Here is a 71,390-nt window from a genome sequence, read left to right as displayed (position 1 = left end):
GTGTGTCTAGGTGCAAATCACTGACAGCACTTGCCCCTACAGCCTGTTCAGAGGCTACACGGGGGAGCTTTGTCTTTGTAGGTGCAAGTCACTGACAGCACTTGCCCCGGCGGTGTGTTAGAGGCTACCTGGGGTGTCTTTGTCTGTGTAGGTGCAAGTCACTGACAGCACTTGCCCCGGCGGTGTGTTAGAGGCTACCTGGGGTGTCTTTGTCTCTGCTAGAAGGCGCACAAGGGGCGGCTGGTGATTGGTGAGCACGGCAGCCACACAGCCTGCCGCTCCGGTGAGCAGACTGCCAAACTGTCCACTCATTCACTCATTCATTCACCCATTCATTCACTCACTCACTCACTCATTCACTCACTCACTCATTCACTCATTCACTCACTCATTCACCCATTCATTCACCCATTCATTCACTCATTCACTCACTCATTCACCCATTCATTCACTCACTCATTCACTCACTCACTCATTCACTCACTCACTCATTCACTCACTCATTCACCCATTCATTCACTCAGTCATTCACTCACTCATTTACTCATTCACTCACTCATTCACTCACTCATTCACTCACTCACTCATTCACTCACTCATTCATTCACTCATTCACCCATTCATTCACTCATTCATTCACTAATTCATTCACTCACTCACTCATTCACTCACTCATTCACCCATTCATTCACTCACTCATTCACTCACTCACTCATTCACTCACTCACTCATTCACTCACTCATTCACTCACTCATTCATTCACTCACTCATTCACTAATTCATTCACTCACTCACTCATTCACTCACTCATTCACCCATTCATTCACTCACTCATTCACTCACTCACTCATTCACTCACTCACTCATTCACTCACTCATTCACCCATTCATTCACTCATTCATTCACTCACTCATTCACTCATTAATTCACTCACTCATTCACTAATTCATTCACTCATTCACTCACTCATTCACTCACTCATTTACTCATTCATTCACTCATTCATTCACTCATTAATTCACTCACTCATTCACTCACTAATTCATTCACTCACTCATTCACTCACTCATTCATTCATTCACTCATTCACTCACTCATTCACTCACTCATTCACTCATTCACTCATTCACTCACTCATTTACTCATTCACTCACTCATTCACCCATTCATTCACTCACTCATTAACTCACTCACTCACTCATTCACTCACTCATTCACCCATTCATTCACTCAGTCATTCACTCACTCATTTACTCATTCACTCACTCATTCACTCACTCATTCATTCACTCACTCATTCACTCATTAATTCACTCACTCATTCACTAATTCATTCACTCATTCACTCACTCATTCACTCACTCATTCACTCACTAATTCATTCACTCATTAATTCACTCACTCATTCACTCACTCATTCATTCATTCACTCATTCACTCACTCATTCACTCACTCATTCACCCACTCACTCATTCACTCATTCACCCACTCACTCATTCACTCATTAATTCATTCACCCACTCATTCATTCATTCACCCACTCACTCATTCACCCACTCATCCACTCACTCATTCACTCACTCATTCATTCACCCACTCACTTACTCACTCATTCACCCACTCACTCATTCACCCACTCACTCATTCACCCACTCACTCATTCACCCACTCACTCATTCACCCACTCACTCATTCACCCACTCACTCATTCACCCACTCACTCGTTCACCCACTCACTCATTCACCCACTCACTCGTTCCCAAGCCCACCCACTCATTCACCCACTCACTCATTCACTCACTCATTCGCCCACCCACTCATTCGCCTACTCACTCATTCACTCACTCATTCACCCACTCACTCATTCACCCACTCACTCATTCACCCACTCATTCACCCACCCATTTCATTCACGCACTCATCCACTCACCCACTCTTTCACCCACCCACTCATTCACCCACTTACCCACTCATTTGCCCACTCATTCATTCACGCACTCATTCACCCGCTCATTCGCCCACCCATTCATTTACCCACCAATTTCATTCACACACTCATTCGCCCACCCACTCATTTACCCACCCACTCATTCACCTACCCACTAATTCACCTACCCACTCATTCACCTACCCACTCATTTGCCCACCCATTCATTCACCCACTCACTCATTCACTCACTCATTCGCCCACTCACTCATTCGCCTACTCACTCATTCAACCTACCCACTCATTCACGCACTCATTCACCCACTTACTCATTCACCTACCCACTCATTCACCTACCCACTCATTCACCTACCCACTTATTCACTCACTCATTCACCTACCCACTCATTCGCCCACCCATTCATTCACCCACTCACTCATTCACTCACTCATTCGCCCACCCACTCATTCGCCTACTCACTCATTTACTAAATCATTCACTAAATCATTCATCCACTCTGTGTGTGTGTCTATAGGTCTCTATAGGGTTTATATATGTCTATGGGGTCTCTATAGGGTTTCTGTGTGTCTATAGGGTTTATGTATGTCTATGGGGTCTCTATAGGGTATGTGTGGGTCTATAGGGTTTATGTATGTCTATGGGGTCTCTATAGGATCTGTGTGTCTATAGGGTCTCTATAGGGTCTCTATAGGGTCTGTGTGTGTCTATAGGGTTTATGTATGTCTATGGGGTCTCTATAGGGTCTGTGTGTGTATCTATAGGGTTTATGTATGTCTATGGGGTCTCTATAGGGTCTGTGTGTGTGTGTCTATAGGGCTTATGTGTGTCTGTAGGGTCTGTATAGGGTCTGTGTGTGTGTAGGGTCTCTATGGGGTCTCTATAGGGTCTGTGTGTGTCTATAGGGTGTATGTATGTCTATGGGGTTTCTATAGGGTCTGTGTGTGTGTCTATAGGGTTTATGTGTGTCTGTAGGGTCTGTATAGGGTCTGGGTGTGTGTAGGGTCTCTATGGGGTCTCTATAGGGTCTGTGTGTCTATAGGGGAGGAGGAGGGCAATATGATCGCAGCGTGGGAGACATACACTCTGTGTGTGTGTGTCTGTAGGGTGTCTATAGGGTCTGTGTGTGTGTGTCTATAGGGTGTCTATGGGGTCTGTGTGTGTCTGTAGGATCTCTATAGGGTCTGTGTGTGTGTCTATAGGGTCTCTATAGGGTCTGTGCGTGTGTCTATAGGGGAGGAGGAGGGCAGAATGAGGGAGGCGCTGGAGAGGCAATATGATCGCAGCGTGGGAGACATACACTCTGTGTGTGTGTGTCTGTAGGGTCTCTATAGGGTCTCTATAGGGTCTGTGTGTCTATAGGGTCTCTATAGGGTCTGTGTGTCTATAGGGGAGGAGGAGGGCAGAATAAGGGAGGCGCTGGAGAGGCAATATGATCGCAGCGTGGGAGACATACACTCTGTGTGTGTGTGTCTGTAGGGTCTCTATAGGGTCTCTATAGGGTCTGTGTGTCTATAGGGTCTCTATAGGGTCTGTGTGTCTATAGGGGAGGAGGAGGGCAGAATGAGGGAGGCGCTGGAGAGGCAATATGATCGCAGCGTGGGAGACATACACTCTGTGTGTGTGTGTCTGTAGGGTCTCTATAGGGTCTCTATAGGGTCTGTGTGTCTATAGGGTCTCTATAGGGTCTGTGTGTCTATAGGGGAGGAGGAGGGCAGAATAAGGGAGGCGCTGGAGAGGCAATATGATCGCAGCGTGGGAGACATACACTCTGTGTGTGTGTGTCTGTAGGGTCTCTATAGGGTCTGTGTGTCTATAGGGTCTCTATAGGGTCTGTGTGTCTATAGGGGAGGAGGAGGGCAGAATGAGGGAGGCGCTGGAGAGGCAATATGATCGCAGCGTGGGAGACATACACTCTGTGTGTGTGTGTCTGTAGGGTCTCTATAGGGTCTCTATAGGGTCTGTGTGTCTATAGGGTCTCTATAGGGTCTGTGTGTCTATAGGGGAGGAGGAGGGCAGAATGAGGGAGGCGCTGGAGAGGCAATATGATCGCAGCGTGGGAGACATACACTCTGTGTGTGTGTGTCTGTAGGGGTCTCTATAGGGTCTCTATAGGGTCTGTGTGTCTATAGGGTCTCTATAGGGTCTGTGTGTCTATAGGGGAGGAGGAGGGCAGAATGAGGGAGGCGCTGGAGAGGCAATATGATCGCAGCGTGGGAGACATACACTCTGTGTGTGTGTGTCTGTAGGGTCTCTATAGGGTCTCTATAGGGTCTGTGTGTCTATAGGGTCTCTATAGGGTCTGTGTGTCTATAGGGGAGGAGGAGGGCAGAATAAGGGAGGCGCTGGAGAGGCAATATGATCGCAGCGTGGGAGACATACACTCTGTGTGTGTGTGTCTGTAGGGTCTCTATAGGGTTTGTGTGTCTATAGGGTCTCTATAGGGTCTGTGTGTCTATAGGGGAGGAGGAGGGCAGAATGAGGGAGGCGGTGGAGAGGCAATATGATCGCAGCGTGGGAGACATACACTCTGTGTGTGTGTGTCTGTAGGGTCTCTATAGGGTCTCTATAGGGTCTGTGTGTCTATAGGGTCTCTATAGGGTCTGTGTGTCTATAGGGGAGGAGGAGGGCAGAATGAGGGAGGCGCTGGAGAGGCAATATGATCGCAGCGTGGGAGACATACACTCTGTGTGTGTGTGTCTGTAGGGTCTCTATAGGGTCTCTATAGGGTCTGTGTGTCTATAGGGTCTCTATAGGGTCTGTGTGTCTATAGGGGAGGAGGAGGGCAGAATAAGGGAGGCGCTGGAGAGGCAATATGATCGCAGCGTGGGAGACATACACTCTGTGTGTGTGTGTTTGTAGGGTCTCTATAGGGTCTCTATAGGGTCTGTGTGTCTATAGGGTCTCTATAGGGTCTGTGTGTCTATAGGGGAGGAGGAGGGCAGAATGAGGGAGGCGCTGGAGAGGCAATATGATCGCAGCGTGGGAGACATACACTCTGTGTGTGTGTGTCTGTAGGGTCTCTATAGGGTCTCTATAGGGTCTGTGTGTCTATAGGGTCTCTATAGGGTCTGTGTGTCTATAGGGGAGGAGGAGGGCAGAATAAGGGAGGCGCTGGAGAGGCAATATGATCGCAGCGTGGGAGACATACACTCTGTGTGTGTGTGTCTGTAGGGTCTCTATAGGGTCTCTATAGGGTCTGTGTGTCTATAGGGTCTCTATAGGGTCTGTGTGTCTATAGGGGAGGAGGAGGGCAGAATGAGGGAGGCGCTGGAGAGGCAATATGATCGCAGCGTGGGAGACATACACTCTGTGTGTGTGTGTCTGTAGGGTCTCTATAGGGTCTCTATAGGGTCTGTGTGTCTATAGGGTCTCTATAGGGTCTGTGTGTCTATAGGGGAGGAGGAGGGCAGAATGAGGGAGGCGCTGGAGAGGCAATATGATCGCAGCGTGGGAGACATACACTCTGTGTGTGTGTGTCTGTAGGGTCTCTATAGGGTCTCTATAGGGTCTGTGTGTCTATAGGGTCTCTATAGGGTCTGTGTGTCTATAGGGGAGGAGGAGGGCAGAATGAGGGAGGCGCTGGAGAGGCAATATGATCGCAGCGTGGGAGACAAGATCTCTGGCAGACATCGACGGCACTGCGGTCTGGGATACGCTGACGTGAGCACGCATCGACAACAACATCATCAACATCAACATCATCGTCAACAACATCATCAACAACATCGTCAACAACATCATCAACATCGTCAACATCGTCAACATCATTGTCATCACATCGCCAACATCATCAACATCATCAACATCGTCAACATCATCAACGTCAACATCATCAACATCATCACATCGTCATCATCGTCGTCATCATCATCATTACAGCGTCGTCATCATCATCGTCGTCATCATCGTCATCATCATCATCATTACAGCGTCGTCATCATCATCATCGTCATCATCGTCATCATCGTCATCATCGTCATCATCATCGTCATCATCGTCATCATCGTCATCATCATCATCGTCGTCATCATCGTCATCATCGTCATCATCGTCGTCATCATCGTCATCGTCATCATCATCGTCACAGTATCATCATCATCAGAGCGTCATCTGATGACGATGAAACTAGGGTTCAATAAAGTTACCCCTCCCCCCCTGTCACCCCTCCACTCCACTCCCCCTATCCCCATCCCCCTACCACCCCTCCCTCTACCCCCCATCCCCCCAACCCCCCCTCCCCCCATCCCCCTCCCCCCATCCCCCTACCACTCCTCCCTCTACCCCCCATCCCCCCAACCCCCCCCTCCCCCCATCCCCCTCCCCCCATCCCCCTCCCCCCATCCCCCTACCACCCCTCCCTCTACCCCCCATCCCCCCAACCCCCCCTCCCCCCATCCCCCTCCCCCCATCCCCCTCCCCCCATCCCCCTACCACCCCTCCCTCTACCCCCCCTCCCCCAACCCCCCCTCCCCCCAACCCCCCATCCCCCTCCCCCCATCCCCCTACCACCCCTCCCTCTACCCCCCCTCCCCCTACCCCCATCCCCCCCCTCCCCCCATCCCCCAACCCCCCCCTCCCCCCCTCCCCCAACCCCTCCTCCCCCCCTCCCCCCACTCCCCCCTCCCCCCATCCCCCCTCCCCCTCCCCCCATCCCCCCACTCCCCCATCCCCCCTCCCCCTACCCCCACTCCCCCTACCCCCCTACCACCCCTCCCCCCACTCCCTCTACCCCCCTACCCCAACTCACCCCCCCCACTCCCCCTCCCCTAGGCCGACGTCGCCCCCCTGAACGCCCCGGCGCCCGAGGTCACGACCCCGAGCCCCGTGCCCTCCAGCCCCCCGCGACCCCGTGACCCGGCCCCGCCCCCCCCGGCCGACCTTTCGGGGTCACCGCAGCCGCAGGTCAAAGTCGGTGACCCCGACGGGAAGAACGGGGGCGGCGTGCGGACCATCTACAAGATGGCCTTCGTGAAACCATCATCGTCGTCATCATCATCATCAACCTCCACCTTCTCCACCTCTTCAGTTTAACACCACGGGGGGGGGCGGGGGGGGGCAGGGGGTGGGGGGTGTCGGGGGGGGGGGGCTCCTCGCAAGTTCAAACGTCGGTTCCGAACGCGTTGTACGGCGTGGACGCTAAACACAAGATGTATCATCTCCTGGAGATGTAGATGCCGCTGGTTCTTCATCTCCTGGAGATGGTGATGCCGCTGGTTCTTCATCTCCTGGAGATGTAGATGCCGCTGGTTCTTTACGTTCTTGAGATGTAGATGCCGCTGGTTCTTCATCTCCTGGAGATGTAGATGCCGCTGGTTCTTCACGTTCTGCAGATGTAGATGCCGCTGGTTATTAATCTTCTGTAGATGTAGATGCCACTGGTTCTTCACGTTCTGCAGATGCAGATGTAGATGCCACTGGTTCATCACATTCTGCAGATGCCACTGGTTCTTCACGTTCTGTAGATGCAGATGTAGATGCCACTGGTTCTTCACGTTCTGCAGATGTAGATGCCACTGGTTCTTCACGTTCTGCAGATGTAGATGACACTGGTTCTTCACGTTCTGTAGATGCAGATGTAGATGCCACTGGTTCTTCACCTTCTGCAGATTTCGATGCCACTGGTTCTTGACGTTCTGTAGATGCAGATGTAGATGCCACTGGTTATTCACGTTCTGCAGATGTAGATGCCACTGGTTATTCACGTTCTGTAGATGCAGATGTAGATGCCACTGGTTATTCACGTTCTGCAGATGTAGATGCCACTGGTTCTTCACGTTCTGCAGATGTAGATGACACTGGTTCTTCACGTTCTGTAGATGTAGATGCCACTGGTTCTTCACGTTCTGTAGATGTAGATGCCACCGGTTCTTCACCTTCTACAGATGTAGATGCCACTGGTTTTTCACATTCTGCAGATGTAGATGCCACTGGTTCTTCACGTTCTGCAGATGTAGATGCCACTGGTTCTTCACGTTCTGCAGATGTAGATGCCACTGGTTCTTCATGTTCTGCAGATGTAGATGCCACTGGTTCTTCACGCTCTGTAGATGTAGATGCCACTGGTTCTTCACGTTCTGCAGATGTAGATGCCACTGGTTCTTCACGTTCTGCTGATGTAGATGCCACTGGTTCTTCACGTTCTGCAGATGTAGATGCCACTGGTTCTTCACCTTCTACAGATGTAGATGCCACCACCGCCATCTCTCGCGCGGCGGTTGAACTTACCACAGGCAACTGGACGCACCGGACCGGGGTTTTATTCGTGTCTCTGAAAGTTCGCACGTCGAATTTTTCGTAAGTAGCGGAGTCCCCGCAGCCGGGGGTGGGTTTTTTATTTTTTATTTTCGCCACCAAATGTCATCCACAATAGCGGGATGGAGTTTTCTTTTGCTGGGTCGGCTCACGCGTCGTTGGAAACGCCGGCGTCCTACGACGCGGTCGCATTTGCGCGTCACGCTGAAAACAAAAACGCCGCCCGGATCAGTTCACGGGGAGGGTGCCAAACCCACCCAAACCCAGCCAAACCCACCCAAACCCAGCCAAACCCACCCAAACCCACCCAAACCCACCCAAACCCACCCAAACCCACCTAAACCCACGCAAACCCACGCAAACCTACCCAAACCCACGCAAACCCACCCAAACCCACCCTAACCCACGCAAACCCACGCAAACCCACCCAAACCCAGCCAAACCCACCCAAACCCACCCAAACCCAGCCAAACCCAGCCAAACCCACCCAAATCAACCAAAACCAACTCAAACCCACCCAAACCGCACCCAAACCCACTCAAACCCACGCAAACCCACTCAAACCCACCCAAACCCACCCAAACTCACCCAAACCCACCCAAACCCACCCAAACCCAGCCAACCCCACCTAAACCCACCCAAACCCAGCCAAACCCAGCCAAACCCACCCAAACCCACCCAAACCCACCCAAACCCACGCAAACCCACCCAAACCCACCCAAACCCAGCCAAACCCACCCAAACCCAGCCAAACCCAGCCAAACCCACCCAAACCCAGCCAAACCCACCCAAACCCAGCCAAACCCACCCAAACCCAGCCAAACCCAGCCAAACCCACCCAAACCCACCCAAACCCACCCAAACCCATCCAAACCCAGCCAAACCCAGCCAAACCCAGCCAAACCCACCCAAACCCACCCAAACGCAGCCAAACCCACCCAAACCCAGCCAAACCCACTCAAACCCACCCAAACCCGCCCAAACTCACCCAAACCCACCGAAACCCACCCAAACCAACCCAAACCCACCCAAAGCCACCCAAACCGACCCAAACCCACCCAAACCCACCCACCACCACCACCACGACGTTTCTGGCTTGGTTCGGCAAATTGCCCAGTGGGAAAAAAAAAACACCCGTACCGTGTTGACCCCACGCTGGCTCGGCTCGGATGTTGCCAGTGGAAAAAAAAACACTCGTACCGTGCTGGCCACGCGTTGGCTCAGCTGTTGCCAGTGGGGAAAAAAACACCTGTACCGTGCTGGCTCGGCTCGGATGTCGCCAGTGGAAAAGGAAGTTGTTGGAGCGGTCGCCTTGGTGGGGGCTCTGCCTTGCTGGGTCCCAGAGGGCGGGGGGGGGGGGTCGCTGTCTTGAGGTCTTCATTAAAACTCTGCGCGTGTCACCACACAGACTGGCTGCCTTGTTGTCACTCCACTGCTGGATGGGTTGACTTACCGTGCCAGGCTAGGTGCAGGAGGAGGTCACGGGACAGACTCTGCAGGTGCCGTGGGTTGACTGCTGTGCTAGGTGCAGGTGGTTACGGGACAGACCCTGCAGGTGCCATGGGTTGACTGCTGTGCCAGGCTAGGTGCAGGAGGAGGTCACGGGACAGACCCTGCAGGTGCCATGGGTTGACTGTTGTGCCAGGCTAGGTGCAGGAGGTCACGGGACAGACCCAGCAGGTGCCATGGGTTGACTGTTGTGCCAGGCTAGGTGCAGGAGGTCACGGGACAGACCCAGCAGGTGCCATGGGTTGACTGTTGTGCCAGGCTAGGTGCAGGAGGAGGTCACGGGACAGACCCTGCAGGTGCCATGGGTTGACTGTTGTGCCAGGCTAGGTGCAGGTCACGGGACAGACCCAGCAGGTGCCATGGGTTGACTACCGTGCCAGGCTAGGTGCAGGTCACGGGACAGACCCAGCAGGTGCCATGGGTTGACTGCTGTGCCAGGCTAGGTGCAGAGACCAGACACAGACACAGAATCGCTCATGCGGCTACAGTGCAGTCTAATGACTTTTAATTCGGGCAAGTTCCAAATCGCGGCTGCTACAGCTGCAGCCGCAGCATCGGCTACAGAGGCAGCAGCATCAGTAGCAGCTGTAGCTGCAGCAGCATCAACATCAACTGCAGCGGCAGCTGCATCAGCTACAGCTGCATCAGCTACAGCTGCATCAGCTACAGCTGCAACAGCTACAGAGGCAGCAGCATCAGCGACAGCATCCGTAGCTGCAGCAGATGATGTAGCTGCAGCAGCAGTATGAGCTGTAGCTGCAGTATCAGCTATAGCTGCGGCTGCATCAGCCACAGCTGCAGCAGCTGCAGCAGTATCAGCTACAGCAGATGATGTAGCTGCAGCAGCTATAGCTGCATCAGCTGTGGCTGCAGCAGCTGCAGCAGCTATAACAGCATCAGCTGTGGCTGCAGCAGCAGTATCAGCTGTAGCTGCATCAGCTGATGTAGCTGCAGCAGCAGTATCAGCTGTAGCTGCATCAGCTGTAGCTGCATCATCAGCTGTAGCTACAGCTGCAGCAGTATCAGCTGTAGCTGCAGCAGCTGTAGCTGCATCATCAGCTGTAGCTACAGCTGCAGCAGTATCAGCTGTAGCTGCAGCAGTATCAGCTACGGCTGCTGCTCGGCAGAAGCCTCACGGACAGACGCGGCATCAGTAACAGCAGCAGCAACAAACAACAACAACGCACAGCATCACAACAACCCTCACCCTCACCCCCCCCACCACCACCACCACCGATCCTGGGCCACCCCTAGGTCGACTCAGCCTCAAACGAGTACCTGGTTTTGTGTGTGTGTGGTAAACATTGCCACTATTGTTACCCACAAACTGGCCACAAAAGCCAAGTGAATAATCCACTGCACTAATAACACTGTGGAACAATTTTATTAGTTGCTTACCGAGTAGAAAGCAGAGGTCGCAACCGGGTACCCGATACCCATACCCTACCCGATACCCGGCTACCCGTACCCGGCCGGGTACGGGTACCCGTTTGCGACCCTGGTGCGGCCGGGTACGGGTAAGGAATCAAAACCCGTTTGCGATCTCTGGTTGGTGGGTAAGTGGGTGCGTGGGTGAGTGAGTTCGTGAGTGGGTGAGTGCGTGAGTGGGTGGGTGAGTGGGTGAGTGCGTGGGTGGGTGAGTGAGTTCGTGGGTGGGTGAGTGGGTGAGTGAGTAGCTGAATTGGTGGGTGGGTGAGTAGCTGAATTAGTGGGTGGGTGAGTGGGAGAGTTTGCGATCCTGGTGCGGCCGGGTACGGGTAGGCCGTGAGTCACTGGTGAGTCACCGTTTGTCGCTCATTTCCCAACGTCTTGTCTCTTCTCACAATTCAAGTTCCTAGAATCAACCCACCCGCTCCTGCAACATGGCTTCATCCCAGAGGTCGCAATCAGGTACCCGATACCTGTACCCTACCCGTATCCGGCCGGGTACGGGTAGGGTACGGGTACCCGTTTGCGACCCTGGTGCGGCCGGGTACGGGTAAGGAATCAAAACCCGTTTGCGATCTCTGGTAGAAAGTGTTTTATTCACCAACTGCTGATGCCTCAAAACTACACAAAGTGGCTATTGACTAGGACAAGTGGACATTTTTTAAATGTGCCTATTTTCAAATGAGAGTGTGCATCTGCGTCATTCCTTCACGTCAAGTTTGTGGGTGGTGATGATGACAGCCATTATCTTTACTTTTGAGGCTTAAGCAAAATTAGGAAAATAACACTTTTACTACCCGGCAACACAAAATCCTGCTACATCACCACAACCGGTAAAGGGGTTTTTTCTCCCCTACAAATCATCGCCATCGGTGCCGATGACCACCCACAGGTACTGCTACTCCGATAAACGCCACTCGCCCCAACAGCCCGTTGAGGCTGTAGGGGCTGAATCTTTGTCAGCGTGTCAACTAAACACATTTTTTAAATTTGACCGAAGTCAGCCCCTCGCCTGCCTGGGGTTCCATCGCTACGTTTCAGGAGGTCAACGTGGCCGGTGTGTCACCATCACAATCACCACCACCATCATCACCACCATCATCATCATCACCACCATCACCACCACCATCACTACCATCACCACCACCATCATCATCACCACCACCACGACGACCACCACCACCACCACGACCACCACCACCATCACGACCACCACCACCATCACGACCACCACCACCATCACCACCACCATCACCACCACCATCACCACCACCATCACCACCACCACCACCACCACCACGACCACCACCACCACCACCATCACGACCACCACGTGGAGAAATCCGGAGAAAAATCCACGCGACCACGGGGAGAAATCCACACTCCAAATATACAGAAGCGAGCGTCGTCAGGGTCGGGATCGAACCCACGGCGACCTCCTGAAACAGCAGGCGATGGCAGATAACATCTCATAGCCACGGTGACGATGATGATGATGGGAGAGAGAGAGACGCAGACTCCGTGCGTGCGTGCCTCCGGTTGCGAGCAGTTGCGTGCAACCGGTTGGCGAGAGGCGTGTCCGCGCCCCGAGCAATCGGTTGCGCGCGGAACGAAACGCCGGGAGGACCCTGACGACGCCTGCTGCTGCTGTAGATTTGGAGTCTGCGTCTGTCTCTCTCATCATCATCACGGTGGCTAGGAGATGTTGACTACCTCGCCTGGTGTGCAGGAGGTCGTGGGTTCGATCGCAACCCCTGACGACGCCTGCTGCTGTAGATTTGGAGTCTGCGTCTCTCTCATCATCATCACGGTGGCTAGGAGATGTTGACTACCTCGCCTGGTCTACAGGCGGTCGTGGGGTGGGTGGGTACTGGGTGGCTCTGGGTGGCTCTTGGTGGCTCTGGGTGGCTCTGGGTGGCTCTGGGTGGGTACTGGGTGGCTCTGGGTGGCTCCCCATCTCAAGCTACATGCAGCAGCAGCGGCAGCAGCAGATCACAGGGCAGACCCCGGATTAGCGGAAAGGCCTCTACACAGGGGCAGCAGCCGCTGGGCGGGGGCAGGGGGTCGGGGGTCACCGAGTAGGGGTCACGGTGGAGAGCGGAGGTCACCGGGGGAGGAGGGGGTCACGGGAGAGGTCACGGGTTGCAGAGCGCTCACAGGCAGGGCAGTTAGAGGTTTCTAGATGCGAAACTTTCGGCGACTGCAAGGATTCATACGCTTAGTTCTTTCGGTAAAGTGAGCACGTGGTGGGTAAAAAAATGAAATTAAAATTAATGAAAAAGTATAACCAGTAAAAACAAAGCGTTTCACTCCAAATCCTTTATATGCGTGGCGGCTAGAGTCCTCTCGTCCTCTGGCTTGAGATGGCTGCCACCTATGGGTCAGATGATTGCATTGCCACCATTAAGCAATTGGTAATTACATATAATATTTTTGTCCTAAAAAGTGTAACATTTTGGAGAAAAAAAATTTTCACGAAGATTTATTGTCACGCACAACGAGTCTGTGTGGGAAAATGTCAGCTCGATTGGATCACGGGAAGTGGGTTAAAAAACGACCGAGAGATTTGCACGGTCCTAAGCGAGCAAGCGAACTTAATATAAAGGATTTAAATAAAAAACGACCGAAAGATTTGCACGGTCCTAAGCAAGCAAGCAAGTGAACTTAATATAAAGGATTTAAAAAAGAACCTACCTGGCTTTACCGAAAGCACTAAGAGTACAGGGCAGTAGAGGTTAGGGGGGGGGCGGGGGAGGGTGAGGTGGGGTGGGAAAGTCCATCAGTGGGGGGTGGGTGGGGGGTGGGGGGAGGGGACAGTCCATCATAGTGGGGGGTGGGGGGGGGTGGGAAAGTCCATCATAGGGGTGTGTGGGGTGGGAAAGTCCATCATAGCAAGGTGGTGGGGGGGGGGGGAGTGGGGTGGGAAAGTCCATTGCGGTGGGGGGGGGGGCAGTGGGGGGGGGGGGGTTGTTGAGGAAAATTCCATCAGGGTGGGGGGCGTTGGGGGGGGCTGGGTGGGAGAGTCCATCACGGGGGGGGAGGGGGTGGGGGGGGTAGGAGTCGGGCAACTTGGCAGAATCCATCGCATCGAACGAGCGAGCAAGCAAGCGGGCAAACGATCGCTCGATCGCCCGATCAATCAGGCGATCGATCAATCAATCGATCAATCAGGCGATCAATCAATCGATCAGGCGATCAATCAATCAGGCGATCAATCAATCAATCAGGCAATCGATCGATCGGCCCACCATCAGCGCGCCCCGCCCCCCCCCCCCTCGTCGTCATCGTCTCCGCCCCCCATCATGACGATGATGGCGTTGGCGGCTGCGACCACGTTGCCCCTCTTCTCCATCAGCACGGAGCGCAGCACCTCCTCCTCCACGCGATCTATCAATCAATCGATCGATCAGGCGATCAATCAATCAATCGATCGTCGTCTCCGCCCCCCATCATGACGATGATGGCGTTGGCTGCGGCGACCACGTCGCCCCCCTTCTCCATCAGCACGGAGCGCAGCACCTCCTCCTCCACGAGGGGGAACGCCTCCGACAGGACCCCCACCCCCCGCGACTCCCACTCAGTCTCAGTCGACTCCGTGCCGGGGTGGGGGGGGGGCGCCTGCGCGCCCGGGTGGACGACGGGGTGGACGGCGGGGTGGACGGCGGGGTGGACGGCGGGGTTGTACGGGGACATCGTGGGCACGTTGCCGGAGCTCGTGACCAGCGGTACGCCTTGGGGGGGGGGAGGGGAGGGAGAGTGGGTGAGGGTGGTCGTGGTGAGGATGGTGGTGGTGGTGGTGGTGAGGATGGTGGTGGTGGTGGTGAGGATGGTGGTGGTGGTGAGGATGGTGGTGGTGGTGGTGGTGAGGATGGTGGTGGTGGTGGTGAGGATGGTGGTGGTCGTGGTGAGGAGGGTGATGGTGGTGGTGGTCACAATGAGGATGGTGGTCGTGGTGAGGATGGTGATGGTGGTGGTGATGGTGGTCACAATGAGGATGGTGGTCGTGGTGAGGATGGTGGTGGTGGTGGTCACAATGAGGATGGTGGTCATGGTGAGGATGGTGATGGTGGTGGTGGTCGTGGTGATGACGGTGGCGGTGGTGATGGTGGCGGTGGTGATGGTGGTGGTGGTCGTGGTCATGGTGAGGACGGTGATCGTAGTGGATGGGGTTCTATCACCGGTGCTGGGCACGTAGCCCAGCACCAGTGTAGTATATAGTGTAGTGTAGTATGTAGTGTACAGTGTAGTGTACAGTGTAGTGTACAGTGTAGTGTACAGTGTAGTGTGCAGTGTAGTGTGCAGTGTAGTGTGCAGTGTAGTGTGCAGTGTAGTGTGCAGTGTAGTGTACAGTGTAGTGTACAGTGTAGTGTAGTGTACAGTGTAGTGGATGAGGTTGTCTCACCGGTGCTGGGCACGTAGCCCAGGCCCTGTGTAGTGTACAGTGTAGTATATAGTGTAGTGTATAGTAGTGTATAGTGTAGTGTATAGTGTATAGTAGTGTATAGTGTAGTGTATAGTGTAGTGTATAGTGTAGTGTATAGTGTAGTGTATAGTGTAGTAGTGTAGTGTATAGTGTAGTGTGTAGTGTATAGTGTATAGTGTAGAGTGTAGTGTATAGTGTAGTGTGTAGTGTATAGTGTATAGTGTAGTGTATAGTGTAGTGTATAGTGTAGTGTATAGTGTAGTAGTGTAGTGTAGAGTGTAGTGTATAGTGTAGTGTGTAGTGTATAGTGTATAGTGTAGTGTATAGTGTAGTGTGTAGTGTATAGTGTAGTGTATAGTGTATAGTAGTGTATAGTGTAGTGTATAGTGTAGTGTGTAGTGTATAGTGTAGTGTATAGTGTATAGTAGTGTATAGTGTAGTGTATAGTTTATAGTAGTGTATAGTGTAGTGTTTAGTGTAGTGTATAGTGTAGTGTATAGTGTATAGTGTAGTGTATAGTAGTGTATAGTGTAGTATATAGTGTAGTAGTGTAGTGTATAGTGTAGTGTATAGTGTAGTGTATAGTGTAGTGTATAGTGTAGTATGTAGTATATAGTGTAGTGTATAGTGTAGTGTATAGTGTAGTGTATAGTGTAGTGTATAGTATGTAGTATATAGTGTATAGTGTAGTGTATAGTGTAGTATGTAGTATATAGTGTATAGTGTAGTGTATAGTGTAGTGTATAGTGTAGTATGTAGTGTATAGTGTAGAGTGTATAGTGTAGTGTATAGTGTAGTATACAGTGTAGTGTGTAGTGTAGCGTAGTGGATGATTGTCTCACCGGTGCTGGGCACGTAGCCCAGGCCCTGCACGTGGACGTGCGGCATGAGCAGCACTGCGTGGTGGTGGTGCACAGCGGGGACCGCCTGCACCACGCACAGACACACGCACACACATCGCACACGCAACACACACGCAAACACACGCACACACACACGCACACACTCATCGCACACGCACACACACGCACACACAACACACGCCAGCGTCAAACACACACGTTACACACGCCAGCGTCATACACACGCAACACACGCAACACACACCAGCGTCATACACACACGTTACACATCGCACACGCACACACACGCATCGCACACGCAACACACGCCAGCGTCATACACACGCACACACACACACACGCACACACACACGCATCGCACACGCAACACACGCCAGCGTCATACACGCACACACACACGCACACATCGCACACGCACGTTACACACGCACACGCAACACACGCCAGCGTCATACACACACAACACGCAACACACACACACACGTTACACACGCGCCAGCGTCATACACACACACACGCAACACACGCAACACACACCAGCGTCATACACACGCACGCACACATCGCACACACGCATCGCACACGCACGTTACACACGCACACGCAACACACGCCAGCGTCATACACACGCCACACACACACACACACGCACACACACACGCAACACGCAACACAGACACACACGTTACACACGCGCCAGTGTCATACACACACACGCAACACACGCGCACACACATCGCACACACACGCGTTACACACGCACACATGCATTACACACGTAACACACGCCAGCGTCACACACACACACACACACACACGTCACGCACACACACACACACATGCGTCACACACGCGACACACGCCAGCGTCACACACACACACACACACGTCACACACGCGTCCCACGCACACACACACGTTACACACGTGACACACGCGTTACACACGTGACACACGCACGCGTGGCGAGCTAGTGAGCGAGCAAATGGACGAGTGAGCGCGCATCAGGCGAGCAATCGGGGGAGCGGGTGAGCGAGCGGGGTGAGCGAGTGAGTGAGCAATCGGGCGAGCGAGTGAGTGAGTGTGAGTGAGTGAGTGAGCAAGCGGGCGAGCGAGTGGGCGAGCGAGCGGGTGAGAAAATGGCTGAGTGGGCGAGCGAGTGGGCGAGCGATCGACGGAGCAAATGGCTGAGTGAGCAATAAGGCAAGTGAGTGGGCGGGTGGGCGACTGATTGAACGAGCGAGCGAGCTGACGAGTGAGCGAGGGAGCAGACAAGTGAGTTAGCGAGTGAGCGGACGAGTGAGCGAGTGAGCGAGCGAGTGAGTGATCGAGAGAGCGAGCGAGTGATCGAGTGAGTGAGAGAGTGAGAGAGCGAGTGAGCGAGCGAGCGAGTGATCGAGTGAGCGAGTGAGCGGACGAGTGAGCGAGTGAGCGAGCGAGTGAGTGATCGAGTGATCGAGTGAGTGATCGAGTGAGCGAGAGAGTGAGAGAGCGAGTGAGCGAGCGAGCGAGTGATCGAGTGAGCGAGTGAGCGGACGAGTGAGCGAGCGAGTGAGCGAGCGAGCGAGTGAGCGAGTGATCAAGAGAGCGAGTGAGTGAGTGAGCGATCAAGTGAGTGAGCGACGGAGCAAATGGCTGAGTGAGCAAAAAGGTCGACGGGGTGAGTGAGTGAGCGAGCGAGCGAGCGAGCGACTCACGGCGTAGGTCATGACGAGGTTGATCATGCCCTCCTTGTCGTCCCCCTGCTTGCCGCTCAGAGGGAACCACTCATCCTGCACGAGGCCGTCACGGACGCCCGCCCCGATGGGCACGTGGGCCCACGCAATGCGGTCGTCCACCGAGAACGCCCTCTGACGCGCACACACACACACCACGTACACCATGTACACACACACCACGTACACACACATGTACACCATGTACACACACATACACACACACACACACCACGTACACCTTGTACACACACACACACACACACCACGTACACCATGTTCACACACACCACGTACACACACATGTACACCATGTACACACACACACCACGTACACACACACACACACGTACACACGCCCTCTGACACACACACACCACGTACACCTTGTATATATATACACATACACACACACCACGTACACACCACGTACACACACCACGTACACACAACAACAACAACCGCCATTCGCCACTAAGTGGCGGTGACGTCACCACGACGCTTGTGCCAGGCCATGTGCACCACGTACACACACGTACACACACACACGTACACACACCATGTACACACACACACACGTACACACACACACGTACACACACGTACACACACCATGTACACACACACACGTACACACACACACCACGTACACACACCATGTACACACACACACCACGTACACACACACACCACGTACACACACACACACGTACACACACCATGTACACACACGTACACACACACACGTACACACACCCACACACACGTACACACACGATGTACACACACCACGTACACACACACACACACCACGTACACACACCATGTACACACACACACACACCCACACACACGTACACACCACGTACACACACACACACACCATGTATACACACACATACACCTTGTACACACACACACACCACGTACACACACACACACACACCACGTATATACCACGTACACACACACACACCACGTACACACACACACACACCACGTATATACCACGTACACACACACACACCACGTACACACACGTATACACATACACACATACCATGTATACCATGTACACACACACACATACACCTTGTACACACACACACCACCTACATACACACCATGTATACACACACACACGTATATACACACACACACACACACCACGTATATACACACACACACACACACCACGTACACACACACACACACGTACACACGCCCTCTGACACACACACACACACCACGTACACACACACACGTACACACACACCCACGTACACACACACACACACACGTACACACACACACGTACACACACACACCCCGTACACCATGTACACACACACACACACGTACACACACCACTTACACACACACACATACACACACACCCCGTACATCATGTACACACACACACCACGTACACACACACACACACGTACACACACACACACGTACACACACACACCACGTACACACACACACACACACCACGTACACCCCCCCCCCCTCACCACGTACACACATACACACACGTACACACATACACACACGTACATCCCCAACACACACACACCACGTACACACACACCCACCCCCCCACCCCCCTCCACCCCCCCACCCCCCTCCACCCCCCCACCCCCCCTCCCCCCCCCTACCTCATCGAACACCTCCAGGTAGAAAGAGTCAACGCCAGGAGGCACGGCGCACTGCAGCAGCTTGTTCCAGCGCGGGTTCTTGGCCCCGTTGTAGTCGCTCTGAGTCTCGTACACGCTGTAGCCCAGACGCACGCGGCAGTACGGGTCCATGCGCGTCACCCCCGTAGTTCTTGGCGAGTTTCGCCTGTTGGTGGTCAGGGGTGGGTGGGCGGTGGGGGTGGTGGTGGGAGATGTTGACTACCTCGCCCGGTACGCAGGAGGTCGTGGGTTCGATCCCGACCCTGACAATGCCTGCTGCTGTATTATATTAGGAGTCTGTGTCTCTCTCTCATCATCATTACGGGTCCATGCGAGTCACCCCGTAGTTCTTGGCGAGTTTCGCCTGTTGGTGGCCAGGGGGGGTGGGGCGGTGGTGGCGGTGGGAGATGTTGACTACCTCGCCCGGTACGCAGGAGGTCGTGGGTTTGATCCCGACCCTGATGAGATGTTGACTACCTCGCCCGGTACGCAGGAGGTTGTGGGTTCGATCGCGACCCTGACGATGCCTACTGCTGCTGTATATTTGGAGTTTGCGTATCTCTCTCTCTCATCATCATCATGGTGGCCTAGGAGATGTTGACTACCTCGCCTGGTGTGTGGGAGGTCGTGTGTTCGATCCCGACCCTGACGATGCCTGCTGCTGCTGTATTATATTTGAAGTCTGCGTCTCTCTCTCTCTCATCATCACGGTGGCTGGGAGACTTGTGTTGCCTACCCCCCACCTCCCCCCTGCCCCCCTACCCCCTATCGCTCAACACCCTCCCCCCACCCCCCACTCACCCCCCACTCACCCCCACCCCCCCCCCTCACCTCCCCCCTACCCCCCACTCACCCCCCCCTCCCCTCCCCCCCCCACTCACCTCCCCCCTACCCCCCACTCACGTCCCCCCTACCCCCGACCTCCCCCCTTTCCCCCCTCCCCCCCCCCTCACCTCCCCCCCCTCCCCCCCTCCCCACCCCCCCCCTCACCTGCACGATGGTGAGGCTGAGCCTGCCCGTGGTGGGGAGGTGCGCCCCTCCGCCCCCCCCCACGGCGTACCCCCCCGGGGGGACCCCCCCAGGAGCCCCCGTGGGGACCCCCCCGGGAGCTCCGTACTGCAGCCTCTGTGCGGTGGCCTCGTCCAGTAGCAGCTGCTGCTGCTGTGCAGTCGGGGTGAGGCGCAGGAAGTCGGGGGGTAGCTCACCCACGTAAACCTGCAGGGGGCAAACGAGCGTTCAAAGATCGTGTTCTTGGTTCTTTTCGGTAGAGTCGTCACGTAGAAGGGAAGTAGTGAAATAATAAAAATTGTACGTAATAAAGTAATGAAAATAAAACGTAGTAAAGTAATACAAATTAAACGTAATAAAAATAAAACAATGAAATAATGAAAATAAAACATTATGAAATAATAAAAATAAAACGTAATAAAATAATGAAAATAAAACGTAATAAAATAATGAAAATAAAATATAATAAAATAATAAAAATAAAACATTCTAAAATAATAAAAATAAAACATTATAAAATAATAAAAGTAAAACGTAATAAGATAATGAAAATAAAACATAATAAAATAATAAAAATAAAACGTAATAAGATAATGAAAATAAAACGTAATAAAATAATAAAAATAAAACATAATAAAATAATAAAAATAAAACATTAAAATAATTATAATAAAACATAAAATAATAAAAATAAAACATAATAAAATACATTTTTAAAAACATAATAAAATAATACAAATAAAACGTAATAAAAATAAAACGTAATAAAATAATGAAATAAAATATAATAAAATAATTAAAATAAAACATAATAAAATTATAAAAATAAAACATAATAAAATAATAATAAAAACATATTAAAATAATTATAATAAAACATTATAAAATAATAAAAATAAAACATAATAAAATACATTTTTAGAAACATAATAAAAATAAAACGTAATAAAATACAATTCTCACGACGTTTCGGCCACAACGCAAGCAGCCGTCCTCAGGTGAAGAACAGGTCTGTCGGGGAGACAGCGTCTGAATGAAACACCACCAGGCTTGGCAGCGTATATTTCCCCCTCCAATTAAATAGACGCTCCAAGCTTGGTGCTGTTTCATTCTTCACCTGAGGACGGCTGCTTGCGTTGTGGCCGAAACGTCGTGAGAATTATTTAATTATGTTTTATTTTCATAATTTAATTATGTTTTAAAAAATTTATTTTATTATGTTTTATTTTTATTATTTTATGATGTTTTATTATAATTATTTTAATGTTTTATTTTTATTATTTTATTATTTCCCTTCTACGTGGCGACTTCACCGAGAGAACCAAGAAGATGAATCCCTGCAGTCACGAAAGACGCTTTCAATCGAGGTGTAGCCCTGTGAGCCATTCGGCTCTTGAATCGGGTGCAACCGCAACAAACGAAAAACTAAAACGTGAACAAGAAAATATCTTCAAGTGAATATGTGACGGGTAGCCGTTTGCGACCCTGGTGCGGCCGGGTACGGGTAAGGAATCAAAACCCGTTTGCGACCTCTGGTTGGTGGGTGAGTAAGTGGGTGCGTGGGTGAGTGGGTGAGTGAGTGGGTGAGTGAGTGGGTGAGTGAGTGGGTGAGTGGGTGGGTGAGTGAGTGAGTGGGTGAGTGGGTGCGTGGGTGGGTGAGTGGGTGCGTGGGTGGGTGAGTGGGTGAGTGGGTGAGTGGGTGAGTGGGTGAGTGAGTGAGTTCGTGAGTGGGTGAGTGAGTGGGTGGGTGGGTGAGTGAGTAGCTGAATTATTGGGTGGGTGAGTGGGAGAGTTTGAGACCCTGGTGCGGCCGGGTACGGGTAGGGTACGGGTACGGCCGGGTACGGGTAGGCCGTGAGTCACTGGTGAGTCACCGTTTGTCGCTCATTTCCCAACGTCTTGTCTCTTCTCACAATTCAAGTTCCTAGAATCAACCCACCCGCGCCTGCAACGCGGCTTCATCCCAGAGGTCGCAACCGGGTACCCGATACCCGTACCCTACCCGAGACCCGTACCCTACCCGACACACGGCTACACGTACCTGGCCTGGTACGAGTAAGGAATCAAAACCCGTTTGCGACCTCTGGTTGGTGGGTGAGTAAGTGGGTGCGTGGGAGAGTGGGTGAGTGAGTGAGTGGGTGAGTGAGTGGGTGAGTGAGTGGGTGAGTGAGTGGGTGAGTGGGTGGGTGAGTGAGTGGGTGAGTGAGTGGGTGAGTGAGTGGGTGGGTGAGTGGGTGGGTGAGTGGGTGCGTGGGTGGGTGAGTGGGTGGGTGAGTGGGTGGGTGAGTGAGTGAGTGGGTGAGTGCGTGGGTGGGTGAGTGAGTGGGTGAGTGAGTGGGTGAGTGAGTGAGTTTGTGAGTGGGTGGGTGAGTGAGTGAGTTCGTGAGTGAGTGAGTGGGTGAGTGAGTGAGTTTGTGAGTGGGTGGGTGAGTGGGTGGGTGAGTGAGTGGGTGAGTGAGTGGGTGAGTGGGTGAGTGAGTGAGTGGGTGAGTGAGTGGGTGAGTGAGTGGGTGGGAGAGTTTGCGACCCTGGTGCGGCCGGGTACGGGTAAGGAATCAAAACCCGTTTGCGACCTCTGGTTGGTGGGTGAGTAAGTGGGTGCGTGGGTGAGTGGGTGAGTGAGTGGGTGAGTGAGTGGGTGAGTGGGTGAGTGGATGAGTGAGTGGGTGGGTGAGTGAGTGGGTGAGTGAGTGGGTGGGTGAGTGGGTGAGTGGGTGGGTGAGTGAGTGAGTGGGTGAGTGGGTGAGTGGGTGAGTGAGTGAGTGAGTGGGTGAGTGGGTGGGTGAGTGAGTGGGGGAGTGGGTGGGTGAGTGAGTGAGTGGGTGAGTGGGTGCGTGGGTGGGTGAGTGGGTGAGTGAGTTTGTGAGTGAGTGGGTGAGTGAGTGAGTTTGTGAGTGGGTGGGTGGGTGAGTGGGTGAGTAAGTGGGTGAGTTCGTGAGTGGGTGAGTGAGTGGGTGAGTGGTGAGTGAGTGAGTAGCTGAATTATTGGGTGGGTGAGTGGGAGAGTTTGAGACCCTGGTGCGGCCGGGTACGGGTAGGCCGTGAGTCACTGGTGAGTCACCGTTTGTCGCTCATTTCCCAACGTCTTGTCTCTTCTCACAATTCAAGTTCCTAGAATCAACCCACCCACGCCTGCAACGCGGCTTCATCCCAGAGGTCGCAATCAGGTACCCGATACCCGTACCCTACCCGTACCCGGCCGGGTACGGGTAGGGTACGGGTATGGCCGGGTACAGGTAGGGTACGGGTATGGCCGGGTACGGGTACCCGTTTGCGACCTCTGCTAACAGCACACGGAGGACAATGCCACTCTCACGAGATTGAGAGCTCGGGTTGGGCAGCTACATCATGGGATCTCCCTTGCCCAGTGTCAACATTTCCTGCCCGTAACAAAACGGCTGTTTCAAGAATGTGAGAACACCACACGGATGAAACCCCCCTTTGCAATGAATCACGTCCGCATTGACCCACACACGTAGACTTGTGTTTTTTCTTCCCTTGACTCAGCATGGGAGGGAGGGAGGGCCCCCCACCCCCACCCCGCGTCCAACAGAGTTCGCAAACGTGTTTTGATTCCTTACCCGTACCCGGCCGGGTAACGGGTAGGGTACGGGTATTGGGTACCCGATTGCGACCTCTGGGATGAAGCCGCGTTGCAGGCGCGGGTGGGTTGATTCTAGGAACTTGAATTGTGAGAAGAGACAAGACAATAAAAAATAATAAAATAATTCTCACGACGTTTCGGCCACAACGCAAGCAGCCGTCATCAGGCGAAGAACAGGTCTGTCGGAAAGACAGCGTCTGAAGGACAGACCTGTTCTTCACCTGAGGACGGCTGCTTGCGTTGTGGCCGAAACGTCGTGAGAATTTTATTTTATAATGTTGAATTTTTATCATTTTATTATTTCCCTTCTACGTGACGACTTTACCGAAAGAACCAAGAAGATGAATCCCTGCAGTCACGAAAGAAGCATTAAATCGAGAATTTAAGAGACAAGACGTTGGAAAATGAGTGACAAACAGTGACTCACCAGTGACTCACGGCCTACCCGTACCCATACCCGGCCGCACCAGGATCGCAAACTCTCCCACTCACTCACCCACTCACTCACTCACTCACCCACCCACTCACCCACTCACTTACGAACTCACCCACTCACTCACTCACCCACCCACCCACTCACCCACTCACCAACCAGAGGTAGCTAACGGGTTTTGATTCCTTACCCGTACCCGGCCGCACCAGGGTCGCAAACGGGTACCCGTACCCGGCCGGGTACGGGTAGCCGGGTATCGGGTAGGGTACGGCCGTTGCCGATCATTGCTACAACTCGGTGGGCTCTCATGAAATTGTCTTTTCCGAGACCAAGGTTCTCTGCAAACCTCCTGGCTACCATCAAAGGTTTGTACACGAAGCCATACAAATATACAAACTCGGACATAATTTCAACCGTGATGACGGTTACAAACTGAGTAATCATTGGAAAGATGTGATTAACCATGCAAAAAAGATTTAACTACACTTATTTGGCCAGTCTTATTTGACAGACAACTATTACAGGTTTACCATGTTCAGTTGTTTTCTCCTTTTCACAGGTTGAGTCACAAACCGTACCTCTACATAACAAAGGCTCACCCTCTTAAGCCTCACCTTTACCATGTGAATAAAAAGGTAGGGTACGGGTATCGGGTACCCGGTTGCGACCTGTTCCACGCCCGGCCGCCTTTGTCTCTCCTCCAAACCCCCCCCCTCCACCCCCCTCCCTCCCACGTGGTTTACCCGTATTCTTGTACGGGGAAAAATTGAGTTTTCAGGTCCATACGGCGTACGGCACTTTCATTACGAGCAGAAAAATACCACCCTCTCCTCCCTCACCCTCACCATCACCTCCCTCACCACCCTGGCCCTCACCACCCTCACCCTCACCACCCTCACACCTCCCTCACCCTCCCTCGCCCTCCCCTCCCTCACACTCACCACCCTCACCTCCCTCACCTTCCCTCACCTCCCTCACCCTCACCTCCCTCACCCTCCCCTCACCACCCTCACCTCCCTCACCTCCCTCACCACCCCCTCACTCACCTCCCTCACCCTCACCTCCCTCACCACCTCACCTCCCTCACCCTCACCTCCCTCACCACCTCACCTCCCTCACCTCCCTCACCCTCCCTCACCCTTACCACCCTCACCCTCATCTCCCTCACCTCCCTCTCTCTCTCTCTCTCCCCTCACCCTCACCTCCCTCACCACCCTCACCTCCCTCACCTCCCTCACCCTCCCCTCACCCTCCCTCACCCTCCCCTCACCCTCACCACCCTTACCCTCACCTCCCTCACCCCTCACCCCGTCTCTCACCAGCCCCCACCCCTCACCTCACCCCTCGTTCCTCACCAGCCCCTCACCAGCCCCTCACCCTCCCCTCACCCTCCCCTCACCCCTCCCCTCTCACGCCTCACCCCGCTCCTCACCCTCACCCTTCCCTCACTAGCCCCTCACCCCTCCCCTCACCAGCCCCTCACCCTCCCCTCACCTCGTCCCTCACCCCCCCTCAACCCACTCCTCACCCCCCCCTCACCCCTCCCCTCACCAGCCCCTCACCCCCCCTCACCCCGCTCCTCACCCTTCCCTCACCAGCCCCTCACCCCTCACTCACCCCACTCCTCACCCCCCTCTCACCCCGTCCCTCACCAGCCCCTCACCCCCGCCCCTCACCCCCATCATCCCACTCCTCACCCTCCCCTCACCAGCCCCGCCTCTCGTCCCCTCACCCCCCCCCTCACCCACCCCTCACCCTTCCCTCACCAGCCCCTCACCCTCCCCTCACCCTACTCCTCACCAGCCCCGCCCCTCACCCCACTCCTCACCCTTCCCTCACCCTTCCCTCACCCTCCCCTCACCCTCCCCTCACCAGCCCCCCCCCTCACCAGCCCCCCCCCTCACCAGCCCCCCCCTCACCCCACTCCTCACCCCACTCCTCACCCCACTCCTCACCCCACTCCTCACCCCACTCCTCACCCCACTCCTCACCCCACTCCTCACCCCCACTCCTCACCCCACTCCTCACCCACCCCTCGTACTTCCCTCACCCCCCTCACCCTACTCCTCACCTCCCCCCTCACCCTCCCCCTCACTAGCCCCTCACCTCCCCCCCTCACCCTCCCCTCACTAGCCCCTCACCCCGCCCCTCACCCCGCTCCTCACCCTCCCCCCCTCACCCTGACCCCGCTCCTCACCACCCCCTCACACTTCCCTCACCCCCCCTCACCCCGCCCCTCACCCCCCTCCTATCACCAGCCCCCCCCCTCACCCCCCCCCCTCACCCCCCCCCCTCACCCCCCCCCCCTCACCCCCCCCCCCTCACCCCCCCCCCTCACCCCCCCCCCTCACCCCCCCCCTCACCCCCCCCCCCTCACCCCCCCCCCTCACCCCACCCCTCACCCCACCCCTCACCCACCCCTCACCCCACCCCTCACCCACCCCTCACCCTCCCCTCACCCTCCCCTCACCCCACTCCTCACCCCACTCCTCACCCCACTCCTCACCCCACTCCTCACCCCACTCCTCACCCCACTCCTCACCCCCCCCTCACCCCACCCCTCACCCACCCCTCACCCTCCCCTCATCAGCCTCACCCCGCTCCTCACCCTCCCCTCACCCCCCCTCACCTCACCCCTCACCCCGCTCCTCACCCTCCCCTCACCCTGCTCCTCACCCCCCCTCACCCTACTCCTCACCCCCCCTCACCCTACTCCTCACCCCCCCCTCACCCTACTCCTCACCCCCCCCCTCACCCTACTCCTCACCCCCCCCCCCCTCACCCTACTCCTCACCCTTCCCTCACTAGCCCCTCACCCCCCCCTCACCCTCCCCTCACCCCCCCCTCACCCTCCCCTCACCCCCCCTCACCCTCCCCTCACCCCTCACCCCACTCCTCACTCACCCCACTCCTCACTCTTCCCTCACCCCCCTCTCACCCCGCCCCTCACCCCGCTCCTCACCCTCACCCTTCCCTCACCCTCCCCCCCCTCACACTCCTCACCCCGCTCCTCACCAGCCCCGCCTCTCGTCCCTCACCTGGCCCCGCGTAGTGGCGATCGTCCTGACGGCCATCGTCTCCTCTGACGTCACGTCCTCTGACGTCACCTCCTGGGACAGTGCGGTTAGGGGTGGGGGTATAAAAAGAGTGTGTGGGGGGTGACGTCACTCTATCAGTACAGGACGAGTGACGTCATCGCACAAAACAACGGTAGGAGTGACATCACTTGCCATGTACGGTCCAAGTGACGTCATCTCACAGAGAACATCTTTTGACTTAAAGCTTTCGTGACTGCAGCAATTTATATTCTTGGTTCTTTCGGTAAATTCACGGATAGATAGAAAATTAAAAAAATAAATTAATACTAATTGGGGGAGGGGTGACGTCACCCTGTCAGTACAGGACGAGTGACATCATCGCACAAAAAACAACGGTGTGAGTGACATCACTTTCCAGTACGGCCCGAATGACGTCATCGCATGGAGAAAATCTTTTGACTTAAAGCTTTCGTGACTGCAGCAATTTATATTATTGGTTCTTTCGGTAAAGTCACGGATAGATAGAAAATTAAAAAATAAAATTAATACTAATTGGGGAGGGGTGACGTCACCCTGTCAGTACAGAACGTGTGACGTCATCGCACAAAAACAACGGTGTGAGTGACATCACTTTCCAGTACGGCCCGAATGACGTCATCGCATGGAGAAAATCTTTTGACTTAAAGCTTTCGTGACTGCAGCAATTTATATTATTGGTTCTTTCAGTAAATTCACGGATAGATAGAAAATTAAAAAATAAAATTAATACTAATTGGGGGAGGGGTGACGTCGCCCTGTCAGTACAGAACGAGTGACGTCATCGCACAAAAACAACGTTGGGAGTGACATCACTTTCCATGTACGGCCCGAGTGACGTCATCGCATAGAGAAAATCTTTTGACTTAAAGCTTTCGTGACTGCAGCAATTTATATTCTTGGTTCTTTCGGTAAAGTCACGGATAGATAGAAAATTAAAAAGTAAAACTTATAAAAATTGGGGGAGGGGGGGTGTGACGTCACCCTGTCAGTTCAGGACGAGTGACGTCATCGCTCGTGTTGTGATCGAAAATTGGGAGTTTTTTATGCACTATCAGTGCATACATTATCAGAGTTATGTTTTTGTTTACATTATGAATGCAGGTATTGTGGTCTATGCAAACATGACTCCTTGTAAAAAGGTGTCAGTTTTGTTGCCAGATAAAAGGGTAAAAAAACAATTATATTTTTTACTGGCAAATGAGGTTCCAAAGGTGTAAATGCTTTACCCCGAGCTCTCATACTCTGATGGTGCATTGTCTTTGAGTTGTGCGCCTTTTGGCGTCATCTGGTCCAACACCATGTGAGACTAGGCTCTAAGGAAAGCTGTCTCGGGTGTGGACCAATCAACTTCAAGGACAGTGCATACATTATCAAAGTTATGTTTTTTGTTTGCATTATGAATGCAGGTATTGTGGTCTATGTAAACATGACTCCTTGTAAAAAAAAGGTGTCAGTTTTGTGGCCAGATGGAAGGGTAAAACACCAATTATCATCTTCTTGGTTCTTTCGGTAAAGTCACGTAGAAGGGAAATAATAAAATAATAAAAATAAAACAATAAAATAATTCTCACGACGTTTCGGCCACAACGCAAGCAGGTCGGTCTGACAGACCTGTTTTTCACCTGAGGACGGCTGCTTGCGTTGTGGCCGAAACGTCGTGAGAATTATTTTATTATGTTTTATTTGTATTATTTTATTATTTCCATTCTACGTGACTTTACCGAAAGAACCAAGAAGATGAATCCCTGCAGTCACGAAATCTTGAAACCAATTATCATATTTTTTAACTGGCAAATGAGGTTCCAATGGTGTTGTTGTATTTGTTAGAACGTGACCCTGACTGCACATCTGTGAGTTGAAAAGCTTTACAGCCCTTCGGATTCCTGCGGTATAAATAAAATAATAAACTTTCCTCACAAATACGTTATCGCGTTGCGTTGTTGCCTGTTCCTCCTCTGCGTAGGCAAGCGGAATAACGATATCAATAATAATGATTTATAATTGTAAACAAAATAAAAAATGACAACTTTTGAACTTTTGTTTCCCACTGCCCCTAGCCAAGATGGTGGCCGCTTTACACATTCCGCAGTGACGTCACTTCCTGTTGGCGCGCCCCTCCAGGCGTCACGTGACGACGCATTCTTCACCGATTTTTCAAATGTTTATTGTTTCTTTTCACCTCTGCTAAAATATTTAAAAAAAACACGAACGACCATGAAATAACATCTTTTAAATCTTCCGCTGAAAGTCTAAATAATATAATTTCGTCATCCTTTCCCCATTTTATAAAAAATAAAACTCACCGGAAGTGGGCGTCGAAACCGGATGTAGAGGTGTGACGGGGTCACGTGGTTTTCTCCGTCAGCTACCACCGCAGAATCATTTAAAGTAAGTGCCGCTCCCTTTACGAACATTTACATTTTATTTTAATTACTACGAATACCAACAACGTTCTCTTATAACCATTAAGAACGTTACATTGTTACCAACGTTGCCGCCGCGAGAAAGTTACCAGTTTTATCGGGATAATTTCCTTCTGTGTGTGTTTATGCTCGGCACAGGCGTGGCCCATCGTTTCAGTGTTAATCGCTGAGGCTCACGGAGCCAGGCTGAGGCTCACGGAGCCAGGCTGAGGCTCACGGAGCCAGGCTGAGGCTCACGGAGCCAGGCTGAGGCTCACGGAGCCAGGCTGAGGCTCACGGAGCCAGGCTGAGGCTCACGGAGCCAGGCTGAGGCTCACGGAGCCAGGCTGAGGCTCACGGAGCCAGGCTGAGGCTCACGGAGCCAGGCTGAGGCTCACGGAGCCAGGCTGAGGCTCACGGAGCCAGGCTGAGGCTCACGGAGCCAGGCTGAGGCTCACGGAGCCAGGCTGAGGCTCACGGAGCCAGGCTGAGGCTCACGGAGCCAGGCTGAGGCTCACGGAGCCAGGCTGAGGCTCACGGAGCCAGGCTGAGGCTCACGGAGCCAGGCTGAGGCTCACGGAGCCAGGCTGAGGCTCACGGAGCCAGGCTGAGGCTCACGGAGCCAGGCTGAGGCTCACGGAGCCAGGCTGAGGCTCACGGAGCCAGGCTGAGGCTCACGGAGCCAGGCTGAGGCTCACGGAGCCAGGCTGAGGCTCACGGAGCCAGGCTGAGGCTCACGGAGCCAGGCTGAGGCTCACGGAGCCAGGCTGAGGCTCACGGAGCCAGGCTGAGGCTCACGGAGCCAGGCTGAGGCTCACGGAGCCAGGCTGAGGCTCACGGAGCCAGGCTGAGGCTCACGGAGCCAGGCTGAGGCTCACGGAGCCAGGCTGAGGCTCACGGAGCCAGGCTGAGGCTCACGGAGCCAGGCTGAGGCTCACGGAGCCAGGCTGAGGCTCACGGAGCCAGGCTGAGGCTCACGGAGCCAGGCTGAGGCTCACGGAGCCAGGCTGAGGCTCACGGAGCCAGGCTGAGGCTCACGGAGCCAGGCTGAGGCTCACGGAGCCAGGCTGAGGCTCACGGAGCCAGGCTGAGGCTCACGGAGCCAGGCTGAGGCTCACGGAGCCAGGCTGAGGCTCACGGAGCCAGGCTGAGGCTTCTACTACTATAGGGTTCAATGTTAATCGCTGAGACTCACAGAGCCAGACTGAGACTCCCTGAGCCAGACTGAGGCTCACGGAGCCAGATTGAGGTTCGCTGAGCCAGACTGAGGCTCACAGAGCCAGAGCCAGACTGAGACTCCCTGAGCCAGACTGAGTCTCACTGAGCCAGACTGAGGCTCACAGAGCCAGACTGAGGCTCACGGAGCCAGACTGAGGCTCCCTGAGCCAGACTGAGGCTCCCTGAGCCAGACTGAGGCTCACGGAGCCAGACTGAGGCTCCCTGAGCCAGACTGAGGCTCCCTGAGCCAGACTGAGGCTCACAGAGCAAGACTGAGGCTCACAGAGCCAGACTGAGGCTCACAGAGCCAGAGCCAGACTGAGGCTCACAGAGCCAGAGCCAGACTGAGTCTCACTGAGCCAGACTGAGGCTCCCTGAGCCAGACTGAGTCTCACAGAGCCAGACTGAGGCTCACAGAGCCAGACTGAGGCTCACAGAGCCAGAGCCAGACTGAGTCTCACTGAGCCAGACTGAGGCTCCCTGAGCCAGACTGAGGCTCCCTGAGCCAGACTGAGGCTCACGGAGCCAGACTGAGGCTCCCTGAGCCAGACTGAGGCTCACAGAGCCAGACTGAGGCTCACAGAGCCAGACTGAGGCTCACAGAGCCAGAGCCAGACTGAGTCTCACTGAGCCAGACTGAGGCTCCCTGAGCCAGACTGAGTCTCACAGAGCCAGACTGAGGCTCACAGAGCCAGACTGAGGCTCACAGAGCCAGAGCCAGACTGAGTCTCACTGAGCCAGACTGAGGCTCCCTGAGCCAGACTGAGGCTCCCTGAGCCAGACTGAGGCTCACGGAGCCAGACTGAGGCTCCCTGAGCCAGACTGAGGCTCACAGAGCCAGACTGAGTCTCACTGAGCCAGACTGAGTCTCACTGAGCCAGACTGAGTCTCACTGAGCCAAACTGAGGCTCCTTACCATAGGTTTCAGATGCTGCTGATTATGATGATGCTGATGATGACGCTGCTGCTTCTGATGACGATGCTGCTGATGATGATGCTGATGATGATGATAATGCTGATGATGACGCTGCTGATGATGATGCTGATGATGACGCTGCTGCTTCTGATGACGATGCTGCTGACGATGCTGCTGATGATGATGATAATGCTGATGATGACGCTGCTGATGATGATGCTGATGATGACGCTGCTGCTGATGATGATGACGATGCTGCTGATGATGACGCTGCTGCTGATGATGATGACGATGCTGTTGCTGCTGCTGATGATACTGCTGCTGCTGTTGATGATAATGCTGTTGCTGCTGATGATGATGATGCTGATGACGCTGCTGATGACGCTGCTGATGATGATGACGCTGCTGCTGATGATGACGCTGCTTCTGCTGCTGCTGCTGATGATGATGATGACGCTGCTGCTGCTGCTGATGATGATGACGCTGCTGATGCTGCTGCTGATGATGATGATGACGCTGCTGATGATGATGACGATGCTGCTGCTGCTGCTGATGATGATGATGATGACGCTGCTGCTGCTGCTGATGATGATGACGCTGCTGCTGATGATGATGATGCTGCTTCTGCTGCTGCTGATGACGCTGCTGCTGATGATGATGATGCTGCTTCTGCTGCTGCTGATGATGATGATGATGACGCTGCTGCTGCTGCTGATGATGATGACGCTGCTGCTGATGATGATGATGCTGCTTCTGCTGCTGCTGATGACGCTGCTGCTGCTGCTGCTGCTGCTGATGATGATGACGCTGCTGCTACTGATGACGCTGCTGATGATGATGATGCTGCTTCTGCTGCTGCTGCTGATGATGATGACGCTGCTGCTGCTGCTGATGATGATGATGATGACGTGGCTGGCCGCAGGATGTGGAAGGCGTCCGCTGGACACAAAGTCTCCGTGGACGTGGAGGCTGACGACGACTGGGAGACAGACCCAGACTTCGTGGTGAGACACGCTACACACACGCTACACACACGCTACACACGCGCTAGGCACGCACGCACGCACACACCACGCTACACACACGCTACACACACGCTATACACACGCTACACACACGCACACGCGCTACGCACGCACTACACACACACGCTACACACACGCTACACACACGCGCACACGCGCATGCGCACACGCACGCACGCTACACACACGCGCACGCACGCTACACACACCGCGCACACGCGCATGCGCACACGCACGCACGCTACACACACGCGCACACGCGCATGCGCACACGCACGCACGCTACACACACGCGCACGCACGCTACACACACGCGCACACGCGCACGCACGCTACACACGCGCTACACACACGCTACACACACACGCTACACACACGCTACACACACTACACACACGCACGCACGCACTACACACGCACACTACACACACACTACACACACGCACGCACACGCTACACACGCACACGCACTACACACACGCTACACACACGCTACACACGCGCTACACACGCTACACACACGCTACACACGCACACGCACACTACACACACACTACGCACACGCACACACACACTACACACACGCTACACACACGCTACACACGCGCTACACACGCTACACACACGCTACACACACGCTACACACACTACACACGCTACACACACGCTACACACACGCTACACACACGCTACACACACGCTACACACACACGCTACACACGCGCTACACACGCGCTACACACACGCTACACACACTACACACACGCTACACACACACTACACACACGCACGCACATGCTACACACGCGCTACACACACGCTACACACACGCTACACACACGCTACACACACGCGTGCGAACGCACACACGCAAGATGGTGCGCCGTGCCGTTTATTCCATTGGAACCTCATCTGCCAGTAAAAAAAATTGATAATTGTGTTTTTGTACCCTTCTGTCTGGTAACAAAACCGACACCTTTTAAAATCCTTTATATTAAGTTCGCTTGCTCGCTTGCTTACGACCGTGCAAATCTTTCGGTCGTTTTTTAACCCACTTCCCGTGATCCAATCGAGCTGACATTTTGCACACAGACTCGTTGTGCGTGACAATTGATTTTCGTGAAAAAAAATATATTATATGTAATTACCAATTGCTTAACGCTGGCAGGCAATCATCTGACCCATAGGTGGCAGCCATCTCAAGCCAGAGGACGAGAGGACTCTAGCCGCCACGCATATAAAGGATTTATAGTGACACACTTTGTTTTTTACGGGTTTATTTTTTATTTGTGTGTGTGTCTGTGCGCATCAGAACGATGTCTCTGAGAAGGACCAACGCTGGGGGGCGAAGACGGTTGAGGGGTCTGGTCGACAGGAGCACTTCAGGTGAGGAGGAGACGTCGTCATCATTGTCATCGTCATCATCATCATCATCGTCATCATCGTCGTCATCAACGTCATCATCATCGTCATCATCGTCGTCATCATCGTCATCGTCATCATCATCGTCATCATCATCGTCATCATCGTCATCATCGTCATCATCATCGTCATCATCATCGTCATCATCATCGTCATCATCATCGTCGTCATCATCGTCATCATCGTCATCATCGTCATCATCATCGTCATCATCGTCATCGTCGTCGTCATCATCGTCATCATCATCGTCATCATCATCGTCATCATCATCGTCATCATCATCGTCGTCATCATCGTCATCATCATCGTCATCATCATCGTCATCATCATCGTCATCATCATCGTCGTCGTCATCATCGTCATCGTCATCATCAACATCGTCATCATCATCATCATCAACATCATTATCATCGTCATCATCATCATCATCATCACCAACATCATCACCAGCATCATAGACATCATAGACATTATAGACATCATCAACATCAACATCATCAACATCATCAACATCATCGTCACCAACATCATCATCATCAACATCATCGTCACCAACATCATCATCGTCAACATCATCATCGTCACCAACATCATCATCACCAACATCATCATCGTCACCAACATCATCATCATCAACATCATCATCGTCACCACCATCATAGACATCAACATCATCATCGTCACCAACATCATCATCATCACCACCATCATAGACATCAACATCATCATCACCATCACCACCATCGTCATCATCATCACCACCATCATAGACATCAACATCATCATCACCATCGTCATCATCATCACCACCATCGTCATCATCATCACCATCATCATCACCACCATCGTCACCATCATCACCACCATCATCACCATCGTCATCACCACCACCATCATCACCACCATCACCATCACCACCATCATCATCACCATCGTCATCACCACCACCATCATCATCACCACCACCATCATCATCACCACCACCACCATCATCATCACCACCACCATCATCATCATCACCGTCATCATAACCATCATCATTCCTCATCCGCCCCCCCTCTCTCCCTGCTACTCATCTTGATCCCTGTCTGCCCGTGTCTCCCCGTGTCTCCCCGTGTCTCCCCGTGTCTCCCCGTGTCTCCCCGTGTCTCCCCGTGTCTCCCCGTGTCTCTGTCCCCGTGTCTCTCTCCCCGTGTCTCTCCGTGTCTCCCCGTGTCACTCCATGTCTCCCTGTGTCTCTCTCCCCGTGTCTCTCCCCGTGTCTCTCTCCCCGTGTCTCTCCGTGTCTCCCCGTGTCACTCCATGTCTCCCTGTGTCTCCCTCCCCGTGTCTCTCCCCGTGTCTCTGTCCCCGTGTCTCTCTCCCCGTGTCTCTCTCCCCGTGTCTCTCTCCCCGTGTCTCTCTCCCCGTGTCTCTCTGTGTCTCCCCGTGTCACTCCATGTCTCCCTGTGTCTCCCCGTGTCTCTCTCCCTGTGTCTCTCTCCCCGTGTCTCTCCCCGTGTCTCTGTCCCCTGTGTCTCTCTGTGTCTCCCCGTGTCCCCCGTGTCTCCCCGTGTCTCTGTCCCCGTGTCTCTGTCCCCGTGTCTCTATCCCCGTGTCTCTCTCCCCGTGTCTCTCCGTGTCTCCCCGTGTCACTCCATGTCTCCCTGTGTCTTTCTCCCCGTGTCTCTCCCGTGTCTCTGTCCCCTGTGTCTCTCTGTGTCTCCCCGTGTCACTCCATGTCTCCCTGTGTCTCTCTCCCCGTGTCTCTCTCCCCGTGTCTCTCCGTGTCTCCCCGTGTCACTCCATGTCTCCCTGTGTCTCTCTCCCCGTGTCTCTCCCCGTGTCTCTGTCCCCTGTGTCTCTCTGTGTCTCCCCGTGTCACTCCATGTCTCCCTGTGTCTCTCTCCCCGTGTCTCTCCCCGTGTCTCTGTCCCCTGTGTCTCTCTGTGTCTCCCCGTGTCACTCCATGTCTCCCTGTGTCTCTCTCCCCGTGTCTCTCCCCGTGTCTCTGTCCCCTGTGTCTCTCTGTGTCTCCCCGTGGTCACTCCATGTCTCCCTGTGTCTCTCTCCCCGTGTCTCTCCCCGTGTCTCTGTCCCCTGTGTCTCTCTGTGTCTCCCGTGTCACTCCATGTCTCCCCGCGTCTCCCCGTGTCTCCCCGTGTCTCCCTGCGTCTCCCCGCGTCTCCCCGTGTTTCCCCGCGTCTCCCCGTGTCTCCCCGTGTCTCCCCTTGTCTCCCCGTGTCTCCCCGTGTCTCCCCGCGTCTCCCCGTGCCTCCCCGTGTCTCCCCGCGTCTCCCCGTGTCTCCCCGTGTCTCCCCGCGTCTCCCCGTGTCTCTATCCCCGTGTCTCCCCGTGTCTCCCCTTGTCTCCCCTTGTCTCCCCGCGTCTCCCCGCGTCTCCCCCGCGTCTCCCCGCGTCTCCCCGCGTCTCCCCGCGTCTCCCCGCGTCTCCCCGCGTCTCCCCGCGTCTCCCCGCGTCTCCCCCGTGTCTCCCACGTCTCCCCGTGTCTCCCCGCGTCTCCCGTGTCTCTCCCTGTCTCCCGCGTCTCCCCGCGTCTCCCCGCGTCTCCCCGCGTCTCCCCGCGTCTCCCCGCGTCTCCCCGCGTCTCCCCGCGTCTCCCCGCGTCTCCCCGCGTCTCCCACGTCTCCCCGTGTCTCCCCGCGTCTCGCGTGTCTCTCCCTGTCCTCCCGCTTCTCCCCGCGTCTCCCCGCGTCTCCCCGCGTCTCCCCGTGTCTCCCCGCGCCTCCCACGTCTCCCCGTGTCTCCCCCGCGGTCTCGCGTGTCTCTCCCTGTCTCCCGCGTCTCCCCCGCGTCTCCCCGCGTCTCCCACGTCTCCCCGTGTCTCCCCGCGTCTCGCGTGTCTCTCCCTGTCTCCCGCTTCTCCCCGCGTCTCCCCGTGTCTCCCCGCGCCTCCCCGTGTCTCCCCGCGTCTCCCCGTGTTTCCCCCGCGGTCTCCCCGCGTCTCCCCGCGTCTCCCACGTCTCCCCGTGTCTCCCCGCGTCTCGCGTGTCTCTCCCTGTCTCCCGCTCTCTCCCGCGTCTCCCCGTGTCTCCCCGCGCCTCCCCGTGTCTCCCCGCGTCTCCCCGTGTTTCCCCGCGTCTCCCCGCGTCTCCCCGCGTCTCCCACGTCTCCCCGTGTCTCCCCGCGTCTCGCGTGTCTCTCCCTGTCTCCCGCTTCTCCCCGTGTCTCCCCGCGTCTCCCCGTGTCTCCCCGCGTCTCCCCGCGTCTCCCCGCGTCTCCCCGTGTCTCCCACGTCTCCCCGTGTCTCCCCGCGTCTCCCGTGTCTCTCCCTGTCTCCCGCGTCTCCCCGCGTCTCCCCGCGTCTCCCCGCGTCTCCCCGCGTCTCCCCGCGTCTCCCCGCGTCTCCCGCGTCTCCCCGCGTCTCCCCGTGTCTCCGTTGTCCCCGTGTCTCAGCCTGGACGCGCTGCGTGCCGAGGTATCGAGCGAGCACCGTGACCACGCCCAGCGCGACGGGCCCAGCTCCTCACACGGCTACGGGGGTCGCTACGGCGTGGAGACGGACCGCATGGACAAGGTGGGGGGGGGGTGGCGGGGGAGGGTGGGGGGAGAGGGTGGGGGGGAGGGTGGGGGGGGTAGGGGGTGGGGTGGGGGGGAGACACGGCGTGGGGAGAGGGGGTGGGAGAGAGGGGGGGAGAGAGAGGGGGGGAGACACGGGGGGGGGGTGGAGTGGGGGGGTGGGGGGTGGGGGTCGCTACGGCGTGGAGACGGACCGCATGGACAAGGTGGGGGGGGGAGGGTGGGGGGGGTGGGGGGTGGGGTGGGGGGGTGGGGGGGGAGACACGGGGTGGGGGAGACACGGGAGAGAGATGGGGGTGGAGAGGGGTGGGGGGGGTAGGGGGGGTGGGGGTGGTCGCTACGGCGTGGAGACGGACCGCATGGACAAGGTGGGGGTGGGGGGTGGGGTGGGGAGTGGGGTAGGGGGGTGGGGAGGGTGGGGGGTGGGGAGAGGGGTGGGGGGTGGGGGGGGGAGGGTGGGTGGGGAGGGGGGGGTGGGGAGACACGGGCTGGGGAGAGGGGGGGGGGGGCGGAGGGGGGGGGAGACACGGCGTGGAGACAGGGGGCCACACGCACGCAGGGTAGGGTGAGACACACTGTGTGTCCCTCTCTGTGTGCGTCTCTCTGCGTCTCTCTGTCTCTGTGTGTGTCTCTCTCTGTCTCTGTGTGTGTCTCTCTGTGTCTCTCTGCGTCCCTCTCCCTGCGTCTCTCTGTCTCTGTGTGTGTCTCTCTCTGTCTCTGTGTGTGTCTCTCTCTGTCTCTGTGTGTGTCTCTCTTTGTCTCTCTGCGTCCCTCTCCCTGCGTCTCTCTGTCTCTGTGTGTGTGTCTCTCTCTGTCTCTGTGTGTGTCTCTCTCTGTCTCTGCGTCCCTCTCCCTGCGTCTCTCTGTCTCTGTGTGTGTCTCTCTCTGTCTCTGTCTCTCTCTCTCTCTGCGTCTCTCTCTGCGTCTCTCTCTCTGCGTCTCACTGTGTGTCTCTCTGTCTCTCTCTGTCTCTTTCTCTCTGTGTGTCTCTCTGCTCTCTCTGCGTCTCTCTCTGCGTGGTCTCTCTGCGTGTCTCTCTGTGCGCCGTGTGCGCAGAGTGCCGTGGGACACGAGTACTCGTCCCGGCTGGCTCTGCACTCGTCGCAGACGGACGGCGCTCGTGGCTTCGGGGGTCGCTTCGGAGTGGAGAGCGACCGCGTAGACAAGGTGAGACACGCGGGGAGACGCGGGGAGACGCGGAGAGACGCGGGGAGACACACGGAGACGCGGGGAGACGCGGGGAGACGCGGGGAGACGCGGGGAGACGCGGGGGAGGGAGACACGGGGAGAGAGACACGGGGAGACGCGGGGAGACACATGGAGACACGGGGAGAGAGACACGGGGAGAGAGACACGGGGAGACGCGGGGAGACGCGGGGAGACGCGGGGAGACACGGGAGGACACGGGGAGACACGGGGAAAGAGACGCGGGGAGACACGGGGAGACATGGGGAGGGAGACACGGGGGAAAGAGAGACGGGGAGACAGGGATCAAGATGAGTAGCAGGGAGAGAGGGGGGGCGGATGAGGAATGATGATGGCGATGATGATCGTGGTGTTGATGATGATGGTGGTGATGGTGATGATGATGATCGTGGTGGTAATGTTGGTGATGATGATGACGATGGTGGTAATGTTGGTGATGCTGGTGATGATGATGGTGGTGATGATGGGGGGTTCACGACGGCCGTGTGGGTGGGTGGGGTTCACGATGGCCGTGTGGGTGGGTGGGGTTCACGATGGCCGTGTCACTGGGTGGGTGGGGTTCACGACGGCCGTGTGGGTGGGTGGGGTTCACGACGGCCGTGTGTGTGGGTGGGGTTCACGATGGCCGTGTGGGTGGGTGGGGTTCACGATGGCCGTGTGGGTGGGTGGGGTTCACGATGGCCGTGTGGGTGGGGGTCACCCCCATCAACACCGGTGACGATTATCTGAACCGATCCTGGGCCCTCCCCTAGGTCGCCTCGGCCTGAAATGGAGTACCTGGTGTAGCGGTGTGTGGTAAACATCGCCGCTAGGGGAGACAAAGTCGGCCGGGCGTGGTGCTGGCCTGGTGCACTTTGCCCCGACAGTCTGTTGAGGCTACACGGGGGATCTTTGTCTTTGTGTTCGGCAGGCGGCTCTGGCTTTGAGTACAAGGCCAAGGCGGAGAAGCACGTGTCTCAGAAAGGTGACAAACCCTGAGTCGTGGTCATTGTCAACATCACCATCATCACCATCGTTATCATCACAATCATCATCACAATCATCATCACAATCATCATCATCACAATCATCATCATCACAATCATCAACATCACAATCATCAACATCACCTTCATCACCATCATCATAATCATCACCATCGCCATCATCACCATCATCACCATCATCACCATCATCACCATCATCACCCCCCATCATCATCCCCCATCATCACCATCGTCATCAACATCACCCCCATCATCATCATCATCACCATCATCGTCATCATCGTCATCATCATCGTCATCATCGCCATCATCACCATCGTCATCATCATCACCATCGTCATCATCACCCCATCACCACCATCATCATCACCATAATCATCAACATCATCATCACCACCGTCATCATCACCATCATCACCATCATCACCATCATCATCGTCGTCGTCGTCATCATCATCACCCCCATCATTGCCATCGTCATCATCGCCATGGTCACCATCATCATCACCCCCATCACCCCCATCGTCACCATCGTCATCATCACCATCGTCACCATCGTCATCATCACCCGCAGTCGCTGCGAAACAGCACTTGCCTCTGCAGTGGGTGGAGGCTAAGCTGGGAGGGGGGGACCCCTTTGTCTTTGTGGCAGACTACGCTCAGGGCTTCGGGGGCAAGTTTGGCGTGCAGAGCGACCGCGTGGACAAGGTGGCGCACGGCTGGGAGCACAAGGAGAAGGTGGCACAGCACGAATCACAGACAGGTGCGGAGAGACACGGGGAGAGAGACACGTGGGGAAAGGAGAGACACGGGGACAGGGAGAGACACGGGGGAAGAGGGAGAGACGTGGGGAGAGACACGGGGAGAGGGAGAGACACGGGGAGAGAGGGAGAGACACAGGGAGACACGGGGAGACACGTGGGAGGAGACACGCGGGGGGGAGACACGGGGAGGACACGTGGGGGGAGACACGTGGGGGGAGACACGTGGGGGAGACACGGGGAGACACGGGGAGACACGGGGAGACACGGGGAGAGACAAGGTGGCGCACGGCTGGGAGCACAAGGAGAAGGTGGCACAGCACGAATCACAGACAGGTGCGGAGAGACACGGGGAGAGAGACACGTGGGGAAAGGAGAGACACGGGGACAGAGAGAGACACGGGGGGAGAGGGAGAGACGTGGGGAGAGACACGGGGAGAGGGAGAGACACGGGGAGAGAGGGAGAGACACAGGGGAGACACGGGGAGACACGCGGGGGGGGAGACACGGGGAGACACGTGGGGGGACACACATGGGGGGAGACACGTGGGGGGAGACACGGGGAGACACGGGGAGACACGGGGAGACACGGGGAGAGACAAGGTGGCGCACGGCTGGGAGCACAAGGAGAAGGTGGCACAGCACGAATCGCAGACAGGTGCGGAGAGACACGGGGGAGAGAGACACGGGGGGAAGGAGAGACACGGGGACAGGGAGAGACACGGGGGGAGAGGGAGAGACGCGGGGAGAGGGAGAGACGCGGGGAGAGACACGGGGAGAGAGACACGGGGGAAGGAGAGGACACGGGGACAGGGAGAGACGCGGGGAGAGGGAGAGACGCGGGGAGAGACACGGGGAGAGAGGGAGAGACACGGGGAGACACGTGGGAGGAGACACGCGGGGGGGAGACACGGGGAGAGACACGGGGAGAGACGGGGAGAGAGACATGGGGAGAGACACGGGGAGACACGGGGAGAGACGCGGGGAGAGACACGGGGAGAGAGACGGGGAGAGACACGGGGAGAGACGCGGGGAGAGACGCGGGGAGACACGGGGAGAGAGACACGGGGAGAGAGACGCGGAGAGAGACGCGGGGAGACACGGGGAGAGAGACACGGGGAGAGAGACACGGGGAGAGAGACACGGGGAGAGACGCGGGGACAGAGACCGCGGGGAGAGACGCGGAGACAGACACGGGGAGAGACGCGGAGAGAGACGGAGAGAGACACGGAGAGAGACACGGGAGAGACACGGGGAGAGAGACGGGGAGAGAGACGGGGAGAGACACGGGGAGACACGGGGAGAGAGACGCGGGGAGACACGGGGAGAGAGACGGGGAGAGAGATACGGGGAGAGAGACGGGGAGAGAGATGCGGGGAGAGAGACGCGGGGAGAGAGACGCGGGGAGAGAGACACGGGGAGAGACGCGGGGAGAGACACGGAGAGAGACACGGAGAGACGCGAGTGGACGGGGGCACGGTGGCCATGCTGCTGTTGCTGCTGTTGTTGCTGCTGCTACGACTACTACTGCTGCTTCTACTGCTGCTGCTGCTTCTACTGCTACTGCTGCCGCTGCTGCTGCTGCTGCTGCGTCCCCTTCCCCACAGACTACAAGAAGGGCTTTGGAGGGCAGTTTGGGGTGCAGTCGGACCGCGTGGACGAGTCGGCGCTCGGATTTGAGTACCAGGGGCGCCAGCCGCTCCACCAGTCGCAGCAGGGGTGCTCGCTCACTCAGCCCGCTCCTCGCTCGCTCAGCTCGCTCACTTACTCGCTCACAGTCGCTCTCTCCACTCAGCACTCACTCAACTACTCACTTAACTACTCACTCAGCCACTCAGCCACTCACTCACTCACGCAGCACTCACTCGCTCGCTCGCTCACTCGACTTCGCTCACTCACTCACTCACTCAGCCACTCACTCACTCAGCCACTCACTCAGCCACTCACTCAACCACTCACTCACTCAGCCACTCACTCACTCAAACCGCTCGCTCACTCACTCACTCAGCCACTCACTCACTCAGCCACTCACTCACTCAGCCACTCTCACTCACTCAGCCACTCGCTCACTCAACCACTCACTCAACCACTCGCTCACCTCAGCCACTCACTCGCAAACACCCTCAGCCGCTCGCTCACTCTGCCACTCACTCAGCCACTCACTCACTTTGCCACTCACCCACTCACTCACCCACTCACTCACTCACCCAGTCACCCACCCAGTCACCTACCCACCCACTCACTCACCCACCCACTCACTCACCCAGTCACCCACCCAGTCACCTACCCACCCACCCAATCACTCACCCAGTCACTCACCTACTCACCCACCCACCCACTCACTCACCCACTCACTCACCCAGTCACCTACCCCACCCACCCACTCACTCACCCAGTCACTCACCTACTCACTCACCCACACCCACTCACTCACCCCAGTCACCTACCCCAGTCACCTACCCACTCACTCACCCACCCCAGTCACATCACCTACTCACTCACCCACCCACTCACTCACCCAGCTCCACCCACCCAGTCACCTACACCACTCACCCAGTCACCCCACCCAGTCACCCACCCAGTCACCTACCCACTCACTCACTCACCAGTCACCCATCCAGTCACCTACCCACCCACTCACCCACCTCACTCACTCACCTACTCACTCACCCCAACCCACTCATTCACCCAGTCATCCATCCAGTCACCTACCCACTCACCCACTCACTCACCCCAGTCACTCACCTACCCACCCCACTCACCCACCCACCACTCACTCACCTACTCACTCACACCCACCCACTCACCTCACCCAGTCATCCATCCAGTCACCTACCCACTCCACCCACTCACTCACCCAGTCACCCACCTACCCACCCACTCACTCACCCACTCACTCACCCAGTCACTCACCCACCCACTCACCTACCCACTCACTCACCCACCCACTCACTCACTCACCCAGTCACCCATCCAGTCACCTACCCACCCACTCACTCACCCAACCACTCACCCACTCACTCACCCACTCACTCACTCACTCACCCAGTCACTCACTCACCCACTCACCTACCCACCCACCCACTCACTCACCCAGTCACCTACCCAGTGTCACCTACCCACCCACCCACTCACTCACCTACTCACTCACCCACCCACTCACCTACCCACTCACTCACCCAGTCACCCATCCAGTCACCTACCCACCCATTCACTCACCCAACCCACTCACTCACCCAGTCACTCACCCACCCACTCACCCACCCACTCACCCACTTCACCTACCCACCCACCCACCCACCCACCCACTCACTCACCCAGTCACTCACCACCCCCACTCACCCACCCACCCACTCACCCACCCACCCACTCACCCAGTCACCCACCCACCCACTCACCCAGTCACCCACCCACTCACCTACCCACCCACCCACTCACCCACCCACCCACTCACCCACCCACCCACCCACCCACTCACCCAGTCACCCACCCACTCACCTACCCACCCACCCACTCACTCACCCAGTCACTCACGCACCCACTCACCTACCCACCCACCCACTCACTCACCCAGTCACCTACCCAGTCACCTATCCACCCACCCACTCACTCACCCAGTCACTCACCCACCCACTCACCCACCCACTCACCCAGTCACCCACCCACTCACCCACCCACTCACCTACCCACCCACCCACTCACTCACCCAGTCACTCACCCACCCACTCACCGTCTGTGTTTCTGTTTTTCTCAGATTACTCCAAGGGCTTTGGAGGTAAATTTGGAGTGCAAAGCGACCGGGTGGACAAGGTACCGATCACTCACCCACTCGCCCACTCAATCACTCGCTCACTCGCTCACTCGCCCACTCGCTCACTCGCTCACTCACCCACTCGCTCACTCACTCACTCACCCACTCTCTCACTCGCCCACTCATCCACTCGCTCACGTCGCCCCACTCGCTCACTCAATCACTCACCCACTCGCCCACTCGCTCACTCACCCACTTTATCACTCACCCACTTTATCACTCACCCCACTCGCTCACTCGTCCACTCAACAACTAGCCAACTCAATCACTCACCCACTCAATCACTCACCAACTCACCCACTCAATCACTCGCCCACTTGATCACTCGCTCACTAGATCACTCACCCACTTTATCACTCATGTACTCACCCACTCATGCACTCACCCACTCGATCACTCACCAACTCACCCACTCCTCCACTCATTCACTCACCCACTCATGCACTCACCCACTCATGCACTCACCCACTCATGCACTCACCCACTCATGCACTCACCCACTCGATCACTCACCAACTCACCCACTCCTCCACTCATTCACTCACCCACTCATGCACTCACCCACTCATGCACTCACCCACTCATGCACTCACCCACTCATGCACTCACCCACTCATGCACTCACCCACTCATGCACTCACCCACTCATGCACTCACCCACTCATGCACTCACCCACTCATGCACTCACCCACTCATGCACTCACCCACTCGATCACTCACCAACTCACCCACTCCTCCACTCATTCACTCACCAACTAGCCAACTCAATCACTCACCCACTCGATCAGTTGATCATTCGTCCACTCACTCGATCGTTCGATCGCTTGATCACTCGCCTACTCATCCACTCGATCAGTCGCCCACTCGGTCACTCGATCGGTCGTCCACCTCGCTCACTCGCTTGATCATTCGTCCACTCGATCATTCGCTCACTCGCCCACTCGGTCACTCACTCGCTCACTTTCTCATTCATCCACTCGCCCACTCGATCAGTCGCCCACTCGTCCACTCAAACCATTAGCACTGCACACGGCATTCATATAGCACTAGGTGGGTGAGTGAGTGGGTGAGTGAGTGAGTTGGTGAGAGAGTGGGTAGGTGAGTGAGTGAGTGAGTGAACGCGTGGGTGGGTGGGTGAGTGAACAGTTGGGTGAGTGAATTAGTGTGTGGGTTGATGAGTGAGTGGGTGGTTGAGCGGGTGAGATTGTGAATGGGTGAGTGAGCGGGGTGAGTGAGTGAGTGAACGGGTGGGTGGGTGAGTGGGTGGGTGAGTGAGTGGGTGAGTGAGTGAGAGAGTGGGTAGGTGAGTGAGTGAGTGAGTGAACGGGTGGGTGGGTGGGTGAGTGAACAGTTGGGTGAGTGAATTAGTGTGTGGGTTGATGAGTGAGTGGGTGGTTGAGCGGGTGAGATTGTGAGTGGGTGAGTGAGCGGGTGAGTGAGTGAGTGAGTGAGTGAACGGGTGGGTGGGTGAGTGGGTGGGTGAGTGAGTGGGTGAGTGAGTGAGTGAGTGAACGGGTGGGTGAGATTGTGAGTGGGTGAGTGAGTGGGTGAGTGAGTGAACGGGTGGGTGGGTGAGTGGGTGGGTGAGTGAGTGGGTGAGTGAGTGAGTGAGTGAACGGGTGGGTGAGATTGTGAGTGGGTGAGTGAGTGGGTGAGTGAGTGAACGGGTGGGTGAGTGAGTGGGTGGGTGAGTGAGTGGGTGAGTGAGTGAGTGAATTAGTACGTGGGTTGATGAGTGAGTGGGTGAGCAGGTGAGTTTGTGAGTGAGTGAACGGGTGGGTTAGTGAGATGTGGGTGGGTGAGTGAGTGTGTGAGTGAGTGGGTGAGTGGGTGAGTGACTGGGTTGGTGAGTTTGTGGGTGGGTCTCCTTATTGCTCGCCATATCTCTTCATGTCCGTGTGTGTGCGTCTTTGTGCCTGTCCGTATGTCCATGTGTCCGAGTGTGTCCGTGTGTCCCATGTGTCTATGTCCGTGTGTGTGTGTGTGTGTCTGTGTGTGTGTATGTCTCTGTGTGTCTGTGTGTGTGTGTCTGTGTGTGTGTCTGTGTGTGTGTGTCTGTGTGTCCGTGTGTGTCTGTGTGTGTCCGTGTGTGTCTGTGTGTGTGTGGATGTGTCTGTGTGTGTGTCTGTGTGTGTCTGTGTGTGTGTGTGTCTGTGTGTGTGTGTCTGTGTGTGTCTGTGTTGTGTATCTGTGTGTGTGTGTGTCTGTGTGTGTGTGTGTGTCTGTGTGTCTGTCTGTGTGTGTGTCTGTGTGTGTGTGTGTCTGTGTGTGTGTCTGTGTGTGTGTGTCTGTGTGTGTGTCTGTGTGCAGAGCGGCCGCCTCCTTTGAGGAGATGAAGGGGCCGTCCTCCAGCTACGAACGCACACAGCCTGTGGAGGCCGGTGGAGTGACTCGCCTGTCACCCACTCACTCACTCACCCCCCCAGTCACCCACTCACCCACTCAGTCACCCACCCCACTTCACCCACCCACTCACCAGAGTCACCCAGCCACCCAGCCACCCATTCACCCACTCCCCGTGTCTCCCCGTGTCTCCCCGTGTCTCCCCGCGTCTCCCCGCGTCTCCCCGTGTCTCCCCGTGTCTCCCCGTGTCTCCCCGCGTCTCCCCGCGCGTCTCCCCGCGCGTCTCCCCCGCGTCTCCCCGCGTCTCCCCGCGTCTCCCCCTGTCTCCCCCTGTCTCCCCGCGTCTCCCCGTGTCTCCCCGACGTCTCACCGTGTCTCCCCCTGTCTCCCCGCGTCTCCGCCTGTCTCCCCGTGTCTCCCCGTGTCTCCCCGCGTCTCCCCGCGTCTCCCCGCGTCTCCCCGCGTCTCCCCGTGTCTCCCCGCGTCTCCCCGCGTCTCCGCCTGTCTCCCCGCGTCTCCCCGCGTCTCCCCGCTTGTCTCCCCGTGTCTCCCCGCGTCTCCCCGCGTCTCCCCGCGTCTCCCCGCGTCTCCCCGCGTCTCCCCGCGTCTCCCCGCGTCTCCCCGCGTCTCCCGCGTCTCCCCGCGTCTCCCCCTGTGTCTCCCCGCGTCTCCCCGCGTCTCCCCGCGTCTCCCCCGCGTCTCCCCCCGTGTCTCCCCGCGTCTCCCCCCGCGTCTCCCCGCGTCTCCCCGCGTCTCCCCCTGTGTCTCCCCGCGTCTCCCCGCGTCTCCCCGCGTCTCCCCGCGTCTCCCCCCGTGTCTCCCCGCGTCTCCCCGCGTCTCCCCGCGTCTCCCCGCGTCTCCCCCCGTGTCTCCCCGCGTCTCCCCCCGCGTCTCCCCGCGTCTCACCGCGTCTCCCCCGCGTCTCACCGTGTCTCCCCTTGTCTCCCCGCGTCTCCCCGCGTCTCCCCGCGTGCAGCCAAGGCCGGCGCTGCAGGCAATCTGCGTGCACGCTTTGAGAAGCTAGCGCAGGAGGAGGCAGCAAGCAGCAGCCCCCCTCCCCGCGCCGGGCCCCCCAATCGAACGCGGCGGGCGACGGCAGCAGCGGCCAAAGAGAAACGGCAGCAGGAGGAGCGGGAGGAGGAGGAGGAGGAGGCTCGCAAGGTCGGTCACGGTCTAGCCCCACGTCCACCCCCACGGGTGTCTCCCCCCACGTGTCTCCACCCCCTGTGTCTCCCGCCCCGGTGTCTCCCCCCCCCCCGTGTCTCCTCCCTGTATCTCCACCCCCCTGTGTCTCCCCCCCCCCCCCGTGTCTCCCCCCCCCCGTGTCTCCCTCCCCCCCCGTGTCTCCCCCCCGTGTCTCCCCCCGTGTCTCCCTCCTCCCCCCCCCCCCCCGTGTCTCCCCCAGTGTCTCCCCCCCGTGTCTCCCCCCGTGTCTCCCCCCCGTGTCTCCCCCCCGTGTCTCCCCCCCGTGTCTCCCCCCGTGTCTCCCCCCGTGTCTCCCCCCGTGTCTCCCCCCGTGTCTCCCCCCCGTGTCTCCCCCCCGTGTCTCCCCCCGTGTCTCCCCCAGTGTCTCCCCCCCGTGTCTCCCCCCCCGTGTCTCCCCCCGTGTCTCCCCCCACGTGTCTCCCCCCCGTGTCTCCCCCCCGTGTCTCCCCCCCGTGTCTCCCCCCCGTGTCTCCCCCCCGTGTCTCCCCCCGTGTCTCCCCCCCGTGTCTCCTCCCCGTGTCTCCTCCCCGTGTCTCCCCCCCGTGTCTCCCTCCTCCCCCCCCCCCCCCCCCGTGTCTCCCCCAGTGTCTCCCCCCCGTGTCTCCCCCCGTGTCTCCCCCCCGTGTCTCCCCCCCGTGTCTCCCCCCCGTGTCTCCCCCCGTGTCTCCCCCCAGTGTCTCCCCCCCGTGTCTCCCCCCCCGTGTCTCCCCCCGTGTCTCCCCCCCGTGTCTCCCCCCGTGTCTCCCCCAGTGTCTCCCCCCCGTGTCTCCCCCCCGTGTCTCCCCCCCCGTGTCTCCCCCCCGTGTCTCTCCCCGTGTCTCCACCCCCGTGTCTCCCCCAGTGTCTCCCCCCCGTGTCTCCACCCCCGTGTCCCCCAGTGTCTCCCCCCCCCCCGTGTCCTCCCCCACCCCCACCCCGTCCACCCCCCATGTCTGTGTTGTGCTTCTATGATCCCTGTTTCTCTGCTTCTCTCTGCTTCTCTCTGCTTCTCAGGCTGAAGCGGCCGCTCAGAAGAAAGCAGCAGCAGCAGCGACAGCAGCAGCAGTAGCAGCCACCCCCAAGATCCATGCTGAGGCAAGGCTCACAACCATGATTACAATCAGCACCATCGTGATTACAATCTGCACCATCGTGATCAGAATCACCACGATCGTGATCACAATCAGTAGAATAGTGGTCACAATCACCACGATCGTGATCACAATCACCACGATCGTGATCACAATCATCACACACGTCAACTAGCTTGATCTAGACTTGAAGCTTTCGCGTCCGCAGCACTGAATATTTTCTGGGGCTTCTGGCAAAGCTGCCACGCAGAGGTCGCAACCGGGTACCCGATAACCGTGATGATGATGATGAGAGAGAGACGCAAACTCCAAATCTACAGCAGCAGCAGCAGCAGGCGTCAGGGTCAGGATTGAACCCACGACCTCCTGCACACCAGGCGAGGTAGTCAACATCTCCTAGCCACCGTGATGATGATGAGAGAGAGACGCAGACTCCTAATCTACAGCAGCAGCAGGCATCGTCAGGGTCAGGATTGAACCCACGACCTCCTGCGCACCAGGCGAGGTAGTCAACATCTCCTAGCCACCGTGATGATGATGAGAGAGAGACGCAGACTCCTAATCTACAGCAGCAGCAGGCATCATCAGGGTCGGGATCAAACCCACGACCTCCTGCGCACCAGGCGAGGTAGTCAACATCTCCTAGCCACCGTGATGATGATGAGAGAGACGCAGACTCCTAATCTACAGCAGCAGCAGGCATCGTCAGGGTCGGGATCAAACCCACGACCTCCTGTACACCAGGCGAGGTAGTCAACATCTCCTAGCCCACCGTGACGATGATGAGAGAGAGACGCAGACTCCTAATCTACAGCAGCAGCAGGCATCGTCAGGGTCGGGATCGAACCCACGACCTCCTGCGCACCAGGCGAGGTAGTCGACATCTCCTAGCCACCGTGATGATGATGAGAGAGAGACGCAGACTCCAAATATACAGCAGCAGCAGCAGGCATCGTCAGGGTCGGGATCAAACCCACGACCTCCTGCACACCAGGCGAGGTAGTCAACATCTCCTAGCCACCGTGATGATGATGAGAGAGAGACGCAGACTCCTAATCTACAGCAGCAGCAGGCATCGTCAGGGTCGGGATCGAACCCACGACCTCCTGCACACCAGGCGAGGTAGTCAACATCTCCTAGCCACCGTGATGATGATGAGAGAGAGACGCAGACTCCTAATCTACAGCAGCAGCAGCAGGCATCGTCAGGGTCGGGATCAAACCCACGACCTCCTGCGCACCGGGCGAGGTAGTCAACATCTCCTAGCCACCGTATAATAATCCCCCGCTCACCCCCACCCCCTCCTCCCCCCACCCCCCTCCCCCCCCCCTCCCCACAGGCCGAGCCTCCGAGTCTCTACGAGGAGGTGGACGACTCTGGTCGTCACGGCGACCAGGACCACGCGTACGAGGAGGTCCGTTACCGTGGTAACGAGCCGCAGCAGCAGCAGCAGCCCGGTCGCCATGGAGACGATGATGACGCGGCCGCCCCCGCCGCGGAGCCCGAATACGAGGAGGCCCGTTACCCTGACGACGAACAGCAGCAGCAGCCCGGTTACCGTGGAAACGAGCAGCAGCAGCCCGGTTACCATGGAGATGAGGAGCAGCAGCAGCAGCAAGGTGAGGGGGGGTTGGGTGGGTGAGTGGGTGGGTGGGTGGGTGAGTGAGTGGGTGGGTGGGTGGGTGAGTGAGTGGGTGGGTGGGTGGGTGAGTGAGTGGGTGGGTGGGTGAGTGAGTGAGTGGGTGGGTGGGTGAGTGAGTGAGTGGGTGGGTGGGTGGGTGGGTGAGTGAGTGGGCGGGTGGGTGAGTGAGTGGGCGGGTGGGTGGGTGGGTGGGTGAGTGGGTGGGTGGGTGAATGAGTGGGTGGGTGGGTGGGTGAATGAGTGGGTGGGTGGGTGGGTGAATGAGTGGGTGGGTGGGTGGGTGAATGAGTGGGTGGGTGGGTGGGTGAATGAGTGGGTGGGTGGGTGGGTGAATGAGTGGGTGGGTGGGTGAATGAGTGGGTGGGTGGGTGGGTGAATGGGTGGGTGGGTGAGTGGGTGAATGGGTGGGTGGGTGAGTGAGTGAGTGAGTGGGTGGGTGGGTGAGTGAGTGGGTGGGTGGGTGGGTGAGTGAGTGAGTGGGTGGGTGGGTGGGTGGGTGGGTGGGTGAGTGGGTGGGTGGGTGGGTGGGTGAGCGAGTGAGTGACTGGGTGAATTATTAAGTGGGTGGGTGACTGAGAGGGTGACTGAGTGGGTGATTGGGTGGGTGACCGGGTGAGCGAGTGGGTGAGCGAGTGAGCGAGTGGGTGAGCGAGTGACTGGGTGAGCGAGTGAGCGAGCGAGTGACTGGGTGAGCGAGTGAGCGAGCGAGTGACTGGGTGAGCGAGTGACTGGGTGGGTCAGAGGGGGGAGGGGTTCCCAGTGGGTGGAGCCACACGTGGCCTACTGGAGGCTTCAGCTGGTCTGTCGAGAGAGAGAGAGATTCAAACAGATCTGTAGATGTTCATGATTCCACTTCCTTACCAAGCAAATTCTCACCGACTCTGGTGACTCGCTTTGTAAGAGGTTCCTGCCAGTAGGAGAGGCGGCGATCGCTCTGCACAGTGATGGGGGTAGGGGTAGGGGTGGAGGTGGTGCTGTGATTGGTCGTAATTCTCGGTTTCGGTGTTGCAGGGGTCACTGCAGTTGCCCTCTACGACTATCAAGCGGGTGAGACACCCTGCTCATCCATCTACTCACCCACTCACTCACTCACCCACCAATTCACCCACTCGCCCACTCAGTCACCCACCCACTCGCCCACCTGCTCACCCACCCACTCACTCATCTATCCACTCACCCACCCACTCACCCATCCACTCACTCCTCCATCCACTCACTCACCCACTCACTCACCCACTCACTCACCCATCCACTCACCCATCCACTCACTCACCCATCCACTCACCCATCCACTCACTCACCCATCCACTCACCCATCCACTCACCCACCCACTCACTCACCCACTCACTGACTCACTCACTCACTCACCCATCCACTTACTCACCCATCCACTCACTCCTCCATCCACTCACCCATCCACTCACCCACTCATCCACCCACTCACTGACTCACCCACTCACTCACTCAACCACCCACTCACCCATCCACTCACTCCTCCATCCACTCACTCCTCCATCCACTCACCCATCCACTCACTCACCCAATCACCCATCCACTCACCCACCCACTCGCCCACCCAATCACCCACTCATCCACCCACTCACCCATCCACTCACTCACCACCCACTCACCCATCCACTCACCCACCCACTCACCCACTCACCCACCCACTCACCCACCCAATCACCCACCCACTCACCCACGCAATCACCCACCCACTCACCCAATCACCCACCCACTCACCCAATCACCCACCCACTCACCCACCCACTCACTCATCCACTCACCCACTCACCCACTCACTCTTCAAACTTATCCACTCACCCACTCACCCACTCACCCACTCATCCACTCACCCACTCACTCTTCAAACGTATCCACCCACCCACTCATTCACTCACCCACCCACCCACTCACCCGCTCACCCACCCACTCATCCACTCATCCACTCACCCATTCACCCACTCATCCACTCACCCGCTCACCCACCCACTCATCCACTCATCCACTCATCCACTCACCCATTCACCCACTCATCCACTCACCCACTCACTCACCCACTCATCCACTCACCCACTCATCCACTCATCCACTCATCCGCCCACCCACCCGCTCACCGGCTGTGTGTGTGCGCATCCTTGTGTGTATGCGTGTGTACGTGCGTGCGTGTATGTGCGTGCGCGTGCGTGTGCGTACGTGCGTGTGCGTGCGTGCGTGCGTGCGTGTGTGCGTGTGCGTGCGTGCGTGTGTGTGTGCGTGTGCGTGCGTGTATGTGTGTGTGCGTGGATGTGTGCGCGCGTGCGTGTATGTGTGTGAGCGTGTGTATGTGTGCACGTGTGTGTGTATGTGTGTGCGTGCGTGTGTGTGCGTGCGCGTGTGTGCGTGCGTGTGTGCGTGCGTGTGTGTGTGTGTGTGCGTGCGTGTGCGTGCGTGTGCGTGCGTGCGTCTGCGTGTGTGCGTGTGCGTGCGTGTGTGTGTGTTTGTGTGCGTGCGTGTGTGCGTGCGTGTGCGTGCGTGCGTGCGTCTGCGTGTGTGCGTGTGCGAGCGTGCGTGTGTATGTGTCTGCGTGTGTGTGTGCGTGTGCGTGCGTGCGTGTGCGCGTGCGCGTGCGTGTGTGTGCGTGTGCGTAGCGGGTGACGATGAGATCTCGTTTGACCCGGGCGAAGCGATCACCGACATCGAGATGGTGGACGAGGGCTGGTGGAGGGGCTCCTGCCGCGGCCTGCACGGACTCTTCCCCGCAAACTACGTGGAGCTGCAGTAGCTCACAGTGATGATGGTGACGATGGTGACGATGATGGTGACGATGGTGACGATGACGATGATGGTGACGATGATGGTGACGATGATGGTGACGATGATGACGATGATGGTGACGATGACGATGATGGTGACGATGATGGTGACGATGATGGTGACGATGATGGTGACGATGATGACGGACGGTGACGATGGTGACGATGGTGACGATGGTGACGATGATGGTGACGATGGTGACGATGATGGTGACGATGACGATGATGGTGACGATGATGGTGACGATGATGGTGACGATGGTGACGATGATGGTGACGATGATGGTGACGATGATGGTGACGATGATGACGGACGGTGACGATGGTGACGATGATGGTGACGATGGTGATGATGATGGTGACGATGATGGTGACGATGATGGTGACGATGATGGTGACGATGATGGTGACGATGGTGACGATGATGGTGACGATGACGATGATGGTGACGATGATGGTGACGATGATGGTGACGATGATGACGGACGGTGACGATGGTGACGATGATGACGATGATGGTGACGATGACGATGATGACGATGATGGTGACGATGACGATGATGACGATGATGACGATGATGGTGACGATGGTGATGGTGACGAAGGTAACGATGGTGATGACGATGATGGACGGTGACAAATGATTGCAACCTCGTGACGCACCTCGTGACTTACAAAACACTCATTCCATTTAGCAGTCAACGTGTAAAACATAAACACTACCCCTGTCTGTGTGTCTCTGTGTCTGTGTGTGTCTGTGTGTGTGAGTCTCTGTGTGTGTCTTTGTGTGTGTGTCTCTGTGTGTCTCTGTGTGTGTCTCTGTGTGTGTGTCACTGTGTGTCTCTGTGTGTGTCTCTGTGTGTGTCACTGTGTGTCTCTGTGTGTGTCTCTGTGTGTCTCTGTGTGTGTCTCTGTGTGTGTCACTGTGTGTGTGTCTCTTGTCTGTGTCACTGTCTGTGTGTGTCTCTCTGTCTGTGTCTTTGTCTATGTGTGTCTCTGTCTGTGTCTCTGTGTGTGTCACTATGTGTGTGTCTCTGTCTGTGTTACTGTGTGTGTGTGTCTCTGTGTGCGTCTCTGTGTGTGTCACTGTGTGTGTCACTGTGTGTGTCTCTGTGTCTGTCTCTGTGTCTGTATCTGTGTGTGTCACTGTGTGTGTCTCTGTGTGTGTCTCTGTCTGTGTTACTCTGTGTGTGTCTCTGTCTGTGTCACTGTGTCTGTGTCTCTGTCTGTGTCACTGTCTGTGTGTGTCACTGTCTGTCTCTGTCTGTGTGTGTGTGTCACTGTCTCTAACACTACCCCTGTCTGTGTCACTTTGTGTGTCTCTGTGTGTGTCACTGTGTCACTGTGTGTGTCCCTGTGTTTGTGTCTCTGTGTGTGTCTCTGTGTGTGTGTCTGTGTCTCTGTGTCACTGTCTGTGTCTCTGCTTTCATAGGTGCTCGCTAACAGCACTTGCCCCAACAGTCTGTTAAAGGCTATACGGGGGTTCTTTGTTCTTTGCTTTGTCTCTGTCTGTGTCTCTGTCTGTGTCACTGTGTCTGTGTCTCTGTGTGTGTCTGTGTCTCTGTCTGTGTCACTGTGTCTGTGTCTCTGTGTGTGTCTGTGTTCTCTGTGTGTGTGTTTGTGTGTGTCTCTGTCTGTGTCACTGTCTGTGTCACTACCCCTGCCACTGTCACTACCCCGGTTTGGTGGTTAATAGGGTTTGGTGGTTAATAGGGTTTTTGTGGTTAATAGGGTTTGGTGGTTAATAGGGTGCGGGCGTTAATAGACCTTTGGCGGTTGATAGGGTTGTGGGGCTAAACATGATTTTGCGGTTAATAGGGTCTTTTGGTTAATAGGGTATTTTGGTTATTTTTGCATTCCAACTCATTGCCCACAGATGTCTGTGGTGCTGATGACGATGCTGATGATGATGATGGCGATAATGCTGATGATGCTTATGACGATGCCCACGATGATGCTGATGATGATGGCGATGATGCCGATGATGCTGATGACGATGCCGATGATGCTGATGATGATGGCGATGATGCTGATGATGATGCCGATGATGCTGATGATGATGATGCCGATGATGCTGATGCTTATGATGTAATTCATCATGACTGTTCATGTGTATTATTATGATGATGTTGATTGTGATGTTAATGACGGCAGTGTATTTTTTAAGCAAAGAATTATATCCACACATTTCCACTCCGAAATTTGCCGGGTTCACTACGCCGTGTCACTGGGTGGGTGGGGTTCACGATGGCCGTGTGGGTGGGTGGGGGTCACGATGGCCGTGTGGGTGGGTGGGGTTCACGATGGCCGTGTGGGTGGGTGGGGTTCACGATGGCCGTGTGGGTGAGTGGGGTTCACGATGGCCGTGTGGGTGTGTGGGGTTCACGATGGCCGTGTGGGTGGGTGGGGTTCACGATGGCCGTGTGGGTGGGTGGGGTTCACTGTGGCCGTGTGGGTGAGTGGGGTTCACGATGGCCGTGTGGGTGAGTGGGGTTCACGATGGCCGTGTGGGTGTGTGGGGTTCACGATGGCCGTGTGGGTGGGTGGGGTTCACTGTGGCCGTGTGGGTGAGTGGGGTTCACGATGGCCGTGTGGGTGTGTGGGGTTCACGATGGCCGTGTGGGTGGGTGGGGTTCACGATGGCCGTGTGGGTGGGTGGGGTTCACGATGGCCGTGTGGGTGGGTGGGGTTCACGGCGGCCGTGTGGGTGGGTGGGGTTCACGATGGCCGTGTGGGTGGGTGGGGTTCACGATGGCCGTGTGGGTGGGTGGGGTTCACGACGGCCGTGTGGGTGGGTGGGGTTCACGACGGCCGTGTGGGTGGGTGGGGTTCACGACGGCCGTGTGGGTGGGTGGGGTTCACGATGGCCGTGTGGGTGGGTGGGGTTCACGATGGCCGTGTGGGTGGGTGGGGTTCACGATGGCCGTGTGGGTGGGTGGGGTTCACGATGGCCGTGTGGGTGGGTGGGGTTCACGATGGCCATGTGGGTGGGTGGGGTTCACGGTGGCCGTGTGGGTGGGTGGGGTTCACGATGGCCATTTCCCTGAGTTCACAGCAGAGGTCGCAAACGGGTTTTGATTCCATACCCGTACCCGGCCGCACCAGGGTCGCAAACTCTCCCACTCACTCACCCACCCACCAATTCAGCTACTCACTCACCCACCCACTCACCCGCTCACTCATTCACCCACTCACGAACTCACTCACCCACTCACCCACCCACGCACCCACTTACTCACCCACCAACCAGAGGGCACAAATGGGTTTTGATTCCTTACCCGTACCCGGCCGCACCAGGATCGCAAACTCTCCCACTCATTCACACACCCACCAATTCAGCTACTTGCTCACCCACTCACCCACTCACGAACTCACCCACCCACGCACCCACTCACCCACTCACCAACCAGAGGTCGCAAATGGGTTTTGATTACTTACCCGTACCCGGCCGCACCAGGGTCGCAAACGGCTACCCGTGCCAGGTTCACAGTTGCCACACTTTCAAGTTCATAGTGTCAAGTTCACAGTGACCATCTCAGACTCACAGTGACCATCTCAGACTCACAGTGGCCATCTCAAATTCACAGTGACCATCTCAGACTCACAGTGGCAATCTCAAATTTACAGTGGCCATCTCAAATTCACAGTGACCATCTCAGACTCACAGTGACCATCTCAAGCCCACGATGTTAATCTCAAGTTCACAGTGACCAGAGTGTCAAATTCACAGTGGCCATCTCGAACCCACGATGGTTAATCTCAAGTTCACAGTGACCAGAGTGTCAAATTCACAGTGGCCATCTCGAACCCACGATGGTTAATCTCAAGTTCACAGTGACCAGAGTGTCAAATTCACAGTGGCCATCTCAAGCCCACGATGGTTAATCTCAAGTTCACAGTGACCAGAGTGTCAAATTCACAGTGGCCATCTCAAACCCACGATGGTAATCTCAAGTTCACAGTGACCAGAGTGTCAAATTCACAGTGGCCATCTCGAACCCACGATGGTTAATCTCAAGTTCACAGTGACCAGAGTGTCAAATTCACAGTGACCATCTCAAACCCACGATGCTAATCTCAAGTTCACAGTGACCAGAGTGTCAAATTCACAGTGGCCATCTCGAACCCACGATGGTTAATCTCAAGTTCACAGTGACCAGAGTGTCAAATTCACAGTGGCCATCTCAAGCCCACGATGTTAATCTCAAGATCACAGTGACCAGAGTGTCAAATTCACAGTGGCCATCTCAAACCCACGATGGTTAATTTCAAGTTCACAGTGACCAGAGTGTCAAATTCACAGTGGCCATCTCGAACCCACGATGGTTAATCTCAAGATCACAGTGACCAGAGTGTCAAATTCACAGTGGCCATCTCAAACCCACCATGCTAATCTCAAGATCACAGTGACCAGAGTGTCAAATTCACAGTGGCCATCTCAAACCCACGATGGTTAATTTCAAGTTCACAGTGACCAGAGTGTCAAATTCACAGTGGCCATCTCGAACCCACGATGGTTAATCTCAAGATCACAGTGACCAGAGTGTCAAATTCACAGTGGCCATCTCAAACCCACCATGCTAATCTCAAGATCACAGTGACCAGAGTGTCAAATTCACAGTGGCCATCTCAAACCCACGATGGTTAATTTCAAGTTCACAGTGACCAGAGTGTCAAATTCAAAGTGGCCATCTCGAACCCACGATGGTTAATCTCAAGTTCACAGTGACCAGAGTGTCAAATTCACAGTGACCATCTCAAACCCACGATGGTTAATCTCAAGTTCACAGTGACCAGAGTGTCAAATTCACAGTGGCCATCTCAAACCCTCACCATGGTAATCTCAAGTTCACAGTGACCAGAGTGTCAAATTCACAGTGGCCATCTCAAACCCACGATGGTTAATCTCAAGTTCACAGTGACCAGAGTGTCAAATTCACAGTGGCCATCTCAACCCCACGATGGTTAATCTCAAGTTCACAGTGACCAGAGTGTCAAATTCACAGTGACCATCTCAAACCCACGATGGTAACGTCAAGTTCACAGTGACCAGAGTGTCAAATTCACAGTGACCATCTCAAACCCGCGATGGTAGCCTCAAGATCACAATGACCAGTGTGTCAAATTCACAATGACCATCTCAAACCCACGATGGTTAATCTCAAGTTCACAGTGACCAGAGTGTCAAATTCACAGTGACCACCTCAAACCCGCGATGGTTAATCTCAAGTTCACAGTGACCAGAGTGTCAAATTCACAGTGGCCATCTCAAGCCCACGATGGTTAATCTCAAGTTCACAGTGACCAGAGTGTCAAATTCACAGTGACCACCTCAAACCCGCGATGGTTAATCTCAAGTTCACAGTGACCAGAGTGTCAAATTCACAGTGGCCATCTCAAGCCCACGATGGTTAATCTCAAGTTCACAGTGACCAGAGTGTCAAATTCACAGTGACCATCTCAACCCCGCGATGGTTAATCTCAAGTTCACAGTGACCAGAGTGTCAAATTCACAGTGGCCATCTCAAACCCACCATGCTAATCTCAAGTTCACAGTGACCAGAGTGTCAAATTCACAGTGGCCATCTCAAACCCACGATGGTTAATCTCAAGTTCACAGTGACCAGAGTGTCAAATTCACAGTGGCCATCTCAAACCCACGATGTTAATCTCAAGATCACAGTGACCAGAGTGTCAAATTCACAGTGGCCATCTCAAGCCCACGATGTTAATCTCAAGATCACAGTGACCAGTGTCAAATTCACAGTGGCCATCTCAAACCCACGATGGTTAATCTCAAGTTCACAGTGACCAGAGTGTCAAATTCACAGTGGCCATCTCAAACCCACGATGGTAATCTCAAGTTCACAGTGACCAGAGTGTCAAATTCACAGTGACCATCTCAAATCCACGATGGTTAATCTCAAGTTCACAGTGACCAGAGTGTCAAATTCACAGTGGCCATCTCAAACCCACGATGGTAATCTCAAGATCACAGTGACCAGAGTGTCAAATTCACAGTGACCATCTCAAGCCCACGATGGTTAATCTCAAGTTCACAGTGACCAGTGTCAAATTCACAGTGACCATCTCAAACCCGCGATGGTTAATCTCAAGATCACAGTGACCAGAGTGTCAAATTCACAGTGACCATCTCAAACCCGCGATGGTTAATCTCAAGTTCACAGTGACCAGAGTGTCAAATTCACAGTGGCCATCTCAAACCCACGATGTTAATCTCAAGATCACAGTGACCAGAGTGTCAAATTCACAGTGACCATCTCAAACCAACGATGTTAATCTCAAGATCACAGTGACCAGAGTGTCAAATTCACAGTGGCCATCTCAACCCCGCGATGGTTAATCTCAAGTTCACAGTGACCAGAGTGTCAAATTCACAGTGGCCATCTCGAACCCACGATGGTTAATCTCAAGTTCACAGTGACCAGATTGTCAAATTCACAGTGGCCATCTCAAACCCGCGATGGTAATCTCAAGTTCACAGTGACCAGATTGTCAAATTCACAGTGACCACCTCAAACCCACGATGGTTAATCTCAAGTTCACAGTGACCAGAGTGTCAAATTCACTGTGGCCATCTCAAGCCCACGATGTTAATCTCAAGATCACAGTGACCAGAGTGTCAAATTCACAGTGGCCATCTCAAACCCACGATGGTTAATCTCAAGTTCACAGTGACCAGAGTGTCAAATTCACAGTGGCCATCTCAAACCCACGATGGTAATCTCAAGATCACAGTGACCAGAGTGTCAAATTCACAGTGGCCATCTCAAGCCCACGATGTTAATCTCAAGATCACAGTGACCAGAGTGTCAAATTCACAGTGGCCATCTCAAACCCACGATGGTTAATTTCAAGTTCACAGTGACCAGAGTGTCAAATTCACAGTGGCCATCTCAAACCCGCGATGGTAATCTCAAGATCACAGTGACCAGAGTGTCAAATTCACAGTGGCCATCTCAAACCCACGATGGTAATCTCAAGATCACAGTGACCAGAGTGTCAAATTCACAGTGGCCATCTCAAACCCACGATGTTAATCTCAAGATCACAGTGACCAGAGTGTCAAATTCACAGTGGCCATCTCAAACCCACGATGGTTAATTTCAAGTTCACAGTGACCAGAGTGTCAAATTCACAGTGACCATCTCAAACCCGCGATGGTTAATCTCAAGTTCACAGTGGCCAGAGTGTCAAATTCACAGTGGCCATCTCAAACCCACGATGTTAATCTCAAGATCACAGTGACCAGAGTGTCAAATTCACAGTGACCATCTCAAACCCACGATGGTAACGTCAAGTTCACAGTGACCAGAGTGTCAAATTCACAGTGACCATCTCAAACCCGCGATGGTAGCCTCAAGATCACAATGACCAGTGTGTCAAATTCACAATGACCATCTCAAACCCACGATGGTTAATCTCAAGTTCACAGTGACCAGAGTGTCAAATTCACAGTGACCATCTCAAACCCGCGATGGTTAATCTCAAGTTCACAGTGACCAGAGTGTCAAATTCACAGTGGCCATCTCAAACCCACGATGGTTAATCTCAAGTTCACAGTGACCAGAGTGTCAAATTCACAGTGGCCATCTCAAACCCGCGATGGTTAATCTCAAGTTCACAGTGACCAGAGTGTCAAATTCACAGTGGCCATCTCAAGCCCACGATGGTTAATCTCAAGTTCACAGTGACCAGAGTGTCAAATTCACAGTGGCCATCTCAAGCCCACGATGGTTAATCTCAAGTTCACAGTGACCAGAGTGTCAAATTCACAGTGACCATCTCAACCCCGCGATGGTTAATCTCAAGTTCACAATGACCAGAGTGTCAAATTCACAGTGGCCATCTCAAACCCACCATGCTAATCTCAAGTTCACAGTGACCAGAGTGTCAAATTCACAGTGGCCATCTCAAACCCACGATGGTTAATCTCAAGTTCACAGTGACCAGAGTGTCAAATTCACAGTGGCCATCTCAAACCCACGATGTTAATCTCAAGATCACAGTGACCAGAGTGTCAAATTCACAGTGGCCATCTCAAGCCCACGATGTTAATCTCAAGATCACAGTGACCAGTGTCAAATTCACAGTGGCCATCTCAAACCCACGATGGTTAATCTCAAGTTCACAGTGACCAGAGTGTCAAATTCACAGTGGCCATCTCAAACCCACGATGGTAATCTCAAGTTCACAGTGACCAGAGTGTCAAATTCACAGTGACCATCTCAAATCCACGATGGTTAATCTCAAGTTCACAGTGACCAGAGTGTCAAATTCACAGTGGCCATCTCAAACCCACGATGGTAATCTCAAGATCACAGTGACCAGAGTGTCAAATTCACAGTGACCATCTCAAGCCCACGATGGTTAATCTCAAGTTCACAGTGACCAGTGTCAAATTCACAGTGACCATCTCAAACCCGCGATGGTTAATCTCAAGATCACAGTGACCAGAGTGTCAAATTCACAGTGACCATCTCAAACCCGCGATGGTTAATCTCAAGTTCACAGTGACCAGAGTGTCAAATTCACAGTGGCCATCTCAAACCCACGATGTTAATCTCAAGATCACAGTGACCAGAGTGTCAAATTCACAGTGACCATCTCAAACCAACGATGTTAATCTCAAGATCACAGTGACCAGAGTGTCAAATTCACAGTGGCCATCTCAACCCCGCGATGGTTAATCTCAAGTTCACAGTGACCAGAGTGTCAAATTCACAGTGGCCATCTCGAACCCACGATGGTTAATCTCAAGTTCACAGTGACCAGATTGTCAAATTCACAGTGGCCATCTCAAACCCGCGATGGTAATCTCAAGTTCACAGTGACCAGATTGTCAAATTCACAGTGACCACCTCAAACCCACGATGGTTAATCTCAAGTTCACAGTGACCAGAGTGTCAAATTCACTGTGGCCATCTCAAGCCCACGATGTTAATCTCAAGATCACAGTGACCAGAGTGTCAAATTCACAGTGGCCATCTCAAACCCACGATGGTTAATCTCAAGTTCACAGTGACCAGAGTGTCAAATTCACAGTGGCCATCTCAAACCCACGATGGTAATCTCAAGATCACAGTGACCAGAGTGTCAAATTCACAATGGCCATCTCAAGCCCACGATGTTAATCTCAAGATCACAGTGACCAGAGTGTCAAATTCACAGTGGCCATCTCAAACCCACGATGGTTAATTTCAAGTTCACAGTGACCAGAGTGTCAAATTCACAGTGGCCATCTCAAACCCGCGATGGTAATCTCAAGATCACAGTGACCAGAGTGTCAAATTCACAGTGGCCATCTCAAACCCACGATGGTAATCTCAAGATCACAGTGACCAGAGTGTCAAATTCACAGTGGCCATCTCAAACCCACGATGTTAATCTCAAGATCACAGTGACCAGAGTGTCAAATTCACAGTGGCCATCTCAAACCCACGATGGTTAATTTCAAGTTCACAGTGACCAGAGTGTCAAATTCACAGTGGCCATCTCAAACCCACGATGGTAATCTCAAGATCACAGTGACCAGAGTGTCAAATTCACAATGGCCATCTCAAGCCCACGATGTTAATCTCAAGATCACAGTGACCAGAGTGTCAAATTCACAGTGGCCATCTCAAACCCACGATGGTTAATTTCAAGTTCACAGTGACCAGAGTGTCAAATTCACAGTGGCCATCTCAAACCCGCGATGGTAATCTCAAGATCACAGTGACCAGAGTGTCAAATTCACAGTGGCCATCTCAAACCCACGATGGTAATCTCAAGATCACAGTGACCAGAGTGTCAAATTCACAGTGGCCATCTCAAACCCACGATGTTAATCTCAAGATCACAGTGACCAGAGTGTCAAATTCACAGTGGCCATCTCAAACCCACGATGGTTAATTTCAAGTTCACAGTGACCAGAGTGTCAAATTCACAGTGACCATCTCAAACCCGCGATGGTTAATCTCAAGTTCACAGTGGCCAGAGTGTCAAATTCACAGTGGCCATCTCAAACCCACGATGTTAATCTCAAGATCACAGTGACCAGAGTGTCAAATTCACAGTGACCATCTCAAACCCACGATGGTAACGTCAAGTTCACAGTGACCAGAGTGTCAAATTCACAGTGACCATCTCAAACCCGCGATGGTAGCCTCAAGATCACAATGACCAGAGTGTCAAATTCACAGTGGCCATCTCGAACCCACGATGGTTAATCTCAAGTTCACAGTGACCAGAGTGTCAAATTCACAGTGGCCATCTCAAGCCCACGATGGTTAATCTCAAGTTCACAGTGACCAGAGTGTCAAATTCACAGTGGCCATCTCAACCCCGCGATGGTTAATCTCAAGTTCACAGTGACCAGAGTGTCAAATTCACAGTGGCCATCTCGAACCCACGATGGTTAATCTCAAGTTCACAGTGACCAGAGTGTCAAATTCACAGTGGCCATCTCAAGCCCACGATGGTTAATCTCAAGTTCACAGTGACCAGAGTGTCAAATTCACAGTGGCCATCTCAAACCCACCATGCTAATCTCAAGTTCACAGTGACCAGAGTGTCAAATTCACAGTGGCCATCTCAAGCCCACGATGGTTAATCTCAAGTTCACAGTGACCAGAGTGTCAAATTCACAGTGGCCATCTCAAACCCACGATGTTAATCTCAAGATCACAGTGACCAGAGTGTCAAATTCACAGTGGCCATCTCAAACCCACGATGGTTAATCTCAAGTTCACAGTGACCAGAGTGTCAAATTCACAGTGGCCATCTCGAACCCACGATGGTAATCTCAAGTTCACAGTGACCAGAGTGTCAAATTCACAGTGGCCATCTCAAGCCCACGATGGTTAATCTCAAGATCACAGTGACCAGAGTGTCAAATTCACAGTGGCCATCTCAAGCCCACGATGTTAATCTCAAGATCACAGTGACCAGAGTGTCAAATTCACAGTGGCCATCTCAAACCCACCATGCTAATCTCAAGTTCACAGTGACCAGAGTGTCAAATTCACAGTGGCCATCTCGAACCCACGATGGTTAATCTCAAGTTCACAGTGACCAGAGTGTCAAATTCACAGTGGCCATCTCAAACCCACGATGGTAAAATCTCAAGATCACAGTGACCAGAGTGTCAAATTCACAGTGGCCATCTCAAACCCACGATGGTAATCTCAAGATCACAGTGACCAGAGTGTCAAATTCACAGTGGCCATCTCGAACCCACGATGGTTAATCTCAAGTTCACAGTGACCAGAGTGTCAAATTCACAGTGGCCATCTCAAGCCCACGATGGTTAATCTCAAGTTCACAGTGACCAGAGTGTCAAATTCACAGTGGCCATCTCAAACCCACCATGCTAATCTCAAGTTCACAGTGACCAGAGTGTCAAATTCACAGTGGCCATCTCGAACCCACGATGGTTAATCTCAAGTTCACAGTGACCAGAGTGTCAAATTCACAGTGACCATCTCAAACCCACGATGGTAATCTCAAGTTCACAGTGACCAGAGTGTCAAATTCACAGTGACCATCTCAAACCCACGATGGTTAATCTCAAGTTCACAGTGACCAGAGTGTCAAATTCACAGTGGCCATCTCAAGCCCACGATGGTTAATCTCAAGTTCACAGTGACCAGAGTGTCAAATTCACAGTGGCCATCTCAAACCCACCATGCTAATCTCAAGTTCACAGTGACCAGAGTGTCAAATTCACAGTGGCCATCTCAAGCCCACGATGGTTAATCTCAAGTTCACAGTGACCAGAGTGTCAAATTCACAGTGGCCATCTCAAACCCACGATGGTAATCTCAAGATCACAGTGACCAGAGTGTCAAATTCACAGTGGCCATCTCGAACCCACGATGGTTAATCTCAAGTTCACAGTGACCAGAGTGTCAAATTCACAGTGGCCATCTCAAGCCCACGATGGTTAATCTCAAGTTCACAGTGACCAGAGTGTCAAATTCACAGTGGCCATCTCGAACCCACGATGGTTAATCTCAAGATCACAGTGACCAGAGTGTCAAATTCACAGTGGCCATCTCAAGCCCACGATGGTTAATCTCAAGTTCACAGTGACCAGAGTGTCAAATTCACAGTGGCCATCTCGAACCCACGATGGTTAATCTCAAGTTCACAGTGACCAGAGTGTCAAATTCACAGTGGCCATCTCAAACCCACCATGCTAATCTCAAGTTCACAGTGACCAGAGTGTCAAATTCACAGTGGCCATCTCGAACCCACGATGGTTAATCTCAAGTTCACAGTGACCAGAGTGTCAAATTCACAGTGGCCATCTCAAACCCACCATGCTAATCTCAAGTTCACAGTGACCAGAGTGTCAAATTCACAGTGGCCATCTCGAACCCACGATGGTAACGTCAAGTTCACAGTGACCAGAGTGTCAAATTCACAGTGGCCATCTCGAACCCACCATGCTAATCTCAAGTTCACAGTGACCAGAGTGTCAAATTCACAGTGACCATCTCAAACCCGCGATGGTTAATCTCAAGTTCACAGTGACCAGAGTGTCAAATTCACAGTGGCCATCTCAAGCCCGCGATGGTTAATCTCAAGATCACAGTGACCAGAGTGTCAAATTCACAGTGGCCATCTCAAACCCACGATGGTTAATTTCAAGTTCACAGTGACCAGAGTGTCAAATTCACAGTGGCCATCTCAAGCCCGCGATGGTTAATTTCAAGTTCACAGTGACCAGAGTGTCAAATTCACAGTGGCCATCTCAAGCCCACGATGGTAATCTCAAGATCACAGTGACCAGAGTGTCAAATTCACAGTGGCCATCTCAAGCCCACGATGTTAATCTCAAGATCACAGTGACCAGAGTGTCAAATTCACAGTGGCCATCTCAAGCCCACGATGTTAATCTCAAGTTCACAGTGACCAGAGTGTCAAATTCACAGTGGCCATCTCGAACCCACGATGGTTAATCTCAAGTTCACAGTGACCAGAGTGTCAAATTCACAGTGGCCATCTCAAACCCACGATGGTTAATCTCAAGTTCACAGTGACCAGAGTGTCAAATTCACAGTGGCCATCTCGAACCCACGATGGTTAATCTCAAGTTCACAGTGACCAGAGTGTCAAATTCACAGTGGCCATCTCAAACCCACCATGCTAATCTCAAGTTCACAGTGACCAGAGTGTCAAATTCACAGTGGCCATCTCGAACCCACGATGGTTAATCTCAAGTTCACAGTGACCAGAGTGTCAAATTCACAGTGGCCATCTCAAACCCACCATGCTAATCTCAAGTTCACAGTGACCAGAGTGTCAAATTCACAGTGGCCATCTCGAACCCACGATGGTTAATTTCAAGTTCACAGTGACCAGAGTGTCAAATTCACAGTGACCATCTCAAACCCGCGATGGTTAATCTCAAGTTCACAGTGGCCAGAGTGTCAAATTCACAGTGGCCATCTCAAACCCGCGATGGTTAATCTCAAGATCACAGTGACCAGAGTGTCAAATTCACAGTGACCATCTCAACCCCGCGATGGTTAATCTCAAGTTCACAGTGACCAGAGTGTCAAATTCACAGTGGCCATCTCAAGCCCGCGATGGTTAATCTCAAGATCACAGTGACCAGAGTGTCAAATTCACAGTGGCCATCTCAAACCCACGATGGTAATCTCAAGATCACAGTGACCAGAGTGTCAAATTCACAGTGGCCATCTCAAACCCACGATGGTTAATTTCAAGTTCACAGTGACCAGAGTGTCAAATTCACAGTGGCCATCTCAAGCCCGCGATGGTTAATCTCAAGATCACAGTGACCAGAGTGTCAAATTCACAGTGGCCATCTCAAACCCACGATGGTTAATTTCAAGTTCACAGTGACCAGAGTGTCAAATTCACAGTGGCCATCTCAAGCCCGCGATGGTAATCTCAAGATCACAGTGACCAGAGTGTCAAATTCACAGTGACCATCTCAAACCCGCGATGGTTAATCTCAAGATCACAGTGACCAGAGTGTCAAATTCACAGTGACCATCTCAACCCCGCGATGGTTAATCTCAAGTTCACAGTGACCAGAGTGTCAAATTCACAGTGGCCATCTCAAGCCCGCGATGGTTAATCTCAAGATCACAGTGACCAGAGTGTCAAATTCACAGTGGCCATCTCAAACCCACGATGGTAATCTCAAGATCACAGTGACCAGAGTGTCAAATTCACAGTGGCCATCTCAAACCCACGATGGTTAATTTCAAGTTCACAGTGACCAGAGTGTCAAATTCACAGTGGCCATCTCAAGCCCGCGATGGTTAATCTCAAGATCACAGTGACCAGAGTGTCAAATTCACAGTGGCCATCTCAAACTCACGATGGTAATCTCAAGATCACAGTGACCAGAGTGTCAAATTCACAGTGGCCATCTCAAACCCACGATGTTAATCTCAAGATCACAGTGACCAGAGTGTCAAATTCACAGTGGCCATCTCAAGCCCACGATGTTAATCTCAAGATCACAGTGACCAGAGTGTCAAATTCACAGTGGCCATCTCAAACCCACGATGGTTAATCTCAAGTTCACAGTGACCAGAGTGTCAAATTCACAGTGGCCATCTCAAACCCACGATGGTAATCTCAAGATCACAGTGACCAGAATGTAAAATTCACAGTGGCCATCTCAAGCCCACGATGTTAATCTCAAGATCACAGTGACCAGAGTGTCAAATTCACAGTGGCCATCTCAAACCCACGATGGTTAATCTCAAGTTCACAGTGACCAGAGTGTCAAATTCACAGTGGCCATCTCAAACCCACGATGGCTAATCTCAAGATCACAGTGACCAGAGTGTCAAATTCACAGTGGCCATCTCAACCCCGCGATGGTTAATCTCAAGTTCACAGTGACCAGAGTGTCAAATTCACAGTGGCCATCTCAAACCCACCATGCTAATCTCAAGTTCACAGTGACCAGAGTGTCAAATTCACAGTGGCCATCTCGAACCCACGATGGTTAATCTCAAGTTCACAGTGACCAGAGTGTCAAATTCACAGTGGCCATCTCGAACCCACGATGGTTAATCTCAAGTTCACAGTGACCAGAGTGTCAAATTCACAGTGGCCATCTCAACCCCGCGATGGTTAATCTCAAGTTCACAGTGACCAGAGTGTCAAATTCACAGTGGCCATCTCGAACCCACGATGGTTAATCTCAAGTTCACAGTGACCAGAGTGTCAAATTCACAGTGGCCATCTCAAACCCACGATGGTAATCTCAAGATCACAGTGACCAGAGTGTCAAATTCACAGTGGCCATCTCAAACCCGCGATGGTAATCTCAAGTTCACAATGACCAGAGTGTCAAATTCACAGTGGCCATCTCAAACCCGCGATGGTGATCTCAAGATCACAGTGACCAGTGTCAAATTCACAGTGGCCATCTCAAACCCACCATGCTAATCTCAAGTTCACAGTGACCAGAGTGTCAAATTCACAGTGACCATCTCAAACCCGCGATGGTAGCCTCAAGATCACAATGACCAGAGTGTCAAATTCACAATGACCATCTCAAACCCACGATGGTAATCTCAAGTTCACAGTGACCAGAGTGTCAAATTCACAGTGACCATCTCAAACCCACGATGGTAATCTCAAGTTCACAGTGACCAGAGTGTCAAATTCACAGTGACCATCTCAAACCCGCGATGGTAATCTCAAGTTCACAATGACCAGAGTGTCAAATTCACAGTGACCATCTCAAACCCGCGATGGTAATCTCAAGTTCACAATGACCAGAGTGTCAAATTCACAGTGACCATCTCAAACCCGCGATGGTTAATCTCAAGTTCACAGTGACCAGAGTGTCAAATTCACAGTGGCCATCTCAAACCCACGGTTTTAATCTCAAATTCACAATGGTCAGAGTGTCAAATTCACAGTGGCCATCTCAAACCCACAGTGGCAATCTCAAGTTCAAAATGGCCAGTGTGTCAAATTCACAATTGCCAAGCAGCGCGTCTCACCACTGTACGTGTTGCCCACTCTTGCCAGACACCGCCTCCTCCGCCCCGTACCGCGTCCCCCCAGACGCCGGTCAGACCGGTCTGGTGGGGTGGATGGGCGGGTGAGTGGATGGGCGAGTGAGGAGTTGCGTGATTGGGTGAGTGAATGGGTTGGGTGATGAGATGTGTGAATGTTTGGGTGGGTGGATGCTTGGGTTTGTTGATAGATGGGTGGGTTGGTTGGTGAGATCAGTGGATGGGTGGATGGGTGGATGAGGGGCCGGGTGGGTGAGTCGATGGGTGAATGTATCGATGGCTGGATGATTGGGTGGATAGGTGAGTGAGTTGGTGGATGGATGATTGGGTGGGTGAGTGGGTGGATGGGTGGATGGGTGGGTGAGTGGGTGGGTGGATGGGTGGGTGGGTGAGTGGGTGGATGGTTGGGTGAGTGGGTGGATGGGTGGGTGAGTTGGTGGATGGGTGGGTGGATGGGTGGGTGAGTGGGTGGATGGGTGGGTGAGTGGGTGGATGGGTGGGTGAGTGGGTGAATGGGTGGGTGAGTGGGTGGATGGGTGGGTGGATGGGTGGGTGAGTGGGTGGGTGGGTGAGTGGGTGGATGGATGGGTGGGTAAGTGGGTGAATGGGTGGGTGAGTGGGTGGATGGGTAGGTGAGTGGGTGGATGGGTGGGTGAGTGGGTGAGTGGGTGGGTGGATGGGTGGGTGAGTGGGTAGATGGGTGGGTGAGTGGGTGGATGGTGGGTGGGTGAGTGGGTGGATGGGTGGGTGGGTGGGTGGATGGGTGGATGGGTGGGTGAGTGGGTGAGTGGGTGGATGGGTGGATGGGTGGGTGAGTGGGTGGATGGGTGGGGGAGTGGGTGGGTGGATGGGTGGGTGGGTGAGTGGGTGGATGGTTGGGTGAGTGGGTGGATGGGTGGGTGAGTTGGTGGATGGGTGGGTAGATGGGTGGGTGAGTGGGTGGATGGGTGGGTGGGTGAGTGGGTGGATGGGTGGGTGAGTGGGTGGATGGGTGGGTGAGTGGGTGGATGGGTGGGTGAGTGGGTGGATGGGTGGGTGGATGGGTGGGTGAGTGGGTGGATGGGTGGGTGAGTGGGTGGATGGGTGGATGGGTGG

The 71,390-nt window shown here is 54.7% G+C and overlaps 3 protein-coding genes across 4 annotated transcripts; 2 read left to right on the top strand and 1 right to left on the bottom strand.

Moving 5' to 3' along the window:
* Positions 1-6: 6 nt before the first annotated feature.
* On the top strand, positions 7-7,016 carry C48H11orf58 (chromosome 48 C11orf58 homolog). 2 transcript variants are annotated; one of them, XM_078615657.1, is made up of 3 exons: positions 7-283; positions 5,503-5,612; positions 6,723-7,016. In XM_078615657.1, exons 2-3 carry the CDS (start codon positions 5,520-5,522, stop codon positions 6,981-6,983), a joined length of 354 nt encoding a protein of 117 aa, XP_078471783.1. In that variant the 5' UTR covers positions 7-283; positions 5,503-5,519; the 3' UTR covers positions 6,984-7,016. The 2 variants fall into 2 exon arrangements, 1 of the variants encoding a protein (XP_078471783.1); XR_013588386.1 differs by lacking the exons at positions 5,503-5,612; positions 6,723-7,016 and adding an exon at positions 3,184-4,032.
* Positions 7,017-14,463: 7,447 nt separating this feature from the next.
* Positions 14,464-28,013, bottom strand: LOC144733629 (toll-interacting protein-like). Its single transcript, XM_078615656.1, is given in 7 exon segments — positions 14,464-14,872; positions 16,407-16,491; positions 18,125-18,277; positions 19,807-19,968; positions 19,970-19,990; positions 20,815-21,039; positions 27,908-28,013. Coding segments are annotated over 7 exon segments (999 nt in total). The 5' UTR covers positions 27,944-28,013; the 3' UTR covers positions 14,464-14,555.
* A 2,253-nt stretch (positions 28,014-30,266) lies between these two features.
* LOC144733631 (src substrate cortactin-like) lies at positions 30,267-56,471 on the top strand. Its single transcript, XM_078615658.1, is given in 17 exon segments — positions 30,267-30,334; positions 33,405-33,486; positions 34,820-34,893; positions 38,326-38,446; positions 39,505-39,619; positions 40,568-40,618; positions 41,293-41,403; positions 43,009-43,119; positions 45,156-45,212; positions 47,526-47,594; positions 48,533-48,589; positions 48,592-48,643; positions 48,645-48,717; positions 49,756-49,836; positions 51,172-51,451; positions 52,486-52,521; positions 54,106-56,471. Coding segments are annotated over 16 exon segments (1,503 nt in total). The 5' UTR covers positions 30,267-30,334; position 33,405; the 3' UTR covers positions 54,240-56,471.
* The last annotated feature ends 14,919 nt before the right edge of the window (positions 56,472-71,390 follow it).

This window comes from Lampetra planeri, chromosome 48 (assembly GCF_965212315.1).
Source record: "Lampetra planeri chromosome 48, kcLamPlan1.2.h2, whole genome shotgun sequence".
NCBI classification, from domain to species: domain Eukaryota; kingdom Metazoa; phylum Chordata; class Hyperoartia; order Petromyzontiformes; family Petromyzontidae; genus Lampetra; species Lampetra planeri.
Note: the sequence above shows the minus strand (reverse complement) of the source record. Positions and strands in the feature narration are given on the sequence as shown.

What these genes read in the sequence shown, in the direction of transcription:
- C48H11orf58 (XM_078615657.1), top strand. Translation starts at nt 5,520, where the DNA reads ATGAGGGAGGCGCTGGAGAGGCAATATGATCGCAGCGTGGGAGACAAG. An exon ending in GCGGTCTGGGATACGCTGAC is followed by an intron (nt 5,613 to 6,722) that starts GTGAGCACGCAT and finishes CCCCTCCCCTAG; the next exon opens with GCCGACGTCGCCCCCCTGAA.